General features: G+C 51.4%; 1 protein-coding gene across 1 annotated transcript; it reads right to left on the reverse strand.

Moving 5' to 3' along the window:
• Positions 1-1,191: 1,191 nt before the first annotated feature.
• On the reverse strand, positions 1,192-46,311 carry LOC119092332 (leucine-rich repeat and fibronectin type-III domain-containing protein 4). The gene is made up of 4 exons (XM_037215296.1): positions 46,234-46,311; positions 2,240-3,667; positions 1,691-1,837; positions 1,192-1,389 (listed from the first exon to the last, which is right to left on the reverse strand). Exons 2-4 carry the CDS (start codon positions 3,425-3,427, stop codon positions 1,192-1,194), a joined length of 1,533 nt encoding a protein of 510 aa, XP_037071191.1. The 5' UTR covers positions 3,428-3,667; positions 46,234-46,311.
• Positions 46,312-72,089: the final 25,778 nt, after the last annotated feature.

Genomic DNA, 72,089 nt, shown 5'->3' on the forward strand with positions numbered 1-72,089 from the left:
CAATCGATTACAGGCATGACTGATGCCTGGTGCGTGATACGCAATGCCTGTTTACGTGAAATCGTTTGCATTATGAATGATTTGTAATGACAATGCCCGTTTACTTGATTTTTTGCATGTACACGTATTTTTCCCGCACTTTAATTATTAGTTGGATACACACTGCATCGTGTTAATGGCTGTCAATTGCTATTTGTTTAATCCCCTGAGTGTAGGTGACGGTGAATGTTGTGAAAACAGTGACCCACTGTTAAAAAAAGACTGGAAAATCTGGTGGGAGCCTATCGGCAGGTAGTTTTAAATTTTTTATTTACTTACTTTATGCGTTTCGATAAAGACATGTCATTGAAATATGAAATATGCATCTTTATCTCCTTTCTCCAGGTTATTTTCCAAGGAATCAGGTAATTGCACTGCTTTTATCTATACGCATAGTGTTCCTCGCAAATGCAATTAACAACTTACCCAGTAAAACGCCGTAGACTCCTTTGCACGGATTAAAATTACCAAAATCGAGATGTTGTTTGATATTCCGCTAAGCTATGCTTCTATCTTCATTTTGCGACACTGCATATCAAAACCTGCTTTAAATTTTCCACGGCGGTATCGGTAGCCAAGTAAGATATCCGTACGAACTAACCTTCCGCACAGCATATATTCGCACCAAACAGCTTATTGCGCACACGACTGGTCCATACCCAACAGATAATTTTCTCGGTGACATATTTCACTAATGCGCCCAAGCCGCACACCCTCGTCAATGTCGCTGACCTGGGGTCCCGTCAATGCCGCTGACCCGGTGTTCACGGAGCTCACTCAACTGAGTCACTGGCTCACCGGACCTCGGTGGTGGGCACTGGACGGGCGGTGGGCGCACTGAACTGAGTCACTGGCTCACCGGGCCTCGGTGGTGGGCATTGGACGGGCGGTGGACGCACTCAGCACACATCGCTACCCTCGAACGCCACCCGCGCCGACCACACGGACACGGCTAGGGTATGGGATTGCACGGAGCTGCGCCAGCGCGCCGGACGACAACACATCACCGTATCACTCGCTAGCGCCGTAACAAAATATCGTTTCAGCCTACAAAAGCTAGCGACGTCCGGCGCGTCGCTCAGCGACCAGCCGCCGCAGGGCAGGTCAGGTCACGGGAGGACGGGGCGGCGCGAACGGGCGCCGCTCCCGGCGCTATACTTCCGTGCCGTCTGCAGCCGACTCCTCGTAGCCCTCGTCAGGACTTTCGTGCAGGCTCGAGTGGGCCGCTGTCACGTGGTCACTGAATTTGTTGACGGGCCCGCAGGCGGGCGGCGGCGGCGGCGGCGGCGGGGGAGGAAGCCCGTCCGGCAGCCCGCTAGTGTTGGGGTCACCCCGCCGCCGCCGCGTCACCTGGCTGTAGAGCGGCGCCTCGTCGTCGGTGAAGCCCTCGGGCGGCGCCAGCGGCGGTGGGCTGTCGAGCGGGTCGGCCGGCGGGCTGGGCAGCCCGCCGGATAGCCCACCGGCCGCGGCTACAGCAGCCTGCAGTGCCGGACCCTCGCCCTCGCCCTCGCCGCACCGCCGCTCCGGCTCCGCCGACCGCCGGGCCGACGACGAGGTGCGCAGCGGCGGCGGCGGCCGCGGCCGGCAGGGTAGCGGGTCCATCTGGAGAAGCTCGGGCGGCGGCGGCGGCAGCCCGTGCCGCGGCCCGTACTGCGCGCTGGAGTCGGGCCGGTGTCGGCGGCGCGGCAGGCTGCGGTATGCGCCAGATGCCGTCGCCGGCCCCGCCTAGCTGCTGATGGTAGGAGCGGCTGCGACCCATGGTGCCGCCACGCGGCAGCCCGAACTCGGCCGGGTAGCCCTGGTGCACGTCCACGTGTACGAGTGGCACCGGCTCGTCCGGTCGCCAGACGGGGCCGAACCGCGCCGCCGACCGGACCGGCTCGTAGGCCGGCTCCGTCTCCAGCGGAGCTCGCCTCCCGGTCGGCTCCGTGTCACTCACCACGTCCGGGTTGCTGTCGGCCGAGCGGCGCGACGGGCTCGTGCAGCAGCGCTGGCCGATGTAGGTCACGTGCTCGTGGCAGTCAACGAATGCGCTGCCGCCGCCCGCCGCACGCATTGACGCCGTACCCATCTGGATTGTTTTGGGCATGGAGCACGTGCTGCTAGGCGTGTCGACGCCCGCGTTGACCACGCCCGCCTTGCCGGGCGCGGCGGCGTCGCGGCGGCGCCGGCGCGCGCAGCGCAGCACCACGATACACACCAGGATCACGAGCAACACGACGAGGAATATCAGTGACGCACCGACGGCGGCCACGTAGCTGGCTCGCGCTGGCGGCGCCGACTCGCTGCTGCTGCTGCCCGGTGGCAGCAGCACTCGCAGCGTGTAGTTGGAGTCGGAGACGCCGGCCTCGTTGGAGGCACTGCAGCGGAACACGCCCTGGTCGGCGTCGGTGGCGTTGACGACCAGCAGCTGGCTGCGGCGCAGGCGGCCGCCGTCCTCGCTGTACTCGCTGATGCTGTACGGCCGGTAGAAAAGAGCACCGCTGTCTCCCAGGGGCTGGCCGTTGAAGGACCAGGTGACGTTGGCCGGCGGCTCGGCCCGCACGCGGCAGTTCAGCGTCACGTTATGGTCCTCGGGCACCTTGAGCTCCATAGACGGCGGTGACACGTCCGGCAGGCAGGCCAGCTGGCGCTCGGCGGCGTCGCGAATGACGCGGCCGGCGAGGCGAGGCGGCGCGGCGCACTGCGGTGCCACTGCTGGCGGCACTCGGTACAGCACCAGCCAGCGGCGCAGGCTGCGGAGATGGCAGTCGCATTGCCACGGGTTGTCATGCAGGTCGACGCCGTGCAGGTCTAGCGAGAGACCCTCAGCGTCGAGCTGCGTCAGCCGGTTGCCGTCGAGCCGCAGCCACTCGAGACGCCCCAGCGCGGCGAACACGCCCGGCTCGATGGTGTCCAGCTCACAGCGCGACAGCTCCAGCGTGGTCAGCTCCTTGAGGCTGGCGAAGCTTGCGCGCGACAGCCGCCGGATCGGGTTGCCGCTCAGCGAGAGTCGCATCAGCGACGGCGTGTCGCTGAACGTGCGACCCGGCACGGCGGTCAGGAAGTTGTCGCTGAGGTCCAGCTCCACCAGGTTGGTGAGGCCGAGCAGCGCGTGGTCGTCCACTTCTTCGATCTTGCAGCGCGCCATGTAGACGCGCTGAAGGTTCGTCAAGCCCATGCGCTGGAACTTCTGCACGGGCACGATCTGGATGTTGTTGCCGGACACGTCCAGCACCTGCGTCGACGCGTCCATGTGGCCGGGGATGGTGAGCAGACCCTCGTCAGCGCACTCCACCGTCTGCTTGCCGCCCTTCCATCGGCACTCGCAGACGGCCGGGCAGTCGGCGGCGACGCTGGTCGCCAGGCTCATGGCCAGCAGACGCAGCGCCCAACGGTGCGCGGCCATGGGGTCTAGAGCCGGCCGTCACCACCACCGTCAAGCCGTCGGCAGCACATGATCACGACAGACCACAGCGACGATGGCCGCGTAGGACGCTGATCGATGCAGAGCGCAGTGGATTTGCCTCGCTACAGCACGTGCTGTTCTGTCACTGGGGGCCTCCTCGCCACTGCAGCCGGTCACGGTCGGTCCTGAATCGTTTATTGCGGCCTCCCGAATGGTGGCGATTCGGCTCGGTCAAACCATCTGTAAAGACAGAACTGGGGTCAGACCAGACGGTGCTGGCAGGGGCTGGAACTACGACGGTGTTACAACATTTCCGAAAACGTCTCGAACATGTTGCCTGTACAGGTTGCTACATGCGCGGTTAGAGATAACAATGATATTGGGTGACTCCTCCATTCGTTGTAGGTGATATAACAAACCGCGAACCGATGCTCCTTGTTTGAACGATACCCATCGGTCATCGAAGCCACAGTCAGCTGTTTTTTGTTGCTGTTTTTTTTTTGTTTGGAGGGGGGAATTCCAATGAACCGCTTGTTCTCAGACCAAATGGACGCGTACCATAAGGCCGCACCAGTTTCCATTGCAGAGTCTTTCGCCTTGGGTATGCGTCATAAAAGTGATGCAAGCGTAAGTCCGGATGCTACGGAAAATATGATTTCTATCCAGCTGATACTTGGGCCATGATGAGCTGAGGCAAAGTCGGTTTCAAAAATACTTTACGTGTATCTGCTAAAGCTTACCAAGTAACTGGTAACATTGCGGCTCCATGACCACTTTACCAAGCGAATTCATGTAAGCGTTTGTCCGCGATGGTATCAACATCATACTATTTTGCGATGGCTTCTCGCATAAGACATATATGCTGATGAAATACCCGTTGTTATGAGGCAACATGTGCAACGATGTGCTCCGAACCGTGCAAGAAGATGACGTGTGGGTCGATGCAACTGTCACTTCGACAAGCGAACAGCACACACACCATCCAGTTCGCACGGACAAGCGTGCATTGGATGTTCAGCTCGCCGTCGTGGCAGTGCGCTTGTTGTCCCCCTCCCTTTCCGGAAATGATTGCGCTGGCCCGTTCTTTGTAGAGCATGAGCCACGTATTTTTCCCATTTCGCGTAACTGAGAATACGAGGAAGACTGGGGCATATCATATTTGGGCGTGTTGGATTTTCTGAAACCTTTTTTTTCAAATGTATTTCAATACCAGCAGGCGATCGCAGAATGGCAGGTTGGTTCCAGCCAGCTTCGTGGAGCTAGCCAGACGACACTGCACGAATGAGGCCAGCAGCCCCAGTCCCGACAAGTTTTCGGCGCTCACCTAAGGTGAAAGCCTCACAGGAGCCGTCGGCTGGCGCCCGGTGTGCCGGCGCGGGCCAGGGGCGAGAGCTTCCACCCCACCGCCCCGACACGAGCCGTCGGCTAGCGCCCGGTGTGCCGGCGCGGGCCAGGGGCGAGAGCTTCCACCCCACCGCCCCGACACGAGCCGTCGGCTAGCGCCCGTTGTGCCTGCGCGGTCTCATTCGAGGAACGCGCGTCCAGGGCCCGGTCGAGTCGATAGGTTTGGCCGACGGCGCCGTTTGCAGGCCGGCGACACGCGATGCAGCGCCGGCGCCGGCTGGACCGACGTGGGCGACGGTCCGGCCGGCGCCGGGGTCAGCGGGGTCACCAGCGACTCCGCCTCGGGAGGCGCCGCACGGGCCGCGCTGATGGTAGGCCCGAGCACGGAGCGGACAGGTCCCGTCAGGCAGCGTAATCTGCCGCTCGATGCCTGCTTTCTCAGAAGCATGTCGGAAGCTTACGGTGTTTATGGTATTAACATGTCCTGCGGAGATTTAGATCGCTTGTTTTGTTTCACCAGCAAGCTTAAAAGGGAATGCCCCACCTTCGGGCATATTTCAAAAACATGCTCTGGTAAAACCTGAGGGTAGCTACGTCTGATAAAACGACTGCGTAGTGCCAGTGAATCACCATCATCAAGTCCAAATTACGCCATTAGCGCTTTGCAAAAGCACTTCACTATTTCCCTAGCAGCTACAGTTGCTGCAACCGCCGTCGTCATGACGATCGCCTTCGTTGTGAATGACGTCACTACAAATGGACGTTTGTGATACGCACAACGGGCGGCAAGGGCCCGTTACCGAGAAACAGCATTGCAGGAGTGGTGCTCTGGCAGTGTTATCCCACCTCATTCCTGTGGCGTTATGGCGAGGAACAAAGTCAGGAAAACTGCTCGAAGGGCGCCGCTTATCAGCGTCTTGGGCGCGGCCCGTGGGTTGGTCAAATCCCGGCACGCCATTGAGGAAGACTGCAGACGATTGCGGTTCCCAGTTCATGACCTTGGGGCGGTAGCGTCACGCCGATGGCGAGGACGGCTCAAAGACGTCAGGCTTCAAACCCCACACCGTCCTGTCGGCGGAAATAGAGGGTAATCTAATGGATAACCTGGCGTCGCGAGCAAATTCAGCCACGCACTGTCATGTCACGAAACAAAAAAACTGGACTACCAGTTCGAGGTCCGCAACAGCATTCGGGTTTCAGAATATGGGATCAGAAAATATGTGATAGGCAAGGATTGGCTTCGCTCTTTCATGAGCTGTAAATCCCATCTCGGCATAAAGAAGCCACAAGCGGCCAGCTTGGCCTGCCCCACCAGCTTCAACTCGGTTACCGTCGGTAACTTCTTCGACCAGCTGGCCGGGCATAAGTTTGAGCTGATGACTGTTTGGAACGTGGACGAAACGGGTGTCACGACATGCCAGACTCCACAAAGAGTAAGTGTGGAACAAGAGTCGAGACAAGTGAGCACGGTGACATCAGCTGAAAGGAGATCTTTGTTCACTGCCCTTGTGGCAGTAAATGCAGTGGGAAACTCCTTCCACCTCGTTTTATATTTACACGGGAGCACTTCCGCCAGGATTTCTTCAATGGTGGACTAAAAGGCGCCGCTGTCCCAGCCAATCCGTCCGGATGAATGACAGAGAATAAGCCCATTTTCTACATGCAGCAGTTTCATGGCGTTGAAAATGGCGTCTTCCATGGCGTCCACCCCAGAGAAGCTGTGCCAGCTGACACTTGACAACCACCTATCACATGTGTCATTCGAGATAATGGACATTTGCAAGGTGCATGGAATCGGCATGCTGACGATTCTACCCCCTAGGTCCCATCGACCCCAACCTCTAGATTGTACAGTGTATGATCCGATGAAAGCCTGAGTGAACAGGCTTGTGATGCATGGATGCGGAGTCACCCAGACCGCACGATGTCTATATACGATATTCCAGGTGTTGTGAAGGACGCTCTACTGAGCGCGCCTAGTGTTGGCAACATATGTAAGGGTGCAATGGGATTTACCCTCACAATCGTAACGTTTTTGACAATGAACTTTCCCTACCCAGCTCAGTTGCTGATAGCCCATTCCCACAAACCGTCGTCTCTAAAGGCCTTAGTCAGCTGGCCCAGAGCGGAGCGCCGGCAGACTCCGGTCAGCTGGCCCCGAGCGGAGCAGGAACAGGCTCCAGGTCAGCTGACCCCGAAGGGATCGCCGGCAAGCTCCGGTCAGCTGGCCCCGAGCGGAGCAGGAACAGGCTCCGGTCAGCTGACCCCGGAAGGATCGCCGGCAGGCTCCGGTCAGCTGGCCCCGAGCGGAGCAGGAACGGGCTCCGGTCAGCTGATCCCGGAAGGATCGCCGGCAGGCTCCGGTCAGCTGACCCCGAGCGGAGCAGAAGCAGGCTCCGGTCAGCTGACCCCGGAAGGATCGCCGGCAGGCTCCCGTCAGCTGGCCCCGAGCGGAGCAGAAGCAGGCTCCGGTCAGCTGATCCCGGAAGGATCGCCGGCAGGCTCCGGTCAGCTGGTCCCGAGCGGAACAGAAGCAGGCTCCGGTCAGCTGACCCCGAGCGGAACAGAAGCAGGCTCCGGTCAGCTGACCCCGAGCGGAGCAGAAGCAGGCTCCGGTCAGCTGACCCCGAGCGGAGCAGAAGCAGGCTCCGGTCAGCTGGCCCCGAACGGAGCAGAAGCAGGCTCCGGTCAGCTGGCCCCGAGCGGAGCAGAGGCAGGCTCCGGTCAGCTGGCCCCGAGCGGAGCAGGAACAGGCTCCGGTCAGCTGGCCCCGAGAGGAGTCCGATTTTTCCTCCCCCTTGACTACAAAATGTGTGAGGCTAGGTCAATGTCTGGCCGTACTAACTAGGCAAAAACTAGGCTTGGAAATAATACTTCCGGGCACTCTCAAAATGTGCCAAAGCACTGCGTACTGTACGCTTCTGCAAACCAGCCAAACTACCCATACGCGCGGTGGTGTCTCAGAAATGGCCGACCCACTGAAAGGCCCGCTCAATCAGCATACCACATGAGCTACGAATTTGAACACGCATCCGTAGTCAGGAATAAATTAGATGGATTGTTATAAGCACTTGAGTTTCCCATCCAATATCACTTAAATCATCTCCTTGGTTATTCAAAACCCTCAACAATTTATGTCAGGCAGGTTCCATTATGTTCTGAAAATAAGCTGGAGAAATAGCGAGAGATCTGAGTCTATGTTAAGTAGATATCCGACTTAAATGCCCACAAAACTCGGCGGGGAAAGTTGAACGTGTGATCATATATGACCAAGGGCGTTGATAACCAATGTAATAAGAAGCTTTGCTACCGAATGCCATAGACGATATATATATATATATATATATATATATATATATATATATATATATATATATCTCTCTCTCTCTCTCTCTCTCTCTCTCTTTCTTTTTCTCTCTCTCTTTCTAAAGAGTTTGCCGTCTTAGGCGATCAATGCCAGGGTCGGTCCGTGCCGCCTCGATACAACGGATATGACTCGACTCGACTCGACTCGACTGTACTGGACTCGGCGACCCGACTCTGTATCGACTCTTCTCGGCGTCGCTGCAGACTTCTGCGAGCTGGGACTTGCGTGTGGGGGGGGGGGGGGGGGGCAGCTCGTCGCAGCACTGACGACTCCGCTTTTTTGGCGAAGCTCACCACCGATGTATGCCGTCTAGGCAAATGGACACACAGATGGCCGCATTCGACCCGCTGGTGACCGGGTGGTTCGAGGCGGGAGCGATGTAAGTGCAAAAACGCACGGCAAGCTCGACGCACGCCACTGCGACGTCAAGTCGATGTCCTCATTACGGTACCATTGTGTTTAAGTGTCATATTTTGCATCAGCATAACGCAACTGAGCCAACAGCCGCCACTAAGGTAAAATAGGCTGAAAATATGTGGATTCGTTGGGACTGTTTTGGCTTACTCACGAGCTTTGGGTTATTGTATTGAAGAATTGAATTTCTGGAGGCAGAAATGGTCAGCATTATATTTTGCGCATGATTTTAATTGATTGTGAACTAGTGTGAAAAATGCCGCCGCATTTTTCATTCTTCGTAGACTTTATACATCCTTTTCCTAGGCGTGCGCCAAATGTCGGCGCAAGATAAAGAATGCTTGATGGGAAAGAGCAGCCAAAATTTGCTTTGTGTAAACTGCATTCAACTACATATGTAGGGGGAGTGCTACAACCACACCGAGATATCTTTGAGCCTAAAACGCACACAAATAATGTCACGCTGTTCTATTTCTTTTCTTTTCTCTTAATGTGTGTTCTAACTTGCTCCCGGGTAGCCAGTTAAATGCCCCTCGCCCGGGAGGACGATTCAATTAGACTGCCTTCCTGATGGCTCAAAGAATACGAAAGCCAGAAATGTCAAATTGTCAGGGAGGGTTCGTAAGCATGCAAACTCAATTCTGTCAAAATGTAAAATCCATAGGTCAAAACATTCGGGTCAAAAAAGATCAACCGGGGTCATCGCGCCTAGATCAGTGACAAAGAAGGCGCATGTGAAAGTGGCGACGTAAAGTGCATGCTTGATGCTACGCTGAGCTGCAAACAAATCTGCCTGCCTCTCTTTCCTAACATTCCTGCGCGTGACTCAGCCCATAGCGAATAGGAAAAAATGTCATTTTATATTGAAACATTTAAGAACCTTGTGTTGCCTGCTTGGAGTGTGCAATGTTGTTGCAATCACAAGTTTGGAGCTCTAACGCAGCATACAATATTGTAGATGAACCTACACAAGGATTGAAGGTAGTGTCCCGAAGTTAAAGTTATTAAAGCAGGCCATCAGATATTGCATAAGTTGTCAAGCATATTTGTGAGGAATATTATTCACGTAGATTAGACAAATGTAATAGCCTTTTTCCTTGGGGAAAATCAAGGGAATGGACATACAGACGAGTCAATATTTCGGCCACATGCCTTTATGAAAACAAAGAGCATAATTGAATCAAAAATTGAATGCCGATGATCCTATTTTATTTTTTAGTTTTTAACACTGATCCACAGTTTTTACAGGACACCAACATTCAGGGGATTAAACAAGGAGCAACTGCCAGCCATTACTAGGATGCAGCGCATATCTAACTAAGAATTTTCATCACCATATATTACTCTTTTTCCTGTCTGGGTGGTCCTGTGCTCTGTAAAAGACCGTGAGCTCTAAAAGGGACATAGGGTCCATGCCTTCCTGGATTTCAGCTTGCGCGTATGTGCGTGTGGTAAACGCCAGACATGAATGATTCGACATTTACGTTTTCTTGACCTTTTTCACCCCCTGGTTTTTCTCCGAGGAATAAAGTTATTACGGCTGTCTCATCTAAAGAATCAGATGTGATGAAATAAGCTCACGTATAACTACTGGTATGCCTTCAATAGAAAAGACTGTCCTAGACAACACAATTTATATTTTTAGTAAATATGCTCCTCAGTCGCGCATTGCTTGATTGAGTCATGAAACGTGTGCATGATAGCACTCGCCCGTAGTTCCTCAAACCCGGAGAGATGGCAGCTCGGGCTGGAAGTCTTCGCTGAGCTTAATCTCGCTATTCGCTCGTGTTTTTGGCCCTTTCTCATGGTTTTCTTGCATATTTACTCGTGAGTGCTACATCGTTATTCTTAGGTTATTCTTTAACAAGTCTTATTTCCGTAATGAGTGGGAAGAATGTATAACTTTGTATTATGCAGCACAAAACAAAATCCGCGTTAGAATCTTACATCGCTTGCTCAACATTGACTGACAGCCTACTGACGGCCACTTTGTCTGGAAATTGTGGTAAATGACAGATGTGTACGACTCGACAGTTATATTTTTATTCACCTTGAACGCCGCATGGCGATTGGAATGTCAGGATTTGTATGACGTTATTATGGCGTCATAGATGCCTGGGTAACCTTGCAATAGTTTGTGCGAAATAGTCTGTACATCTTCGCGGGTGTGTAGCGCAGAATTTAGAGGGTTCTATGCCTTCAGAAGGCAGGGCTATGAACTACACCGAATGACCTTCAAGTTGGCCACATAAGTTCAAACCCGCATACAGATGTGGAACAAACCCTCTAAGCGCGGGTACATGCCGTGCTCGCCTCATTTCCTGTGCTAACCAGTCGGAGTCTACGAATTATCGGTCGTGCCTGCGACCGAAACCGGACCTGGCGCCAGTAAAAATTGTTGCATGGCTGGAAGTCCTCGTGTCTGACAGTAATTTGTCCTCAAAAATCCTTTCATAAATCAAGGCCGGAACTGGCCGTGAAAAATGTGAAATCCAAATTCATAGTAAGCATGTCAACGAATTTAAACGCATTACCTGCACTGGTTTGCTGATGAGGCTTGAAAGCTAGAGGAGGGTGAATCGACACCCACATAAAATATGTATGCATGATGCATGTACGTAACACTTGACTCAAACTCATGAGAACACGAGACGGAAGTGCGCTGCTGAGCAGCTACATCCATCCGCAAAGAACTTGAGCGCGAGCAGCCGGCGTCAGGCGGCGTGACAGCCAGTCGGAAGCGTCTGACGGACACGGCCGGCGGCACTCTCGGCGCGGAGGCGACATTTGCACAGGCTCGGCTGGCAGCCGTCAGCGCAGCCGAGCGGCGCTCCACACGGCCCACCGACGGCCGGATATCGGGGCCCGTTCGGCGAACGCCGCCGCCGCCGCCATGTTGGCGCGGGCTTGCGGGCGCTGCTTCTGCCGCCTGGCGGCAGATCGGCCACCGCGCCTTGAATGGGGTCGCTTTGGAGGAGAGAGGCAGGCGGCAGCAACGTCACCGTGCCATCGCTGCCTATGCTGGCCTTGAGACGACACTGCCGACTCTGCGCAGCCGTGGCCGTCAGCATCATAGGAAACCAGTACAGTGTCTGGTTCTATCTCTGGCCGCGCTGGGGACAGCCGCCCTTGGATTGCCACCATTGCGATGGGCTCCATGCGTCGGACATAATAAAGCTATGTTCGCACATATTTTGGCTGCCTTAACTTTTCTGGCACTCGTCGGAAATGCGGCAAACATCGTAAGCGTTGGGTAGTTTAGACAAGTAAACATTATGCAGAGCTTGCCTTCTATGCATTTGGTTGAAGGGGTTCTTGTTATCCTCGTTTTTCAGTTCTTTAGGACTCTGTCACTGATAATGTACGTTTAATTTACGTTATTGCAAGTAAATATGAGCTGCGTTCTACACTTCTAACTTCTTCTCAAAGTAGGCACAATCAAGTCACCTACTAGAACAATATCTACGTCACGCAGCGAAGTACGACCCACGAATCTGTGAAACTGCGAAGTTTTGTGAAAATGACTCATTTAAGGAAGTGCTTCACATTTATGTAAGGGTTTGAACTGAAATAGCTATCTTGAAGACCGTTCGGTGATGTCCACCACTCTGCCCTTCTTAAGACTTAAGCACCTCTAGTTTTTGAGCCTCCCCGCGCGCAAAAATGGGGAAGGTATATCGGGGACAACACTCACCTTGTCAATCATGGCGTCATGATGACGTCATTCAAATCCTGCCATTCTATAAGTTCTCAATCATGATCATGTGGCAATCAAGGCAAAAAAAGATTGTCGAGGCGTTCATAGATGGCGTCCGTGAGCACGATTTCCAAATATAACGACCATCAATTGGCTTTCAATCAATGTTGTGCAAAGCGCAATGACGTAATCAACCATGGCACATAAACGAGCATATTTACTAAACAGAGAATTGTGCTGTCTAGAGCAGCCTTTCCTGCTTAAAAAGTGTACCAATAGCTTAAATAAGTGGGCTTGTTTCATCATCTTTGATGATTGCTTCAGCATTTTCAAATATGAAACATTTCCTTCAATTTTCGCACTTTTGCTCCGCGTAATTTCGTGGGCTCGTAGATTCGTAAATTCACTCCTTTGGAACTACGCCCTGGTTTCGGAAATCGACGTATCGCCGACGTCATGCAGGTTCAGACATCGTTAAACGTATATGTCGTCACAAAAACAGTGTCAGGGTTCGCCACTATTAAAGGCTGCCAAGGGAAGCCCCGGCTTGCAGCCGCAGCCTGCAGCTGCGGGCTGCAACGCAGCACTCGCATGAGGCCCATTTGACTCAGCTCATATTGTTTTGGTGGTGGCCGTTTTCGGATGGTTACTGTTATCAGTTTTGCCGGCTGGTATCGATCGTCAGCTTTTCGCAAGCGTGCCATTAAATATTAACGTCGAAATGGAGGTTGTCACATTTCAAGGGCTCTTCCAAAAATGGATGGCTAGTAAATTCGCTTCGTTTTGGGGCATTACTATTTCACGTATTTCACTCAACGATATAACATGGCAGAATGACGCGAATTGCTGTGCCTTGCAAAGCTTGATAAATCGCTGAATAATGACGAAAGACTCAACTAATACCACAACTACACCAGAGCGAATGGCACATCTTTGTGTTCACGTTGTTCTATGTAGTCATTTGCTCTGCAGGGCAGCCATGCGGGGCGGGCCAACCGCGGGCTATTTGACAACGGATGAGGGTATGCAACATTGATGTCGGAGTTTCAGGCTTCGCTGCGGCTCAACGACGTTTTGTAGCATAAGTACCTTCCGTCTGGGGTGGCACCGATTCTTTTTTACAGCAAGTGATGTGCGGTGTTTAAATCACTGCCTCGCGCGGTACGGGTGCAAAGTGCTTCGCATTCCCACTGAAGTTAGACAGTGTTTGCACTGCAGCGCACTCTTCTGCGCTTATTAGTCTGAAATAATTACCCTACAAAATATGGAACGATTGGCCAAACTGTTACCATGGATTTCTGAACACCACCTTTTCCAGCTGGAAGCTGGCGCGGAGCGCGCGGGCGGAGCTCCGCTGCTCATCGGCAATGTAACTGCAACCCCAATTAGCAGCTCACGTGCTATTAAGTCGCGGCTGGCACATGACAAGAATATATGCATAAATCCCATTTTCATGCCATTTTTTAGTTCCCAGCGGAATAATGCACAACACTCTTTAAATGTCACCTTGGTCTGACCATACGTAGACCAAAAGCCATCTTCACACTCCCCATCACACTCCCGGCAGGCATCACGCATATGTGACGCCGAGAGTTCGCAACGGCGAAAAAAGATAAAGCGTTTGCTGGTTTAATCAGCAACTTTCGCACGAACTTGGGAGGCATCTATCATTTTGGTGTAGCATGCTTGGCATATGGATGGCCCTTAAACAGGTCTGATTAGAGACCAGCACCTGCCACAAAACAGAGTGCGGCCCGACCCGGTATGTGGTGATTGGGATAAAGGGAGAGAGGGCGAGGGAGGGAGAGAAACTGCCGCCCGAGATAAATACGACACGGCCGTTTCCATAAAAGTCCAAGGCGTTCCAGTTACGAAAAAAGACGCGTCGCACCGGTAGGGAAGAAAGATTGGGAGCGGAGGAAATCAATGGCGTAAACGGAGTGGAAATAGTAAACCTGGGGAAGAGAGAGGAGATGGGTGGGATAAAATGGAGAGAGAGAGAGAGAGGGAGAGAGAGAGGGAGAGAAAGAGAGGGAGAGAGAGAGAGAGAGAGAGAGAGAGAGAGAGAGAGAGAGAGAGAGAGGGAGAGAGAGAGAGAGAGAGAGAGAGAGAGAGAGAGAGAGAGAGAGAGAGAGAGAGAGAGAGAGAGAGAGAGAGAGAGAGAGAGAGAGAGAGAGAGAGAGAGAGAGAGAGAGAGAGAGAGAGAGAGAGAGAGAGAGAGAGAGAGAGAGAGAGAGAGAGAGAGAGAGAGATCAGCGAGTGGACAGCGCGCGGCACACCCTCCATCGGTACGCTTGGGTCCCTTAGGATCCGCTCGGCGCGCATCCGGCCCCCGGTCAGCTTCCGGACGGGCTGACTGGCCGGCCGACGCTACCTCGTCGCCGGCTGCTGATGACGCCGCACCACGCCGATACACCGACGGGCTGCGAGTGAGGGGGGGGGGGGGGGCAACGCCAGCGAGCCTCCGGGGACCCTCGGGCTACGCACAGAACCACACCCGGCCGGCTGCGGTACCTAGAGAGGACGCCACCTGAGGTCACAGGGACAATCCAGAATATGTGGTCAGCTTATGAGGACTGAGTTATCGAAAGAACAGAGTTACGCGAAATACAAGCAGACTGCACAATGATCTCAAGCGTTAGCTAGCACATGGTCCATACCGTTACATTTGCAGGGTGGAGGCACGGGATTCGCGAGGGGCGGAACAGGTCCCCTGGTTCTTTTGAACAAGTAGCTCCCAAAATGTAAGAAAATGACATTGTGGTTCTAAACTGTTGTAGTCATTGAAAATCGTTAAATATATTGTTGCCGTTCCAAATGTTTGGTTAATGGCGAAGGTCCTGGGTGGACACAAATAAATGAATAAACCACGCATAAGGGCGACCACACAAATGCGTTTATGCGAAGTGTTGACTATATGTCATATTTTTCACTTCCGCATGACAGAAACTTCCCCAGAAATTGCAGGAAGCCAAGCAAGTGTGGACAATAAATCATGTCTATCTCCGCAGCGACACCTTTCTGTTCACGTGAAGCGGATGAGGACATGGCGAAGTCGCTTGTCCATAAGTACCAAGATGCCGCCCGCCAACCTACAACGGTTGAACATCTGGGTAATTACTCAGCTGTCGTAACAGTTCTCACTCACAGCACACATTTGGAGCCCTGCCCCACGTGCGGGCGCGCAGCCGTTCGATGCCGTCACTAGCTGAAAGTCTTCGCAGTGGCGGCAACAAAAAAAAAGTATAAAAAACACTGTCCGCCTGATCGAAGTTCTACATTGGTGATGCGACTGGGCACGTGGCCGCGTTATGCCGCGACATCCCACCCCCGTATGGACTTTGTCCCCCTTGGTCGACGGCGGGGGTTCATGTTTTACGATCGCGAAACTTGACACCGATCGCGTAAAGCTGCGTAAGGTTAATGCCACTCACCGGTGGAGCGAATAATTTCGATGAGCTTAAGCACATAAACCGTACAAAATAAGAAATAGGTCTAGCTTCTTTATACAAGATTGTACCCCCCCCCCCCCCATGGCAGTGGGAAAGCAGCATTGTATAAGCTTTGTCATGCTGAGCCATGCAATGATAGCAACCCACCAGTAGATGGGACATGAAGAAGGCATAGACGGGTCACACGAGTCAAGCCCGGCCTGCACGAGCCAGCCCTGATGTCATCTCACCAGTCAAGCATGATGCGGCAACGAAGCAGACGACGCTCGATCATGCTCGTCAAATTGCATCAAATTTGGGTTACTGACACCAACAATAAAAGTGCTCTTTGAGCGAAAAAGCCATTATATAACGAATATTGCGTAATAATTACAGCAAAACAACATCTACAACCTAAACAGAAACATCACGTTAAAGAAAACAATCAGAGGATTTCACCTTCTATCAATGTCAACCAATGATCACACCCACGCAGTGAAAGAACGGTATTTTAATCTGTATGTCTTCCGTCAACTTAGTACCAAAAAAAAAAACATCTAACAGCTCCTTCTACCGTGTTTTCAGCCAGCTCTGCGAGCAAGAAACTGAATAGGCCGAAATAATAGAAAAGGGTGTCAGTAATATGCCTGCACTTGGAGCGTGAAGACTGAGAAGTCCAGAGAAAGGTTGCCATAATGTTTGAGTAGTGTAAAAGCGATGGCTGGTTTTCACAAAAATTGTGGATTCATCAAATAAAGCAAACTTTACATTTTGGATGATAATTTGAGCAGACCAACATTGCACCCAGCGTTGAAGCACCTCATGATGACAACAGCCAGAAGTTGTCATTTTCTGTCAGTATAAACCATTTATGTCATGAGTGAAGGAATTCAGTGTTTTTGCACTTATTTTATCTCACTGACAGCAATAAAATGTTCAGTGCCTTCTTCTTCTCAGTGTTTTTGTTAAACTCTGGTATTAAACGCTGCACAGATTCAGCTGGAATCACGTAGAGTATAAGACCCTGTGATGTGAGTGTATAAATTCAAGCATTATCATGTTTTGCTGCTGCCGTTATAGCAAACCCTAAATGGCTCATCGCCCCACAACTTGTGCTGGATGAAAATCCATATACTTGAGCCGTTGGGCTGGAGACTGAGAAGTGCGAGGGAGAGTAATCATCATGTTAACGATGTCCTGCTCGATGTGTAGCCGTCGGCTTTCACAAAAATGGTGAGTGCGTCATTTTCCAAAGCTAATAATTGTACTATTTTAACCAAAAGTCCGTCTTAAGCCAGTAGTACGTAATCTTTACACCACGATAACTGCAACCGGTGATGAACTATCATGGCACAGACAGCAATAGAGTTGTCATTTGGTAGGATTATGAACCATTTAGCGCATGGAAACAGTATAAGAACGTACTGTTTTTAGGCATAATTCATATCGCATTGGTACAAAGGAAACTTTCAGCACAAGCAACTACCATGCGTTGCTATTCAACCTGGCAAATAAAAACTGCACAGGTTCAGCTATGACTGCAGCAGCATGTGGGTCGGAATTCCAAACATTATTAGATTGTGCTGTTACCATCGCACCAAACGTAAAACTTGCTTGCTAAATTCAGTATGCCATATTTTAGAATTCATTTTGTTCTGGCAACACCGTAGGCCGGTAAAGTTCATGAGGCTACACATTATGCTTATGTACTTGAGCCAGGCCGTGTAAAAATTTGCGGATGCTTCATCATGTATACTAAAAAATCATGCTCATTTGACCAAGAGATCGTTTTTTTATTTGTGAACTACCCGTTCTGGTTTTTGTGCTTGTACATCCAATGCTCCACGCGTATTCATGACACCATCGAGACAACAACGGGCGTGCCAGGCAAAGTTGGCAAAGGCATGCTATGAAAACAATCACACTTTTGCCTATGTTTCAATCTTACTAAAAGCAATTGTCTATTTCTCAATTGTTCCACCTTGTGCGATGGGTTCAAGGCATTACAAAATCCCTTTTTTCTTTGTGAATGATATCTCCAATCTTTACGGAACAGACACCTTGTTCATTTTATCCGTGAAATTCCCTCATATTGCGCTTGCTATTTCCTTATATTCCACATAGTTCCCATGTTTGCCAAAAACCTAACTACTTGTGGCATGGGGAGGTATGGAAAACATTTCTTCAATCAAGCTGCTGGGATTTCACACTCTTTCCCGTTCATATGTTTCGTAGGACGCAAGGCTTTACATCTGCACATGCAAAATTGGCAGTTTTAGGCCAACTTTCCGTCTTCAAACTTCAACCTTGCCCCAATTCCACTCGTAAATTTCGAGCGTAGCACAAGGTTCTTGCTGCCATTCATTGTCAGGTAAAGCTGGTCTGCTGATACTGTGACTATTCTGTGGCGAAGCGGAGCAACATATGTTTGTTTAAATCATGTGGTGCTTCCATCCACCATAGTTGCAAAGGTAGGCTAAACAGAGAATTTCGAATTTTTGCACCATTTAAGGCACAACCTTAGAAGACATGGCATAACGTCCAGGTTCGGAAAAATCAAACAACTGGAAAGTATTCATTTCATAGTGGTGAGCACGGAGTCCAATGATATTTCTACCATCGGAACCGCTGCTTCAAATTGAAATGTTGAGCTATTCGGAAGTATCTTGGGAAACCTAATATAACCGACCACATCGAACGCGTTCAACCTAGCTGAGTGAAAAGTGCAAAAGTGGGAGAGTCACTTTAATGAGTAAATTGAGCATTGAGGAAAGAAATTAGTGAATCATGCAAGCTAATTTTGTCTGTATGAGGTTAATCGGAAAAGTCGAGCGAGGGCATGAGGTCTCAGTGATTTTTCCCGTGCATACTTATTTATTTGCCGCATTCACTCTAAATCACCTTTGGTGAAATGACGTGGCTGCGTTGTAGTTCATCATTTCACTATCTTATGATATACCAGATCAATATGAAACCGTCTGGAACCGGTGCTCGGAGACCAAATTCGCTATCAGTGGTGCTGGAAATTCGCTTTCGGTACCGTCACCGAATGCTGACTGTGGCCAATGTCGCCTTGACACGGAGGTCTTGACTCCTGATCCTGAAAATGCATGATCTCAATGTTTTGCAAAAGAATGCAGAGCAGCAAACATAATCTTCGTAGTTTTGAATATTGTAAACACAGAAAAATATCTCAGAACCTTGAGTGTGACGAATTAAATGCTACAACACGCCGCTGTAGTGGTATTTTCGGTGACAGCCATAACAAATCATGGTGGTCCCAGTAAAGCGTATTGTATTGCGGTAACGCCCATGCCAGATATATGACATGGTAATGCACAAGACATACATTACGTTAGTATTATCAAGTAGCTATAGTTAGGACACCGCAAAACACCTCGGTGTGCTAACATCATCGCCAAGCCACTAAGATCGGCGGTCCATCCATCTTCGCAAGCGACAGAGATCAGGTGCAGAATAAAATATGAGTTATGGGTACTTGAATGTAGATGCCAAAGACAACAAATGCAGCCAAACCTGAGCAAATGGGCTGCATGCCGTCCATTTCTGGAAGAGCGCCGCCTCGCTGCGGCCGCGGACGGAGCAATCGATGGGTTACTTCCGGCTGAATATAAATCACTCGCAAACAGCTAAATAGCCTGAGGAAGGTGAAGCAGGCGTCCGGATTTATTCCATCGCGATACCTTTGTTGCTGCCGCTGGCTGGATGCCGGATACCCGTGTTTCGCAATGCGAAGTCGACCCTACGCCAGTGTCTGAATACGTTTTGTTTAAACAGCTATCATGAAAACATTTTTAAAATAAGGAAGTGCAAAAGCGGTCATCTGGGAGACTAAAAGTAGGTATGGGTATGGCGGGTATGGTGGGACCATAACCCACTCGAGCTATGGTATTTAGGTCAGCATCAGGTCAGGAATTGGTCAGTTCGATGGGCAGCAGACATGGGTCACAGTTGTTGGCGCGGCGCTTAGTGATGGGCTAAACTATGGAGTCACTATACTCGTACCATTCTCAAAAGGGGCATTTGCAGTGGACCGTATAGGGGCCCGAGTACATCGTGCCAGGACGATTGATCACGCCGCACAGTCTGCACTTGCATTCCCCTACACCGCAAAGTATGTTGACGGGTCCGGGTCACGAGCAAAAAAGTCAAGAGTGGCATTCAACTGACCTCTAAATTGAATGCTTCGGAGAACATTCATACGTACAGAGAATTGGGACAGGTTACGCCTCCAGGCTGATCAGTGCCGACAGAAGGCATGTCTGGCTTGGGAGGTGCTTCCAGGCTGGTCAGTGTCGACCGGGGGCATGTCTGGCATGAGAGGTCCCTCGAGGCTGGTCAGTGCCGACCTGGGACATGTCTGGCATGAGAGGTGCGTCCAGGCTGGTCAGTGCCGACCGCGGGCATGTCTGGCCTGGAGAGGTGCCTCTAGGCTGGTCAGTGCCGACCGGGGGCATGTCTGGCATGAGAGGTGCTTCCAGGCTGGTCAGCGCTGACCGGGGGCATGTCTGGCCTGAGAGGTGCCTCTAGGCTTGTCAGTGCCGACCGGGGGCATGTCTGGCATGAGAGGTGCTTCCAGGCTGGTCAGCGCTGACCGGGGGCATGTCTGGCCTGGGAGGTGCCTCTAGGCTGGTCAGTGCCGACCGGGGGCATGTCTGGCATGAGAGGTGCCTCTAGGCTGGTCAGTGCCGACCGGGGGCATGTCTGGCGTGAGAGGTGCTTCCAGGCTGGTCAGCGCTGAACGGGGGCATGTCTGGCATGAGAGATGCCTCCAGGCTGGTCAGTGCCGACCGGGGGCATGTCTGGCCTGGAGAGGTGCCTCTAGGCTGGCCAGTGCCGACCGGGGGCATGTCTGGCATGAGAGGTGCTTCCAGGCTGGTCAGCGCTGACCGGGGGCATGTCTGGCATGAGAGATGCCTCTAGGCTGGTCAGTGCCGACCGGGGGCGTGTCTGGCATGAGAGATGCCTCTAGGCTGGTCAGTGCCGACCGGGGGCGTGTCTGGCATGGGAAATGCCTCTAGACTGGTCATTGCCGACCGCGGGCATGTCTGGCATGAGAGATGCCTCTAGGCTGGTCAGTGCTGACCGGGGGCATGTCTGGCATGAGAGGTGCTTCCAGGCTGGTCAGTGCTGACCGAGGCATGTCTGGCATGAGAGGTCCCTCTAGACTGGTCAGTGCTGACCGGGGGCATGTCTGGCATGGGAGATGCCTCTAGACTGGTCATTGCCGACCGCGGGCATGTCTGGCGTGAGTGGCGCCCGGAATCGGCAGCCCATCAGGGATCGTTTCCGAGCCATGAGGCCCGTCGGTGGGGCCAGTCGGTCGGCGAACGGCTGCCAGAGGCGAATGTGGCGGGGGGAGGCAGGTTAGAAATAAAAAGCGACGGAAAAGATATGGGAAGAAATCAAAGAGTGGAAAGGCAGGCGTGTGTTTCTTGGCTAGTGCGGATCTTGGTAAGCGCGCAGTTAGGTCTGGATTAAAGACTCAACTTTTCAACCCGCCAACTCACCAAGATCTGACGTCCAAGAACTCACGGGCTTTTGGCTGGGTTATGGGCCAGACCTGGCGGACCTGTGTGTGTTAAAAGTTTTAAGAAACAAAATAATAGATGTTTTGTTATTCTTTAAGTTTGGAATCATCCAAAAACCAGCGTGTGCTGCTAAACGTAAGACTGTTGTGAAAAATGGTATTTTCACTTTTACAGCAAGAGCAGCCGTGACAGAAAACCCATGGCAGACATGACGCTCCATTAAACCAGGTTGCAAAAATTGAACAGTTTCAAGGAAACGCCTCACGGAAAAAACTCATGAAAAACAATCTGCATTTTCGAAACCTGGCTTGATTTCATTGAGCAGCTGTAAGGAGGGTCGTTCTTATAAACAAAGCTGCACACTGCGCTTGGCTGTTGCTGCAATGGTGGGGTGCACTCAGGCTTTCTTGTTTCGCACACAAACCGTATCTCAAAAATCACAATCAATGTCAATGGTAATTTAAATGCATAGGAAACTTTGAGCATTTCATTGCCATAACCTCAATTACTTGTCAAAACCGCCCATACTTGTCAAAACCGTAAGTTACTTGCATATCAAGCGCGCAATAGCTGTCGAAACTGACAAAAAGTGGTGGCATGACGTTTGTCTATTCATGTCTGAAGAAAATACCATTTACAACCTTGACTGCTTGAATGTTCAACACATGTCTCATTAAGCCTTTTGTTGTTTCTGATGTGCCCATCTCTTCCAGTACCTGTGGCTGCAGTTCTGTGTGAAGAAGTCAATAGATGACGTCAATGAGACGTTTCATGAGGATCAACGGCTGCAACCAGCAGCCCATTCGAAATGTGGAAAGAGTTCCGGGTCATTATTTTTACTCGTTTCTGATTGTCAAATAAATTGTGCTGCAGCATGTAATAAGGCTTTCTTAAATGTCAATGGTGTCACTGGAGGGGCAAATATTTGTTGACAAAATATTATTGTTATACATGCTTTAATACAGCATCACACAAACTGCGCGTCGATGGTCATGGGATGGAAAGGAAAATGTGGATCATTTCCGGACTACCATGTGGTATTTATTTGGTGTTGCTGCATGATATATTGATTTAAGGAAAACGAATTACATATAGGGACACGCTCTGATTCCAAAACGTGAGCTTTGACATAGTTGGGATTGTAACGCGTTCAAATGATGTTTGTGCCTATGTACAAGATATTAAAATAAGGATTTTTTTTCCGGTTCGAAACAGCCAACATTTTATACTCTGTCAGCGAAGTCATTAATTGATGCATGCATTTTTTAGAATGCATGGCCTATGGTCTGCTGAGATGAGGTAGAAGTGTGAAATCTTTGGTACACTTTGATGGCAGACAAATTTAAATTCATCATTTCCCTTCCGATTTGGAAATGAAATCCGCCATCACGGTGTTTAGAATCTACTTTTGTGTAGCAAAAATTGTACTGTCCAGGTACTTTGATTGCCGCTTTCTTAGGAATATCAATGGCGTTCGCCAAACAATGCTGCATATGAGACGACACCGACATGCCATTTTACGCGCAGTTCAAAGCGTAAGTATAAATGAAGGAGAAATTATGAGATGCATGTTGCAATAACTTTGTTCTTATGGGCTGATGGCGGTTCAGCGTTGTAGCATAACAAACTTTCTCGGGCTGGATCGCTAGCTGGGCGAAACGGCTGGGCCGCGCACTGATGTTTTGGAGAAAGTTGCGTCTCTAATACGGATAGGCGGAGAGAGGCAGGCGGAGAGAGGGAGAGGGAGAGCTAGAGGCGGGGTGGCCGGGCGCGGGAGGGAGGCGCTGGGCCGGAGGTTGGCTCCAGGCCCAGAGTCAGGCTCCAGTATGCCATCAAAACACGGTCGATCCTATCGGTCGGGCTACCGGCGCCGCTCCACGCACTGCTCCAATACTTGATTTGCGCGCGCGCGTGGCGCCAAGGGACGACCGTAAAGCGGGCGCCCGGGACGCGGCGCGCCGGCGGCGGCGGCGGCGGCGGCGGCGGCAGACGCGGCGCGGCGCCGCGGCTGCAGACGTCTGCCAAATAGTACGATCTGCCGACTGCGGTGGCGGCGGTGATAGCGTGTCTGCCCGCGTTAGGCGGCCGTCTCGCCCGCCCGCCGCCACACGGCCGGCAGATGACGGGCGCCACGCCGCCATGCCTCGGGATATGGGCAAGATCTGGCAGGACCGGCCAGTGTGGCAGCATGGCTCGGCCGGTCGCGGCGAAGATCGTGATGCAGTGTAGTCACGTGCATAAATTCAGTGCTGCACGTAATAAATCATGCTTTTGAAAGTACGAAGTAATTTCAGAAAAAAACATATCAGCTGTAAAAAACACAAACACGGCTGTAAACATCGATGCATTTATCTGTCGTAAAATCCACGGTATGATGGGGAACCATTTACTGCATTTTTTAAGGCGAGACAAATATCCGAAGAAGCATGGTTCACTGCACTCGTTTATCATATAACACAGTGGGATTCAAATCTGGATTATGTTGATGCTTGGCTTTGCTAAGCTGCATTATTCTGTGAATGCTATTCTGCCAAACATGGCCTGCCTTTGTAGTTTCCATATGCGCCATCAGGGCTCAATGTCTGGGAATAATGCGCGTCTCTACCATTGATGACATCCTACCGACCAGGTATTCTTGGCAACATCAAGCTTCTCAAGCTTGCATTCACCGGTTGCTATTACATGTTTTTAGACTGTGACGCCATTGAGGCACCTAAAGCAGCAGACGATTCACGCGCTCAGCATGTCAGATTTCAACGTGTTAGTTGAGCATGTCAGGCTGGTGTCAGTATCCACCACGCTCACCATGTCAGTTCACCAAGTCTCAGCATGTCAGGCTGGTGTCAGCATCCAACACGCTCAGCACGTCAGATTTCAGCATGTCAGTTCAGCATGTCTCGGCATGTCACGCTGGTGTCAGTATCCACTACGCTCAGAATGTAAGATGGGCTGATGCCGGCGCTCACTGCAGGCACCGTCAGCCGGACTGACAACATTATCTCGCTTAGCTAGTGATATAGGCCGTTGTTGGAGTTATCCTGTAAAGCGCAGTGGCCTTTACAGCATAACTTATGATTTACGCGGACGGAAAGACAACCAAACTTTAGAGAGAATGCTTCACATTTGTATGGGGCTTCGTACTGAAATAGCCATCTTGAGGATCATCCGGTGCAGCTCAAAGCCCGGCCCTTCTTCAGATCTAAAACCCCTAGTTTCTCAGATACACGCCCGCGGACACGTGCAGACTATTTCGTGCAGACTTTTTCAACGTCACTCAGGTATCCATGACGCCATAATGACGTCATTAAAATCCTGCCATTTCATTGGCCATGCGACATTCAAGGTCAAGAAAAAACATAATTATCGGGCTCACTCATATCGGGCGTTCGCGAGCACGATTCCCACACATAAAGACCGCCAATTGGCTCCTAACAAAGTTTTAGTGAGCTCTGCAAGCTCCTGAAAAAACTGCGTTTTGTGCCGCATAATGCAAGAGGTTGAACATTTTGCTTAGTTTTTGTTTATGAAAATAGGATTTGTAATCGAACAAGTTTAGAACAACGCTAAAGCCGAACATGTGGATAGAATGCAAGGAAACACCTTTAACTCATGGATAAATGTGCGAGAAAAGTACGAGAAAGTGTCGAAACACGAGAACCTAACGATATTTGGTTAAGCACACATCCGGCACCGCCACAACCAACGCTCGTGATATTGAGGCGCAACAGTTATTTGCCATTAAAGAAACGTTCCATGACGCAATCAAATAATTAAGGATCATATTTGCTAAATCGATAATTTGTATTGTCTAGCGCAGTCTTTTCCACTTACAAGTATATCAATATTTAAACGTGAGCTGATTTCACCTTAGATGATGCTTGCATGAATATATTCAAATGTGAAAAATTCCATTTAACTGATAAACGAAATAGGCAACTACAGAGGCAAAATAAATGGAAACATGCTGCCGTCAAGCATGTCCGCTTTGCAGCGTCAGCTACAGGTCAAGTCCATTGACAGGTGTTCGCCGCCATTTTTATTTCAAATTTTTACATAATTAAAAGACAGTACTTGATCTAAACAGCATGGTAGTCACGCACGGGCGGCTCTGGAGGAGAGGGGGACTATTACGATAGTAAGATAGATAATTATATCGGATTTTACGTTGGTCGTCGCTCCCGTGGCGCGATTTCGATTTGCCGTTCCCGATGACATTGTCTTCGTAATGTTGAACCATGTTCTGTGCTAGACTAGTGCCGGAAAAAACCTACGCCAAGAATGACAGCCTGCCAACGATATCAGTCATGTCCTACTCTTCGTGGCCTGGCAGGTCACTGACAGTTCCATTCCTGGCAGACGGATGTCGCATCGGTCAGCCGAACGGTGGTCCACCCGGTGGCGCTCCTGACCCTCATCTTGGGGTAGTCGGGTGGATGGCGTGGGAGCGGGGCCCTTCCGGCGCGCGGCGCCATCCCAGGTCGGACCACCCGGCGCACAGGTGGGCGGCGCGCTCGCCGTGCGAGAGAGATCACGACAGCCCGTGGGCGGCCGGCCGCCGGGCCCGGCCCGTCCGAGCGGCGCTGTTCACGGGTGCTGATGTAATTAATGGCCCCCGATCGGTGGCGCTCATCCGTCATCGGCATCGATCGGCCGTCGATCCCGGCTCGCTGCGATGGACGGCCGATCCGACGGACGGCGATGGCAACGACCGGTCAGCGGCGCCGGGTCGCCCTCAACCGCCCGCACCGGTCACGCGACAACCCCGCGGGTCCGGACGCTCAGCAGGCCATGAGGCAGGAGATGCAGGCTGGAAGTCCTGAGGCTCTGACGACGGTCCGAACAAGTCGCGAGGTCCCGCTGATGGCCAGAGGTCGTAATGCATACTGACGACAGCCATCAAAGTGAGTCCTGAGACGGGTCCTGACGATGATGGTGGCTCTAATGTGGACGCATGATGGCTCGGCGACAAACTAGCGCTGCTCTGATACAGCGTGGAGGGAGTGTTGAGCTGAGACGAGCAGAGGCAGAGATCGGAGGTCGAAATCGGGGATGAATTATAGGCAGATGTGACGTAAGAGGATTGCTGATGATTACATGGGCTTCAGGGCTCGGCGACGATTTGCTCATAGACGTAAGCGGATTGTTGTAGCGCCAGGCAAAAGCGGAATTATGTGGTCGAGAAAGCGCAGCCCGAAAGAGGCACCAATAAAACATGGTGACGTTCTCAACGCTTCGGGGCGTACCCGATTTCCTTTGAGGAGTATTTGCAGGTCTCCCGAATCGCCAGTGTTGACCTCCGCCTGCGCCCCGTCATCCGCTGACCTGGCGACAGTCGTGACGGCCCCATCGCCACGCCATTTGTGGCCGGCCGATCCCCTCAGGAGCCGTGCTTTGCATAAAGCCGGCTCTGATTTGCCGTCGGGCGGCCGTGCTATGGGCAGTCATAATTCACCGGCTGCCGGGCTGGCGGCGGATTAATACCAGGCGCCAAATCCGACAGGCCAATTTGGAGCGGTCACGGCATGAGGGGTGGCCAAATTGGCTCCATCACTGCATGCACTCGACTCAGTTAGGGCTATCGCCGACTCGCTTAAAGTTGGGCTGTTACCATATTAATAGAATCCTAACGGGAGTTTGGAAAGATAAATCTGACATTAGAGTCGATTCGGCAATAACTCGCGTAGTGAGCGTCGTTTAAAAATTGCTGGTGGGATATCCGGTCGTTGGACGGAGCTGATAAGATAGTAGAGTTTCTCCTCATGCGGGATGAAATATTGCTCAATCATTAGGGACTTGTCTAGGCACAAAATGGTATGGCAAGAGGAAGGGTGATATCTAAAAGACTGAATCATAGCATGCGACATTCAGTTCAGACAACCTTTATCGATTCCGGAAAAATCCCCTCGGTGCTGAAACGACAGTCCTGCGCTGGGTCACAAGTGGAGAAAGAGCCGATTTACGGGTCGGGTTTTGCTGAGACGGCCATTCTGACGACATTGGTTAAGTTTGTTGGTGACGCACGCGGGGCAGTTAGCTTAAACGTGCTGAGGACGTGCAGCCGGAGACCAAGCCGCGGTCGGGGGACGCGGCTGCGGCCTCTGGTCACAGGCCGGCTAGTGAACTATTGTGCTCTGTATAGCCGTATGCACAGGGGGGGGGGGGAGGGGAACTTTAACGTTACCCGAATGGTGACACGTGAAGGAAACCAGCTTTAAAACGAAGATCGACTCCCTCGTCCTCACGTTCCTACACCCCGTGCGGCGTCCGCTGCAGCGCCACTCGCGGCATGGCTCGTCCCGGCACTTGTCTCAGATGCCGTGAGCTTGTGATGTGTGACACGCTTCAGCAGAACTTGGCCACAACACGGCCAGCTGACGATCTCTCAGCGGATCTCGAGCTTGCATCATATGATACCCTGGCATACCATCGGAACTCGCCGGACAATCCGGCGTACCAGGTGTCTCTTGGATGGTCCCACGCGGCTGCCACAGCAGATCTAGCAGCAGATAAATTATTTGCTTCATGGGATGGCTTTTCCCCGAACAATGGCCGGCAAGTACACACGGCGTCACACAAGAATAATGCCATGACACACGGGGGCGAGCACACTTTGGCCGCGCTCATTAAATCATATGTGTGTGTGGTTATTGCAGGGCCAATTTGGGGACCACGTTTCAGTTATTGTGCACATACCTCACCCAGATATGAAGTCACACGATTTCATGCACGGGGCTCCAAGGCTCGCCGCCCACCTCGGGGACCCCAGGGCCTGCTGGAGCTCTACGAGGCCAGCCCCTCGCTCCTTTCGGGTCGATATGGGTCACCGCAAATCCGTTCTCTCTGCTGGTACTCGGAGCCTCGCCTTAACATCACCAGCCGGCGCAAAATACAAGCTGTCAGATTCGCCATGCCTGTGGCGGGGCCACGGACGACACCCAGCGGTCCAGAGAGTCATGGATCCCACCAAAGTACCCCAGCAGGTCCCGTGAACCCATGGCCCCCAACAGAGCGCACCAGACGGTGGAGCGAATATACGGACTCGACCAGACCCCGACAAACGACCCAGTGAGCCCATGGACACGGCCCACGCCCCGCAGTCAGCCGCCAGGGGCGGCAGATCTGCATCAGTAGTCTAGACCCGTCAGCGTGTTTCAATTAGCCAAACGAGCTCGTCGGGTGTCCGGCGGCACGCGAGCCACACCCCTGCCCTCCCCTTCCCCTTCCCCGCACCGCCTTCTGTGTCGGACACCGCTGGCACCGCCAGAACCAGCATCTGTTAAAGGGGTATAATATTTTAGAATGTTGAAGCAAGCACCAGACATCATGAAATAAGCGCAGTCATAACTAGTGGCATGCTTTTAAGTGGAACAGACTGCTGTAGACAACATAAGTTCTACACTTAGTAAATATGCTCCCCAATACCTCACTCTTTAATTGCGTCATGAAACGTTTGCATGATACAGTGCTTCCAAACTGGCCGTGCGAAATTGCCTTACGTATATTAGAACATTGATTTAGCTAAACATGACAGCCTAAATATATACCACGGGCGTGGCGCAACCAGTCTGGAACTACTGCCTGCCAGACTACAGGCTTGTGGGGCAGTTGGTAATTTGCCGTCTCATCTCAGATAAATAGTTATATTTACGTACACTGCAGTGACACAACCAAAGTTTTGGCAACGGGCGAAGGTAGGGCGCTAAAAACGCGCCCCCTGATAATGACAGACCCAAAAAGGTCAAGAATTTTTGTCTTTGAATTTTTGCCAAATTTAAGCCTTCAAAGCCTTCTAGAATGCCACGATACGAGTTGCTGGGGCACCCTCCGCAGCTCCCCCATCCTCAGCCTGTTGGCTGACACAAATATCCCTTCCCCACTCACACACAGACGCAAACTACAATTCATAAAATTCAACGTGCGTGCTGTTTGCAAGCCCGCACACCCTACATATCAAACTCTCACGCCACCCCAAAACACACACACACACACCAGCACACAGCGCAAACACAGCACAATTAGCCCGCGGGTCCAGCACGCACGCCAGCAGCTTCACCCAGCACACATTGACACGCTCCCCACACCGCCACTTCGTCCATGCTGGGTTCTGCCTCGTCCCCAACACTGGGCTCCTCTTCGAAAACCAAAAGCTTGCCGTATCCTCCCATGCGGAGGTAAACACACTCATTATGGAGTTTAAATAAAAAAGCAGTCTTTATACGCATACATATGCATGCATACACTATATATATATATATATATATATATATATATATATATATATATATATATATATATGACAGACGCTTTCATCTTTTCCGCATTATTACGATATTGCCTTTCTCTCGATACCAGGTCACTCAGATATCCGGGAAAACGATCTAGCAAATGCCGCTGGAAAACAATCGCTGTTATCACTTTCTGCAATCACTTATGCAATCATCTTTCTTGTCCAATTCTAGATCTACTTACCGTGCTCTACTCCAGTTATAAGCTATTTCTTCAACGTGAATGTAACCAGCGCGTACGACCCGTGCAAATCAAACCCTGAATCGAACACTGCAACAGCACACAACAAAACACGCGTCTGAATGGAATGCTGCTCACGCGGTTCTGGATGTCACACCAAATTTACACACCTATATGTTTTCGAAAAGACACCGGCTCATGTGTGCCAATCATGACACACCACACACACCGTCTAACGCTTTCTGTCAGCTTGTCCGTCTCACACACCGACGGGCGCGATAACCACTCATACGCCGCACAAATATACAAGACTCTCACTGATACAATAATTCCAGGCGGCTCTCATTCGGACATTCTCGACCCCGTCTTCGAATTTCTGTGTAACGCAAACCTAGATAATTCTATATAAATGTTGCGCGGTTTTCCCAGCACAACAGCAAAACGACGTCGCCGTAGTTCTCAAAGTCAGCAAAAACGTGGTGGTTTCCCTCATTTGCTTAAGACTCCGGGTTTTTCTAGTTTGGGCTTTCCCGGATTAGCATAACATCTCACGACAAAGTCGCGCCGAGCCGCTGAGCCGGCCCGCTCATCGCAGCCAGGGTCGCTGAGACACGGGACTCTCTCTTGTGGCAAGAGCGTCGGTCTGATCCACCGGCTGAGCCAAAGGGGAGGCCGGTCGCGGCAATAAAGTGGTTCTGGCTTCCTGCACTGTACCGTTCTGTATTGTGTGTGAATGCAACTATGCAGGCTAAGTGTGCGAATGTGTGATGTCGGCGTGTTTCCATTTCCTTGCCTTGGCCTCCGTTCAACATTAGCCGTTTATCGTAATGTGGCTTACTCCGTCCCGTGCTATGTACTGATTGGCATCAGCAGGCTTAACGTAGCTTTCTGCTTAGCCTTTAGCCAGAAGTAAGTCCTCCAATCCCCGTCTATGAATTGAGGACTTCGGACAAACAATTGCAAATATTAGCATAATGACAAGAACGCAAAATGACGCTGACAAAGATGCTCGAGAACAGGTTCGAAGTAAAACAATGCAGTCGTCTATCTCCTTGAGACCGTGAAAGTTTTTGGCTTCCGTATGTGTTTGTTGCGATAGCGCCCGCTCTTCCCGTGCACCTGAATGGGCAGTGTCGTCTTGCTTGGTTGGCACCAGGGTTCGCTGCTGCGCTTTACACCTTTCGCGCTGGGTAAACAACAGTGGCGGGCTGAAGATCTCCGGACCGCGAGCACAGCTCCGCGGAGGTAATCAGGGACTCGGGACTGAAGTACAGCAGAGTTCCAGTCGACGCCCCTCGGACCGACCCTAGTCGCACTGGCGCACGCAATGACCCGAAAGTCAATTGCTGACACGCATCATAAGAGTGACAGTTGGTTTACAGCTGTGGACACGAGGCGATCATCACCTATCGACAAGAGTGACAGCTGACCTACAGATGTTGACACGAGACAATGGTCACCTATCGACGAGAGTGACAGTTGACCTACAGCTGTTGACACGAGACGATCGTCACCTATCGACAAGAGTGACAGTTGACCTACAGCCGTTGACACGAGACAATCGTCACCTATCGACGAGAGTGACAGTTGACCTACAGCTGTTGACACGAGACGATCGTCACCTATCGACGAGAGTGACAGTTGACCTACAGCTGTTGACACGAGACAATCGTCACCTATCGACAAGAGTGACAGTTGGCCTACAGCTGTTGGCACGAGACGATCGTCACCTATCGACAAGAGTGACAGTTGACCTACAGCTGCTGACACGAGACGATCGTCATCTATCGACGAGAGTGACAGCTGACCTACAGCTGTTGACACGAGAAAATCGTCACCTGCCAGTTATGTGTTGTCACACAGCAATTACCAGCAATCCGCCTTCCCTCGTACTTCATACACCATCTGTTACTTCCCACCTGTTATCACACATCACTCATTTGTCGAGAGCCATCCGCCATCTTCTCTCGTTTGCTTTACATCAATAGCCATTTATCTGCCATCAGTCATCATTTAACGGTATGCAGTCACGTGGCTGACGTTAAACCCGCGTCCGTGAAACTGCCAAACACCATAACCAATTAATTACCTGATATCAACGCCACTGCAGGCATCTACGAAGACGAACGGACCATCCAACGTGTTGCGTATAGCGGGCTTCAAAGAACAAGCTCCTGGTTATTGTATGCTCTATTTTCTCTTTGAGGTCATGACTGACTTGTGCCATGCGGTGTTTCTATCCCTTACCCCAACTCTTGACTGCAACACAACTAGACCTTCAATCCTTCTGTTACAAAACTAGGTCCGGTTAATCAAGCCAGAAATTGTGTCGTACAACTCCATGTGCGGGCCGAGGGAAGCCAAAGAACAACTTGCCACCAGCCGGAGATGCATTAATCAGCACGTCAAGGAACGACTCCGGTGGTGAGAGCACGAGAGGGTTTACAGCGTCGTAACTTCCGATCTCAACCGGAGTCGACACTTCGCGGCCCGGGCAGAGTCCTCGGACGACTACGGCGCCGGCGGGCCCAGCTGGAGGGCGAGCCGGCGGGCGTCGGGTCCATATGCAGAGAGAGAGAGCGGGTGGGCGTCGGGCCCAGCTGAACCGCTGGGCATCGGGCCCAGCTGGAGAGTGAACCGCTGGGCATCGGGCCCAGCTGGAGAGTGAACCGCCAAGTGTCGGGCCCAGCTGGAGAGTGAGCCGGTGGGCGTCGAGCCCAGCTGGAGGGCGAGCCGGCGGGCGTCGGGTCCAGATGGAGGGAGAGAGCGGGCGGGCGTCAGCCACAAGCTCTGCACCAGCGACTCTACCACCCGCCCGAGTGGGGAATCAATGGAGAGAGGAGAACTGTAACGCAACACATGAGGAGCTCTGTAATGCAAAAGCGTTCGACTATAAACAAAACCATACAAAACCCATCAGACCCTCGATAACGCTGTATCGGCTTCCGCAATATTATGTAAACAATGTATTTAGAGAGTCTTTCCTCTCTACGCGAGGTAAGAGGTTGCGCGAGGAGAGAGCGGTACACGAGATTTACGTTACGTGAGACCTATAACTTTGCGTCGAACCCTAATCATTTATAGACAGTCTATCCAGTATTCCACTAACCCCAGCCGGCCCAAGTTATGTAAGTTCACATAATGGTACGCATGCCATCTCCGTAGATCACCATCGGACGTGCTGGCCGTAAAGTTTTACACGCCCAGCAGGCCGGCGCTGCCTGCCCTCGAGCCATAAGGCTGCGCCGTCCCGGAGCTCGCGCGCCGGTGGGGCCGAGTTTACGAGCGCCACCGGTCATCAGCTGCCGGGCCCACACGCCCCGGCCGTCCCCGCCGGAGCCGCCGGGAACTCCGCGGCTGATGTCCGCCCACCTGGGCCGCTGTGGACCTCACACGACTGCCGTCCACCGGTCCCGTCCACTGGACGTGTCGCGGGGTGCCCTGTGTGTCCACCGTGCAGCACCTTGCTCGGCGATGTCTCCTCTGCGGACACTGGTTGTCCGATGGGGGTACCGTAGGTCGGATGATGAGGGTGTCACGGGTTGGATAATGAGGATTTCAAGGGTCGGATGACAAGGGTGTTACGGGTCAGATGATGCGAGTGTCGCGGGCCGAATGATGAGAATGTCACGCGTCAGATGATGAGGGTGTCACGGGTCGGATGATGAGGTTGCCGCGGGTTGGATGATGTGTCGGGACTCGAGCATGGACTGCTGCTCTGCTGCGGGCCGGGACTCCCCTTTGCTCGCACCTTTCGGTCCGCCCGGTCTTTTGCTGAGATGAGGGCACTACTGGCCACCAGCCGTCACTCCTGCCAAGCGCTGGTCAGCGGCCGTCAATCCTGCCACGCGCTGGTCAGCGGCCGTCACTCCTGCCACGTGCCGGTCACCGGTCGTCACTCCTGCCACGTGCCGGTCACCGGCCGTCACTGCTGCCACGTGCCGGTCACCGGCCGTCATTCCAGCCACGTGCCGGTCACCGGCCGTCACTCCAGCACGTGCCGGTCACCGGCCGTCACCGATGTGGTGCGACATGGGCAGCAGCGTCACGGTCCGTCGGGGAACCAGCTGACGGACCGGCCTCGTGTTCCGATCAGGCGGGCGCCGCCCACCGGCGCCCTCCCTCTCTTCTCCCACCGACCTGTCCTCAGGCGGCCGGTCCGCCCCGACGCCCGCGAACACGTAGCAATATTGTTATCTGGCAGGATTCTCGGGTCGGCCGAGGCGTATTGATTGGCTCGGTGGCGGCCGTGTCCGACAGAGATTGCCGGCTGCGCCCTCGGCCGCTGCCCATGGCCGCGTGCCGGCCCGCACGGTCGATGTGGAGGGGCTCCTCCAGCACCGGATCCCGGCGTCCGGTCACGCGCCGGCCGGCTCGGCGCAGCCGTCGGTGGCCGTCTGACTGGCGCGGTGGCGCGCCCGTGCGGCCATCACTTTCAGCTCCAGCGCCCCGGTCAAGAGGTATTTCATTACGCTAATATGCAGGGGTGGCGCCAGGGGCGCGGCGCGCGAGGTGGAGCGTGGCATGCCAGCCCCGCCGGCGATGCGGTGGCGAGGGGCGCGGCGGCCGGCTTGCACGAACGTGTCATCGGGGGGTCGCGGCGCCTGGCTGACGCAAATGTGGCGTCGAGGGTGGGTCGCGTCCGGGAGGAGGGGAGGGGAGGCTCTTGTCAGTCTGTGAGTTGGCACCGTGTCTTCGGAAGGCGGTCATTGTCGCCGGATGCCAGTGGGGCTACTCGATGCCACGCATCGGGGTGAAGGCCATTGTTGAGCGACTAGAGTCGTCCCTTTCGAACCCGCAGTCTCGCGGGCGTGAAACACCGGTTTTGAAAACCCGTAAAGCTCCTCATGAATTTTGTGACAACGCTACATGCTCTGATACAGTTTGAAAGCCCCACATGCTGCTTGTTACCTTAGAAATAGGTTTAGTTAGGTTGAGTATTTTAGTGAGGCGTATTTTCCGAATTTTGCAGTTCAGGTCTAGTATTCTAGTGATGATCGGACGCCTTCACTCGATAACTGCACGGAGTTTTGATCACAGAGCGGCTGAACGGGACCACCTTACAGCATAACCGAACAAGTCCATCCTCACCATAAAACTGGCTAGCCGCTTTAAAAGGTCCACCAAACAGGCGCATGTTCCCCTGGCAGCTGCATGTCACTCTGACTGGGAAAAACGCGGGGCAATTCGGCTTACAAGGTAAACATACGGCGCGGCACTGATTACTGCGCACCAGGCTTTAACTGGCTCGCAAATAGCCTGGAAAATTGACAGGTCTTTGTTTGCTAAGCTGGTCAAAGCCGTTGGTTTATCCAGAAGGCGGGACATTTTGTGTGGTAAAGCTTGTACGGCTGTTTGCCAGTCATTTGGGAGACAGCTGGCCACTCTGTGTACTCTGTGTAGCATGAACGAACTGAGGGCTGACGTCCCACCGTTGTGCAATGAACCAAGGAAGTCCAGCCCAGGACTTCTGAGGATAGACTTGACCTAAAACTTGGCTGAAGGGCTGTGGATGTGCATGGGATGCTGCATATAAAATCAGTGCAATGCTGCATCGCATCAAGGGAAGTTAATCATTTATTCAAATCTGACTGAACATCGAGGCGATATCACAGCAGACGATTTTCATTATTTTTGCCATTACTTAGCTCATCTCAATGGTGTGAATGGCTACTGAAGTATGCACTTTAAAGGAAGTGATCGCAATGAACGTGGGCTTGCTTAAAAAACCGTGGGCAGGATCATACCGCATGACAGTGTTAACTACACACATATGGACGATATAGTATTAGGAGAGATATAATATAGTAGGAGAGGTGACCAAGCAGCTCAGGCCTTGTCAGCCATGAAATGTTTCAACGAATGGTCGAAATGGTAGACGATAGGAATGGTATACAGGAAAGAGTGGATGGCACCATACACCGAATGGGAGCCCTTGTATAGAACATATGGTTCCGACGTTGGTGCATGGTCAAATAAATTCGATTTTTTGAAAGTTTTGTTGAAGTTCTCCAGTCACCTGTCAGAAAGTGGATGGGCAAATGTAGCTGCTGAGAGAAACGCCATTTCTCAGAGAAATGTCCCCTATAGTTTGGAGCAAAATACTACCAACGTAACATTGCACAAGCTGCCTTGCCTTGACAGGTTTAGAAGTTCATCCCAGTACTGTCGGCGTCATCTCGACGCTCAAAAGACTGCTTCATGTTAGCGAAGCCAGGTCACGCGCCGCTCATGGCCGGTTAATATGAGCACCAGCAAACCGCTGTCGTCCCTGGCTGTCATGCAGTTACCCGAGCGCGCTTCATGGGGATGGATAATAAACCATGCCCCTTACAGAGGCTACTACAGCATGGCCTGTACAGACGGTGATCACAATGGACGTAGTTTATTTCAAAAAGCCTGGGACAAGAAGCCCGTAAAAAGCCTGCCAGCCCACGGTGGTGTTAACAGCACATATTGGCCGGTAGGAGAGGTGATCGAGCAGCTTAGTGTTCCCTTGTATTCGGCACTGTTCAATAACAATGGCACAGCCTGTGACGTCATAAATCAACATCGAACGATACGTACCCCAGATACCCAAAAATGTTTGCTATCAACGTTCCACTCAAAGCGCAAGCGAACGCTCCACGGTGACAGGCATTAGAACACGACTAGAATGTACGATCTGTTCCTACACCAGTGTTGTTCGCCGGCTATTGTGTCCACTCTCGACCACAGACCAGACGGGACAGGGCCTGCAGGAGCGGCGGACGCGACTCTGACACACCAGCCCTGCCCTCGACCACAGACCAGACGGGACAGCGCCTGTAGAGGCGGCGGGGCGATTCTCTGACACACGAGCCCTGCCCCCAACCACAGACCAGACGAAGCAGGGCCTGCAGGAGCGGCGGGTGCGACTCTGACACACCAGCCCTGCCCTCAACCACAGACCAGACGGGACAGCGCCTGCAGAGGCGGCGGGGCGCTTCTCTGACACACCAGCCCTGCCCTCAACCACAGACCTGACGGGACAGCGCCTGCAGAGGCGGCGGGGCGCTTCTCTGACACACCAGCCCTGCCCTCAACCACAGACCAGACGGGACAGCGCCTGCAGAGGCGGCCGGGTGCCCGGTCCCCCCTGACGCATCAGTCCCGTAATGCGGCGGTAAATAATGCACGAGCTCACCGCGGCAGGGCGCGCTGACGGCTGGCCGTTACGGGCGCGACCACGCCCCCAGCGGCTGACGTGGGCACCAGGGCCACGAAACACGGGATCGGGCATCCTGATCAGCGTCAGTTATCTACCACGTTGGATGCGAGTGGTGGGCCAGAAGCGACATTGAGAATACAGAAATTCGGTGGAATCGGAAACATTTTGCTTATTGTGACCCAAGGAACGATAAGAAAGTTAAATACCAAACATGCATTTGAGTGTTACGATGCCGAGCGAGGTGCATGACGACATGAGATATCGGCCTTCTAAGCAGGAAGAACGCGGCGTAAATTAACATTAATATGACCGGCGGTCATTTCCTTACTGAATGTATCACACAAATGCAAATGGCTTTGCCTTAAGCTAAGATGAGGCTGCTCTTCACTTGTGAGTTCTCCCGTACTAATGATGACAGCATTTGGGCCTGACACTGGCCGCCGCGCCGCGCCGGATCTCCATGTACCGCATCACTCGCGGCTCGGGAAGCCGGACGTCACAGTCGATGATCTCGTCTGATCAATAGCCAATCCGCAAGATGACAACAGGACGTATTGGGTATATCTGGAATGTGAGGAATGTGCTCAGGAAGCTGACGTATCGAGGCATGATGGACGCGGCATGTCGACCTGGATTTAGCGTGCCATCGCGTCTGACACTATCCTAGCGGTGCAGTTGTCTATGGAGCCACGCGTTTGCTCTCAGCATAGCCTGAGTTGGTCGACGACCCCGCTATCGCACCGCTAGTGACAGCGATCCGACCAGGCAAAGGTCAGAGCAACGTCCAAAGACCTCAGTGACGGCGGCAATTTCCGCATACTTGCCTGCAGGCGCTTCCGTGGAGCAAGGGCGAAGGAGAGATTTGGAGTCGGAGGGAACTTAGAGCTTAGATTGTACAGTCTATTATCAGCCAGGTTGAGTTTGGACTATTACGTGGTGCATTTTTGTTCAGACTGACGTTAAACACCCCATTCAGTTGTTTTTAAGAACGCGTGATTGAAAAAATGTCTGTGGTGTGAAGTCTATTCAACGCATACCAATGTAATACTTTCAAGGGTATTGTACAGCAGGTTGACTTTGCCGCCAGCTCCCTGTGAGCCACTTTTCATGCGCCGTCTTATGGTGAGAGCGCGGCAGTGGTCGCAATGCAGCGTACGTGAGGCTGACAATTGGTCGGCGTCGGCGTCGGCATCCGGGCAAACGCCAGCTTTCGCAAGGCAACCGCAGCCAGTACTCAGGATGAACAAAAACAGACCGCAAAATGTGCTCATTTTTGTCTTCTTTAGTTAGACCTGTGTTTGCAGAACTCATTAAAAACTGGACGTTCTAAGCGAGATATCTCAGCTCCACACACAATTCACGTGATCAAGCCGGCTACGCCAGCCTGGCATGCCACGCTGAAGCCGCGTCGCCCGCCACCACCAATCTGCAAGGTCGGCGCGGCCTCATCGGACGGCAGCAGCGGCTCCGGCGCCTTTCGCCTATCTCTTTTCACTGGGCGATAATGATGCGTTGCCGACGCAGTGCGGTGTCATGCAGTGTCACGACACGCGGTGTCAGGGAGGCAGACGACTTTTCTCAAAGGTGATTAGCTTTCAGCACCTACCGGCCAATCGCATGAGTCATTTTATCGGCGGAGTTGCGTTCGGTTTCGAACAGACACTATTTTTGTTTAAGCTGGCACGATTAGGCAATACTTAGCTTTATTCCCCTTAGATCGGAGAAAGAAATGGAGAATTAAATATTAGCAATCTGGCTACAGGCCTTGCAATTTCGGCATGTAGCCGAAATATCATTCTATTTATCTTTCCGTTCATCTCATAATTCTACCAGGAATAAGACCATAAGTACTGTCTTACCTCTATGTATAATGCTCCTCGCAAATACACTTAGAAACTTCCGTAAACTGGCACAATGTGGAATCATAGCGTCATATACGATGTCTCGGCACAGTCCGGCGCATTGCGCCTCAGTCTGTAACGAGTGTCACATAATACCACTAATGCATGTGAGTGTGGCGTTACCGTAAGGAAGATCATAAGATTCCAAGCCCTGTCACATTGCATCTTACATGACCCAACATTTTCTTTGACCCTGATATTTTTACAACGCTTTGACCAAACTTCTGACCACACCCAAATGATATGACCATCTTACAAACAAAGCGTCAATAAATGCAAGTATGATAGGTTCTAGATGTAACCGCTTAACAGACTCATTTCACACTGATACGGCCATACCCTAAGCATCAAGCAAAATGGATAATCGCATATGAGTGGCGTGACGCTGTTGCGATTGTCCAGACACACATAGCGGCCAGCACAACGCTATCTACACGCTATCCACTTGAATATTTGAAAAAACAGAAAATTACAACGATAACAAGTCTAACCACTTCCAGCTGCACACGCAATCAAAAATATTTGGGCATTCGTATTATCGTGACTTTTATATAACACTGCCCATATCATGAAACTTGTAACAGCTGAACTGTCCATCTGGCGCAGTCCGCCTCTGCACCGTGAAAACAGGTCACGTCTTTCTTCGGCGTTTCCTGGCACTGTTCAACATGTCCGAGGCAAAAACCAGTAGGTCCTTTGCTGACTTTTCCGGCTACGTCAACCGAAGGAGAACGGGGCAGTCAATACAACTGTCAGGAGCCGCTAAACCTTCAGCTGCATCGGGAAGCTTATGGATCTCCTAGCTGGGAGAGATTGCGGAAGTATTGTTAGCGATGCTATGCCTCAATGGGGGGTGGGGGGGGGGGGTTAAGGAGTTTTATTTGAGGAACATCTCGCACTTCACTGAAGAGGTGATCATGATAAAGTCAGTCGCAGGATTCAGAGAGGGAGGCACGGCTCATCTTCAGTGGTATGGTACATGACGGCTGACTGTTGACATCCCGATGAGGGGAAGGAGTCTAAGATGCAAGTAATGCTCTGGTGGCCTAGCTTTATTCGGAGTCATTTTTATTAATTTCGGAATATTTCGCATTTGACCGTCCGGTGAACACAACACAGGGCCATTCTTCAGAATATCCTGCGGAACGATGCAAAATCGCTAGAGCATCTCCCGTGGATTTTTATAAGCATGGCGGCCAAATGGAGGAAGGTGGGCACGAGAACAGTCGAAAATATGAAAGGGAATATGCATAGTTTGGGTATATTTTTGCACATACGTCGGCATTGTGAGGGATTTTGGTATGTAGGGTATTTAGATATAGTGGGCCTAGCGTTGAACCAAGACAACAAACGCAGAGTACTCCATACTAGCGCACGATGCAAGTGAGGCGGGTTTTTGCGCATGGTACGCTTGCGAACGGTCTCGGGGAATTTCGTGACTTCTTGAGGAATACTTCGTTTTGTTTCCATCACATTTCGTTTCCAACACATTTCTTTCCCAGGATGTTGCTTGAGACCTTAAAAATTTTGTGTAGCGAGCACAGGAATGTGTGAAACAGCCTTCTAAAGATAAGTGACATCCGCTTCCACGGCAACAAACCGTTCGCTTTGCGCGCCGACGTCGGTCCTGCGATCATAAAAATGTAATTAATCCCGAGGGTCCTAAAAATGTCATTAAATGCGCCAAAGAGATCTAATAGGCAATACTTTCGAGATGATGTGCCGACTACGTGCTTCGGTCCGCAGGAACTGAAGGTGCCCTTTCCGGCATGAATGCAGGTACTCGTGAGTCGCACTTGAGAAAGGTTTACATTAATTGGTGCCCTGATATGGGCAACCGAATGACGCCGCCGTCAACGCATCTTCTAACAACGAGATACGGGTGGACGATATCGACGAGGGAGGCCGATCGAGGAGGATCGGGGGACAAAGGATCCGCTGGTGTGGCGCCCGCCCGGCCGCTTCGGACTCATCGTGTGACGACCCGGTGTCCCCTGCAATCAGCGGCCGTCGCAAAACGGTGGGCGCCGCGTTCCAGCACAGCTATTCACGGCGGTGAGCGCCGCGTTCCAGCAGGGCTATTCACCGTGGTGGCCGCCGCGTTCCAACGCAGCTATTACGGCGGTGAGCGCCAAGGTCCAGTACAGCTATCCACGGCGGTTGTTCCCTTCAGCTCACCGATATTAATTCCGTTCGATGAAGACGTGTGCAGCACGTCCACATCCGGCGTGCCAGCTCTGGACAGTATTGAATCCTTTGCGGTGAGACCATGCCAGCCTGGGCAGACCCTATACACCCCTACGCAGATACTGGACGGTGAGTACATATATGTGCAGCGTACGTGGAAATGCTCCTATTGCTTTCTTGGCCATGAATAAAATGGTGGAAAAGGAATATGAGCATATCAGGTATACAAAAGCAGGAAAAAGGAGAGGAGTGAGCGTGGGGAGAGAGGGTCCTGCGCCAGCTGAGGGGGATGCCAGCGGATGAGCTGTGGTAGTCGGCTGTACCGTAATGCGTAGCGGTATGGCGGAACAGTCTACCCGTCGCTTTGCACTTGAGTCAGCACCACCTGCGGGCAGGCATCGGTCTGAGCCCAAAAGCCTGTGTACCAGTCTGAATCTTGGTCTTAAATCGTAAATATTTCATCCATCGCTTTTGATGTACATTCGCGCTCGAGTCCCAACACCTCGGGTCCTATTCCGAGTCGCATCGCATTGAGTCAGAGTCGGAGTTGATTCGTTTTGCAGTACATGGGCCGCGTTCATCAGCAACATGACACTAGAGTTGGAGCTCTTGAACCCTGAGTTGACCTCGAACTCTTATGTCAGTCTTACCGGTGTCTGGGGCACCGCATTTGTCACGGGGGGGGGGGGCGTGGGGGTTTTTCCACCCAATTCAATTCGACTCTGGTTAATTCCACGTCCACGCATTTGCAGAGGCAGCTGGTAGTTCTTGCTGAATGTATAAGTGAAGATATGATGTAAATCAGCTGAAACACAAAGGCAGGGTCGGTGCCACCAGTAAGGGAGGGTGACTGGGCTGTAACGGCGTCACGACACTTCAATATCAAGAAATAGATGAAAACTCAAACGTTTAATAACTGGCGTTCTCGCAAATAATCATTTCTCTGCAAATTGCTCATGTGTCCTGAGTTGCATTGGCGCTTGGAGACAAGGGGTGGTAGCAGGGGCTGAGATCCACAGGTTTCTCCGGACTCCCGACTCCGGACGGACACATATAGAGCCGTGGTCCGCCGCCCGACGCCGGATGGACACATATAGATCCGTGGTCCACCGCCCGACTACGGACGGACGCATACAGAGCCGTGGTCTGCCGCCAGACTCCGGACGGACGCATACAGAGCTGTGGTCCGCCACCCGACTCCGGATGGAGGCATACAGAGCCGTGGTCCGCCCCCCGACTACGGACGGACGCATACAGAGCCGTGGTCGGCCACCCGACTCCGGATGGACGCATACAGAGCCGTGGTCCGCCGCCCGACTACGGACGGACGCATACAGAGCCGTGGTCGGCCACCCGACTTCGGACGGACGCATACAGAGCCGTGGTCGGCCACCCGACTCCGGATGGACGCATGCAGAGCCGTGGTCGGCCACCCGACTCCGGATGGAGGCATACAGAGCCGTGGTCCGCCGCCCGACTACGGACGGACGCATACAGAGCCATGGTCCGCCACCCGACTCCGGACGGATGCACACAGAGGGCATCATTTACAACCCGGTCAGCCGGCGTGAAGCCTCCCATGTGAGCTGAAGATCGTTTGACCACTTGTCTCCATAGTCCGCAGTAAGGCAGACAATCCGGGCGTTCCTGAGCTATCTGGGCGGCGTCAGGCTGTTGCAAGAGGTTTACGTCTGGTAATAGGCCCTGCCCGCTGGCCGGCGCTAGGATGTGGCTGCCGTCCGTTGATAGGACTGGCTCGCTGTTTGGTTACCTCGTTGTGAGTCGTCGATCTGTTACAGTCTTTTCCTTGGACGGAGAACGGCTACAGTGGGATCAAGATCAATTGTGGATGTACGGAGCAGGGAGTGAAAACATGTAACAATTATATCATACACCGTGTTGGGCACCGGCATGGCGTATGGAGAGCTTTGAAAGACCGTTCGGCGATATCCCCCTACACTGACCGAGCATATTCAACACCTTCCGTGCCTGGAGTTCGCAGCCGGGTCAGGAGGTGATTGGATCATTACGTGCTGACAGCCTATGCACATTAAGACATTGGTTAAAGTGTTAAAGTGGAAATAAATATTGAGTTGTAGCGAATGCGCAACACAACAGTATTCTCTAATCCCCCAGACACGACTATTATTTTGTAGGCTCCTCCGTCAATAACCATCACGCGCTATCCCTGCTTTTACCGTCGAGTTTTTGCAAAATCTCTGGAACACATATGGATGCATACCTGAAATTTTGCGTCTGTTTTCTTTCATCGCACATCTTGAAACCTTTTGTTTATAGGTGTCTTGCATGGTATCAACAGTAGATATTTTCTTTACCCATTATCTGCCGTACTTTAAGGACTAAGAATGACAACTCGTCCGACAGCTACGATAGATGCTACTGTTAAAAGTATATCTTCATCCAGTATCAGTACATTTCTGAACAATCGTCCTTTCGACAGCTTCGGTGTCATTAAGTGTCGATTTGAGATGACGACAGTGTCAGCCGGGCTCGGCCGGGGAGACGTCTCCGCAGTGCCTGCCCTTCTTACCAGGGTGAAAAGCGTGTAAGACAACGTAGCCTAGGCAGCTGAGCGCGCCGTAGATCTCCAATGACGACGATGACGGCCGGGGAACGAAAATGCTTAAACTTAATGTTTCTAGCGCTTCACAAAAAACAGACAACAAAAGACGGTGGAACATAGCGAGGCAAAATTTTAAGTATTTTAGGCAAGAATTTGACGATCCATGCACTTGTTAAACATAATGCCTTATCATGCCGCTGAAGTCAATATTTAGAGCAACTGTGTATATACCCACTGCTTGTTCACTCTTTTACTGAGCATTAGCTGGCTTCAACAAACCTTTACATTTCATGATAGGAATAATATAGTTCATGATTATGCATGAACATCCCCAGGACTATTCTGATTTGAAAGGATTTGCCGTCATACTTTCCAGCAAACTGCCCGCAACAATGAAAGCCATAGGAAGCAGACAGTAACGATAATTACCTATTCCCAATGTCTTTTGATGGTTGTTTGTCATAACGGGTGACTGCAAATGGGAAGGACTCGCACCGTTAGCGACTGCCTATATTTCTAAAAATGACCTCAAACATTCAAGTCATGATTATCTGTGAGCATTTATCTTCTTTAGCTGCCTGTGCTGGACTTCCTTGGAAGTAGGGTTAAAACGAAGACGTTGGTTGGTGCTCACCGGACGGGGAGGCCTCTGAGGTTTCCGAATGTTTATTTGAGGTCATTATATGTATATGCTACAGTTTTCGAAGCCTACTTTTAACCTTTTTTGTGCAAATGTTTGTTTAGAAATAAAAACTCAGCATTTTGTACAAATTGTAACATTTTACGTGCCATAGGTCACCGTTCATTACCTGTTCATCTTGGGCATTTCGGTCGCGTTTTGTGCTCACGCTTTAGGTGCATGTGTCTTTTGGTTTCTTGGAAGCAGTATGTGCACAACATGCATTCAAATTTTAAATATATTCGCTTTGTGGCATCCGCACCACGCAACCTTCAGTTGCCGGTTACCAAATATTAGGTACAAACTAGAAATCTGACCTGCATCGTACATTTAGTGTATTTCTAGTTTAATGCGTCCGTTCTTCGCACTGAGCGTCGTTCTACCCGGTATATATTATCCCGCTCCGCGCCTCCGTAACAATGCGGACCCGGTGAGAACCGGGGAGTTTGTGCCGGACTGCGCAACGAACGCCGCAGTTGCGCCGTGAGGATTCTCCAAGTTGAGACACAGTTGTCGGAATAAGCTGGAGCATCACCATTTCTACCGACATTCTGATGCTCGTTTCATGGTTTTGGACAGTAAGCAGAAATGAGGACATCGTTCAGATTAGTTTCATGAAAAGTCAGAAAACTGAATACCGCTCGATTGATGCTGGGCTTTTACATTGCTTCTACCAACTTCAGTGGCCTTTTTGCTGTAGTGCTATCTGTTATAAATTAGGTCGAACCCGAGTATGCCTAACCGAGTACGCAATGATTGTAAGGAAATGGTACCGACTTGCTTATGCTACCATCCGGCTCATGCTCACATTCCACATCAAAAGTGTTGTCTATGCGGTGACGATTTGAGTTTTATGGAGCACAGACTAATTTAATCACATGGCATCTTTGACTGGAAACTTTTGCGTAGAGATATTTGTCTATAGATTTCGCTTTGCGGTGGTCCACAACCATCACGGAGCCGTTGTGAGCCGGGATTAATTATGCGCTGCCACTATGCAAACAAACGCCAAGTCTCCGATGGCGAAACCTACCTTCAGCTGAAAAAGCTCGTCGATGCTCCTGGACGTAACAGTGAGCTATTTTTCCCCTGTGCCAACAATGCAAGGTCTTCAAGATCCCTACAGTTTCAGTCGCAGGAGGTTTCAAACTTTGGTAGACACAAACTTGGCTGCATCCGTTTCGCCTGAATTGCTTGTTGACGGCGTGAGCACAAACAGCACGCGAGAGCATTGTTGCCAGTTCCTCCGACAACAAAATTCGCCAGGCGCTGGACGCGAACACGCAAGACTAATAAAGCTCACCCTTTCATGACATATTTTATGTCCGCTCTGGGCCTGTTGTAACGAAACAAAAACGTGACTGCTGGCTAAGTGTTGGTCGTATCGCACCGGGGCACGCAAATGCGTATGGCACACCGCTGCTTTTTGTTAATGTCGCTAAATTACATTAAAAACAGTTAAACATTTAGGTCATTGCAAATACATCATTAAGCGCTGACGTAGTTTTCATTCATGACTGGCAAGTGCGTCTGAGTGGAACATGGATAACAAGTCTGCAAAACGCCTTCGAGGACTAGGACCTACCAGGGCGCTCCCGAGACGTCTACAAAAAGTGCAGAAAATGGAGACGGCGTCGTTTTAATGGACCTTGCATATCGTGTGATGCTCTGAAGAACAGAAACGTTGACTAAACATTGCGCCAAATGGGCCAGCTTTGGCAATGACCTTCAAAATAACTGACCATGTGCATTTGCCAGTGGCAGATCACTCGTATTTCTTAATGACTTACTTAATGGCTAGCTAGGACCTTTGCAGCGCTAGCCACTTGGGTCGGATTGAACAAAAAGGCTGGTACCAGAATACGTAATTCGGTATGAGGGATGTGCATTAAGTCACATGCTCACGAAATGGAACGCAGAAGACGAGGAAGGGTGGAATTCCTCGTTCCCGGCAGGTGAATACTTAAAATGCCTCCTGCACTTTTTTACACTCACCATAGCAATGACGTGAGCGCGAAGAAAGCGCAGAGTCCCAGCCGTGTTGAAGAGAGAACACCTCATTCAGGCGTGACTCCCCATCTGTAAAGGAAAGAACAGGCTATGAGACAAGACAGGACGTCTTTCGCGACGTTACGGTCGGCGGCAGCAGATAGAGCTGGAGTGGTGAAGGACGATCACACTCGTTTGCCGACAGCACGTGGTCGATGCAGAGTAGAATATGTGGACAGAACAGAGTGTCACGTGTCACATAGCATCGTGTGCCCTTTGACATCAATATATGCAATATATTGCACTGTGAAACTGAGTCAGCCAGTTTCAGCAAGTTTCTGAATGAGTGGTCTAACAGCAGTATATCTACTTTTCGACCACGTCGACGTTCATGGAGCCGACACACTCGTCACATACATGTTCGATTCAGTGCCGGCCCACGTCAGTCAGCCGGCCGGTCGAGACGGCACAGACCCACACCGATTCACCGAGCCAACGCAGACCCATTGGTGGTGGCGCGCGGCAGGTCTGCGTCATTGGCCGGTGGTGGTGCGGTGGGGGGGGGGGGGGGGGGGCATGTCTCCTCAGAAACGCCCGTCAGCGCAGACTTGGGCGTCAGATCCGTTAATCCGCACAGGACCCACATCTGCCCCCAAGCATATCGGCGCTGAAAGTTCCGAATCAAGACGGAACTGGACATTGAGACAGATGAATCCCGTTTCCGAACGGAGGAAGAGACTGGCCAGCTCCCTCTGCAACAGGAGGCACGTTTACTCTGTTTTCCAGGGGGTGGGAGGCGGATCATCCTTCAGCTTCATCTCTGACCGGAGTCAAGAGGCGACTCTGTCTCCAAAGGGACCAGAGATCAACTGCTCGACTCCGTCTTCCAGTGGGGGACAGAGACCGCTTGATTCCGTCTCCGACAGAAGGCCGGGGTGGCTGGAGTACACTAGTCGCCGCCGTATTCCAGGGTGAGGAGCGGGTCGACTCTTTCTACGATGGAGAGAGAGAGGTAGCTCGAACCTAGAGTCCCGGTGTGCTCCAAGTCCATGCACGCCCGCCCGTATCCCTCGCCGACGCCGGCTATGCATCCCCGATGACGGGTATGACATCAAATTATCTCGCTATATTGTTTTGACCAATGGTCGCTGTCGCCACCGTCGTCGCCGTGCACACCGGGACATCCTACCGTTGTCATCGTGCACGTCCGGATCTGCACCGTCGTCACCGTGCACGTCCGGATCTCCAACGTCGTCACCGTGCACGCCGGGATCGCCAGCGCGCGGAGCGCCGGCCGCTAAGCAGGAGCGACAGGAGGCGGCCGCCGTTGGGCCCCTAGTGCGTTCCATCCGGAGGCGGCGCGTGCTCTCCCGGCGCGGCCTAATGGCCTTTCCATCAGATAACGGCCCTCCGCCCTCCGACTGAGTGCGGTTTCCCTTTAACATGCCCGACCGATTACGGCAAAGAGGCCACACGATCGGTGTGGACCGCAAGGCGTCCACGTGTCTTCTGTAACACCGTCAGCAATGTTTTGTGATTTTAAATCGACGGCAGACCAATGTTTTGCCAGTCAGGAGCTAAAGTATGGAAAACCGTCACAAAATGAATGCTGTGGCCAAAAATGCCAATGAGTACGCCCACAAATAGACACCTGATGCAATGGTTATGAGAGCAGCGCGCGCGCACGCACGCACGCACGCACGCACGCGCGCGCGCACACACACACACACATACACAACGATGCATTATAGACTGTGACACCAGCCAGCATTACTAGTTTCCCCGGCTATCGGAGCGCTTAGCGGTTTGGTTATCAGGCGGGGTATTGTGTCAGAAGGCCGTTCAACAAATGAACGATGACTCCCTTTGTGCAATGCGGGACACGCGCGCCTTAACTGCCCAGCAAGCGTTTCTTGGAATGCAATAGCTCGCATACGTGCTCCCACGGCCGCAGAAGCACCGCGATCCTAATAGTTACGGCTGGTCGCAATCCCACACATTGAAAAACGTGCACCAGTATCTGTGAGGCTTTCATTCAACCAGCGTGGCGTAAGGAAGATCAACATTGTGGTGCACTGCCTGTAAGGATGTATTAATAACAAAAGGAAACAGGGCATCATGCCACATTAGTCGTAACCAAGTTGGTCCAGGAAACTGCTTACATGTCAGGAATTTCAGCCGGTCCACAATCCATAAATGCTATAAAAACTAATGAGCTAATACATGAATTTACTAAACCAGATGACCACTCTATGATCTTTGACCGTAATTGCAGGCATCCGACACAATGTTCCCCTTCCGACGACAACGGCTCAGAGTCCATTCGAGCCACGATGCAAAGGCGGCCTTGAAGAGCGGTCGATCTATTCTCGTTCACTCGGACCGTTGCCTCTCTATGATTAATAACCGGTCAATCTACTATTCGAACAGATGCAACGGAGCGTTCCGAGGACACATTTGTTACGTTGTGCGGCGTTGTGCGGAGGCCTGTCTATATTTAAGAAATATTAGTCGCATCGGCAGCCTTTAGCCGGGAAGTTTTCATTCCATTATCCGCTGGGATGGACGCAGAGCTGCCGAGTTGTAGCTGAAAAGTTTGCCTGATTAACGGCGCACGCGAGAAAGTATGCCTGACCTGGATGTCAGCCCACAGCGACCCCCGGCAGCACATTTCAGCACAGCATCACACATGAATCCCGACTAGAAAACGTAATGCGTCCAGAAATCCACCAGAGTGTGCAAGCCACGGCAGGTCGCTACAATAGTAGTGCGGGGCTCAGGACAGGCGCCTGCGTCTCTGTGGTGTCTTGCACGCTCAGTATTCGGTGCCCGCATTTTATCAAGGAGCCCGAAGCATCATACCAAGCGCATATCAAGCGCAGCGCACCTCCAAGTGCTGTATCACCTGTCACTTATTATTGTACTATTACATTTCGTTATGCACTGATATACGCATGTCATATGATATATACTTGAATATTACTCGCAAAGTAACATACTGCTATTACATTTTATACTGCTAATATAATGCGGTACAAGCATGAAAATTTTTGTTCCGCAAGTTTATCATTTGCTGGTTCTCAAACACGGAATGATGGTTGAGACTAAACTAAAAAATTGTCAGATAAAGGCATACTTAACATTACCAGCCAACAGGCGCGTAGTTTCCCTATTCAGTGTTGGAGGGGGAGGTAGGTACCTAACCAGAGTTGTAGTTTCCTATTTTTAGTCCATTTTTTAGGGTTCAGCCCCAAAACTAATTTTGAGAAACTGAACCACCGCTCCAAACTCGGAAATGAAAGTGCGTCAAATCTGGGCGAAAGCTATTTTAAATGCATTTCGGAGGCAGACTCACCCATTCTTTCTTCCTACGTACTTTGCAAAACTGCATCACTGAAGGCCTACATTTACCGATAACATGATTCTACAAGCACCTGGAAATAATATCACCTTTGGCTTTATGAAGTCATCGTACAATCAGCCGGAAGCGTTGGCAGCCTTCACTATTTCCGCACAATCATAACCAGCGCGGAACTCGTATTTTCTAACATCGTCTCAATTATTTAGAGCAAAACCCATGCCCATGTGGTACCAACAGTTGCGAACGACATTTTTGAACGCCTCCCGCACCTTCATTTAGTTTTACATGCAATGTGATGGTAATTAAAAGCGTTTTATCTCACGCCTGTCCACCGGTCAACACGCTACACATGAGGCGTAACGGGCAGGGCGAGAGACCTACACCAGTGATGCCGGCCTCTGACCTCAAAGCTGCTGTTCCTCTCAGTAGCATGAAGCCCCGGATGAAACCTTAACATGCGTCACTACAACGTTCTCCATTTAACTTTGAAGCTACAGCTCAGGTATCCACAAAGAGCAGTCCTAGATCGGCAGGGCTTTTTAACCACATTGCTCGAGGCACCGTCCTTGATACGTCCTTAAACTGACGATTAGCTGCGCTCTTTTAGTCAGTCAGCTTTTCACATGAGCACAGCCAACGGCAGCCCGCAGCCTCACACCAAACCCAATCCATTATCGTGTGGCGAGCATTCAAGACCATCTGTCTCAAATGGCACGGCGCTTTAAAACGCCGCGGAGCGAAACTGATTGCAGTTGTCAAGAGGTGTTGTGGCCAGACACAATTCTTACGACTAGTAATAAACCAAGCTGTTTGGTACTTCTAATGTTAAGTAATAGAAGTGAATTTTGGCTGAACAGTCTGTGAAAAGCACTGATCTGAGGTGCATAGGAAGAGCGCTGTGTCACCACTGGTCTGTGACGTGAGCACTGATATAGTATAGTTTGTGGTTTATTTCTGACACCTGCTGAAAACTATCCAGATTAAAATTACTTTTTTTAGCAACATATTGTGGCTCAACTTGCCTTATACAGCGAAACGTCAACGTTCCGACATGTGCTCGACACATGCTCACTCAGTAAGGGTGAGCAAGTACAGACCAATACCAAGCTTTGAGTTTCGTATAGCTGGGATGGCCTGTTGTAATATGGTCTCGGTCTGTTCTAATTTGTTTTTATTTTCAAAATTTTGTCGCCAATTGGTTTGAAAAAGTGTCTGTTTTTTGTCAACGATCACATCCGATAAATCAAAAGCTTTTTGCGTTCACGAGCTATCGTGGGTGCCGCAGTCGAGGATGCTGACCCAACTGACCACATGACCACATACGACCACATGACCACATGGCCACACCGACCACACTGACCACACTGGCCACGTGACCACACATGACCGCGGGTGATGTGAACGAATAGCCTTTTGTAACGCTGCGCTGCCTCTTCATGCTGACGCACGGGTCACATTAAGCAATTATGTGACCTTGCTATATACTAAGCAATCACAATTATGATGGCATTGCTACATGGCCTCTTTCGATAATCCAGTCGACAGCAGATGTCCACGGCTGCCGTCCCATCTGGCCTGCTCCTCGGCTGGGCCTGGGTTGACCAGTCTTATATCATCACTGCCAGCTTCCCAGTCAGCAGAAGCATTCTCCAGGGGCGTGCTAGCCCGGGCGGCGCGTCGGGCCCAACAAACCGACGAGTTGGAGAAACGGCGAGTTTGCGCGGCGGAGATAAATGTGGCGAGCGCGGCGGCGGCATACGCGCCCGGCCATGCTTGCAGCAGTCGAGATACGGAAGACGGATCCTCCTCCAGACGTGCGCGGTCGTTGCAGTGAGTGACGGTGGCGCTGCCGAGTTGGAAAGGTAAACAAGCACACGCCGCGAGAGACGCAACAGCTGAACCGACGGGCGGGCTCGGGCGGTGGGCGTCAGACTCGGCCGGCAAAAACACGGACCTCCCGGCCCAAGCGCGACAAAGGCCCGGCAGTTTGGCGCGTGGGGCCCGTGGTGCTCGGACCGCGGCGCCCACGCAATGCGTCCGGATAAGAGGTCCAGCTGTCCGGTCTGGGATTCTGGCTTGGGTTCGCAGCAAACCTGATACTGTTACTTGAACAAAAGGGGAAATGTCTTTGCCGCGATGTCATGCACGCTCGAGCTGTTTAGAAAATACATTTGTTGCCAATCCGTACGCTATTTTCGAATACAGTTTCATCGGTGAAACCACGTGCTGCACTCGATCGGAAATGCCCAACATTCATATTCTGCAAACCAGTAGCGTGGCAAAATCGAACGCTGTTTTTCGAAGGTTAACAAATCCTAATCCCTTGAAAGGATTATGGGTCGTAGAGGCGTCCAAAAACAGCTAACAAATAGCTGAATTAAATGTTCTGTTGACGTGAAAGCTACAACCACACAATAATGCGCGGTGAGCTGATATCCTTCTGAGATGTGATCTCAGACCTGGTTCAGATTACATCCTGACGCTGTGATCTGATCAGACTTGTTTAAGCTGATAGTCTCCCGCTGTCATCCAATCAGCCCTGTTTTAGACACAATCAGATTATGATGGCATTGCTACAAAATTTACTTTCCTCCAACATTCCAAATGCTTCCGTTAGAATGATCCACTGTTCCAGGAATAATGTACTTAAAACCAACAGACGCGTCAGCTCTGGGGTACGTTCAGTTGCAGCTATCGGAGAGTGATGTTTGTCATTTTCTAACTAATGAAATTTCCTCATTATTCGCATGCTTATTGTAAATGGTGGCTGTCACGCTCCTGTGGCACCATGCCTAATCTACACTAAGCTAAGCTTGCTATTCCAGCACTGTGTCGCCCAGCTACCATAAATCTTGCCTACTATGGGCGCTTAACCATAGTGACCTAATGTCACTACCAGCATGGGTCTCTCTCTCTCTCTCTCTCTCTCTCTCTCTCTCTCTCTCTCTCTCTCTCTCTCTCTCTCTCTCTCTCTCTCTCTCTCTCTCTCTCTCTCTCTCTCTCTCTCTCTCTCTCTCTCTCTCTCTCTCTCTCTCTCTCTCTCTCTCTCTCTCTCTTTCTCTTTCTTTCTCTCTCTCTTTTGCTCACTCGCTCTCTTTCGTTCTTAGCGTCCTCCTTTCTTTACTCCCTCTGTTTACTTCTCTTCTCGTGTCCTTATTCTTTTTCCCTCACTTTCGGTGGTTTTCAGCTCTCCGTTGCTGAAGCTCGCTGTTCTCTCACGAGTGTTGGAGCCGGGCAGCGGGCCGCCGCTGTCCGAAGTGGACGTTTTACGGTGACAGCTCGGGCCAATCTTCGGCGCCAGGTCGGTTCACAGGGCGGTAATAAGCCGGCGGCTGGCGCAGCGCGGTGACGGATGGCAGCCAGGCAGGGGCCGGGGCCGTCAGGCCTGGGCGCCGGCCGTGGGAGCGGCCGCCGTCAGCGCTCTCCCTCAGCGTGAGAGCCGCCTCTGAGCGTGACAAGGCCGGCCACGAGTCCTGGACCGGGACCGGCATCACACGGGTCGTCACACCGAGGTCCGGTCGGCAGTCACCGGGGGCACTCCCGGCACACTAGCCCACACACTGCCACTCCCGACACACCCGCCCGCCAGACACCACTCCCGGCACACCCGTCCACACACTGCCACTCCCGACACACCCGCCTACACACGCCCCCCCCCCCCCTCCGGCTCACCCGCCCGCCGGACACCACTCCCGGCACACCCGCCCACACACCACCACTCCCGCTACACTCGTCCACACACCGCCGCCCGCCCCCCGGCGCACCCGTCCACCAGACGCCATCCCCACCGCCCATCCACCCACCACCTCCATTGAAACACCCGACCACCCACCGTCACCCGCGCCGCCCCTCCACTTACCACTACTATCGGAACACCCGCCGCCCGTCCACCTACCACTGCTATTGGAACACCCGCCCACCCATCGCCACGCCCGCCGCCCCGTCCACGCCAGACACCGGCTGTACGTCAACACAGCGCGAGGGCACGCCACCAACACACATCTGTGCGCGCGGGTGACTGACGGGCCGTCAACAGCCTCCGCACGGAATGGCGCGAGGCCTTCCCCGACTCGTGGAAGTGCCCAGTACTCCTAAACGTATGGCACTTTGTGCTACTGCTGACGGCTGCCCGGCCTGGCTGGGTTACTGCTGGCCCGGCCCGGCTGGGATTACTGCTGGCCCAGCCTGGCTAGGTTACTGCTGGCCAGTCTGTCCTGATACTACTGATTAGGATGACTAGCTTACTGATGGCCTAGACTCTAGGAGTTCCTATTCGGGATATATTTGGAAGACATTCTAGTTCACTTATTCTGGGTGGATTTCCTTGCAGCTTTAGTGGAGTTGTTATCGACCAGCCGGGCTAAGTCGTTGCTTATTGGCCCCGATTTTCTGCTATTAACTCATCTGGCTGAGTGACCGCTAATCGACCGGGTCATCACGGTTAACCAGTCTGGCTGTGGCATTCCGGTCAGTCTGGCTGCACTGCTCTTGATCAGGCAGGCTGAATTCCAGCTGATCAGAATAGATTCCTGCTGGCTGGCAGTAGACTACTACAGTTTGGCTGGGGCTGTTATGTGGCAAACCCCTAACAGCCCCAGCCCACGTGGCAAACCAAACCACGGCCAGACTCTGGGCACGCCCAGGGCACACTCAAAGCAGGCCGAGGGCGGACTCCAGACATTGTGAGACGGTGGCGTGCCCGTGCTGAGTGAGGCGGTAGTGTGCACGTGCTAAGTGAGACGCCCATCTATGTACACAGGCTCGTCAGGCTTATCGGGCAAAGCGAAAAGTGGACAAGGGCGCCCAGCATCGAGCTATGCCGGCTTTTATTTTGGTTTCAGATCCGTCCAATCACTCAAGCTCGGAACATGGAAAGCGATTATTTTTGGCTGCGTAAGGTACTAGTGCCCAAACCAATGGCATTCATCTACACATTTCTCCGCCATGCCTATCGACACAGGTCGTGGTAGTACTATATATATATAGATATATATAGATATATATATATATATATATATATATAGAACTTAAGACAGCATTTTGTTCATAAGTGTCCATTCCGCGCCGGCCTTTCCTGCTTTAAATGTTATGGACACGAAAATATCCGCTCTGTTTCAGAAATGCTTATAAATAACTCATTTATGTTGTCTGTAAAATTGCAGGCCCAGCAATTCTTTACTATCTACCCTATTCCGTACCAATGCCCGAAATTTCCTCAAATCGTTACTTCACCTGGCCCGTTATTCGGCTCGTACAGTCTGAGAACCCGCGGGTAAGCCCAACCTGCGAAGGTCTGTAATATAGATTTTGATCATCCACAGCAGCCCATTTGAAACGTTGTTGCCTTGTAAACAGCCAACCGTGTTTTGTCCATTGCTACCGGAGCCTGGCACATCTGTCCAACCCTACAAACTGAGCGGCCCAAGCTGTGCAGCTCCACACACAACTTCTCAAGGTCTCCCGGCGCCCGCGGCCCCGATAACCGATCTCCTAGGAGCCCTGCGTTTTATTCCGGCCGCAGTTCGCGCCATAGCGGTCAACAAAAGCGCGCGAGGCGCGGCTATTGGCCGTGGCGGCCCCACTGACGGCGGCGGACCCGGCTGCTTCGATAACGCTATTGGCAATCAGGAGGGTGATTCTGTCTAATGACCGCATCATTGGCATGGCCATCGGTCGCCGGACGTGTGAAGCGTTCTCCGGCGGCTGACGGACGTCGCCTGATGTTGCGATGGCGGCCGGGCCTCTCCGCGGGGGGTCAAGTGTGCCCGGCAGCCGGCCGCAAAAACCCAGCCACCCGCCTCGACAGCACGACGGCTCGAAATGAAGGCTCACTGTAGCCGAACGGCGGCTGAAAGCGGCCGGTTACGGTCGCTGAGTGAAGGCGGCAGCCCGAGCCGGCCAGACCAGGAAGATTGTGGTTCCACGACATTAGTGATATGACATAAATTCCTACCAAAGGGAGGGCTACGATAATACGTCTTCTGTCAATTCTTATTCACGACATTTGTGCTACGCGACAAAACCTATTCTGCAAAAACTTGTACTTGTTACTTCTGCAAACAGTTAACGAGTCATTGTCTATACACGACTTCACTTGATCTGCAAAGATTTATACGCGACGTAAGTGCTACAGCAAAAAACGCGCGGTCAAGTATTTGCTGTAAAAGTAATAACCGGTATATGTTAACTGGTACATGAATTTATCGTTCTTGTTGATCGCATCTTCCTGTCGGTTTTTGCCGTGGCGCCGATGTCGTGACTCCGAAAGACTGAACCCAAGTCGCATAACACTGCGCGTCTCAAAAAAGGGAAAAGCATATGAGAAATCACACACGTCACGCTTGGCTCATATTCATGAATGATGTCGCTTATCAAGAGCATCAAAGAGTATGCTCGACATTTGCATACGGTTTTGAATCGGAAAAGCCATCTTAAAGCTCATTCGGTGCAGTTCACAGCCCTGCCCTTCTTAAGACCTAAGCCCACCTAGTTTCCGAGCTACACGCCCGTCAATATGGGCAGATTATTTCGAGGAGGCTGTTTCAAGGCTACTCAGGCATCCATGACGCCATAATACAAGAGCATGCTTGCTAAACAGAGCAATTGACCCGTGTGGAGCAGTCTTTTCCACTCACAAGTATATCAATAGTTTTAAGTGAGCTGATTGCATCATATCTAATGCTTGCTTTGATATCTTCAAACTTGGAACATTCCCTTTAAGAGTAGCAGACATATTCTTACGACGAACGGCATCAAAAATTAACATTCGTCCTTTGTATTACCTGTAAAGTGCTACATTACCGTAACCATTGATGATACTGCTTCCGGAAGAAGTAGGCGAAACCAGAGAGTAATTTTCCAACGGGGGATAGGATGGAGGGACCCCGGATCTGCATGGGATCTACCTGATAACATTCACATCCGCGGGCTTGCCGTCATTTGTTTTCTCGTCGGTGACGCCGTCACTGACACTGGCGGCGGCGGTTGTGACGAGCTGTATAGTTTGGCAGGCTCAGCTGCGATGACGTGCAAAAGTATCAACTACTGGCACCAAAGTCCGGCAGTCGGCCAGCCTGCTGAAGTAGTGGACCCTCTGGCATGACACTGTGTGACATCATGGCTCAGCAATGGCGCGAATGTTTTATTGTCCGAGTATTTTCTGGCATGCATACCCCATTAATTTTGGTTCGTCGCTTGCTGCTAGTGCAATAGAAATTACTTGCTCAATTGCTCAATTCTACGATATTTCCTCATTTGGAGCGTTCAAGAGGTAAAACGTACCTGATCATTTAAGGGGTGGAAACCCCTTTATTTGTTCAGAAGGCGTACTGAACCGGCGTCCTGCTGTTCTTTTCAACCGGGATCTACATTTGTGCATTACCTGCCTGACAATTTTTGCTTCTAATGTCATTTGGTGTTATTTGTAAGAACTGTATGCCAGCTAATGAGAACAGTACTCACACTTGTGTCAGTTGCAGATAAGTTGCACACAATTCAACAGGTACTGACAGGTGAGACAGTGTCCGATATAGGTCAGTTATTTCAGCTAGAGCTGAATTGTTCCGCATTCTGTTTCATGTTGCACAAGAGATCAGACCACAATAACTGGGTCACGATTACTACGACCATGGGTCTTGTTTGCGGCTGCTCTGTATTACATCATATTCCCAGCAAACCAGCCTAACCATGTTGGAACTCATCCACTTGTGAACGAGGCTTGGCTATTTTTTCAAGCGAGAGATGTGTAGAATCCATTCCATATATTCATGTGCACTTTATTCGCAGTTATTAACAACAGATTAAAGTGTGATAACGAATTAGCAACGACGTAGCCCATGTGTCTGCGGGGTTGGATTGGACCAGCTGGGATGGAGGAATCTCGAAGCAGCGAATTAGCGGGTGGATTGATTCTGGACCAGCCGGGCCGGCCGGGACCCGACCGGACCGGCCAGGACCCGAGCGGACTGGCCAAGACCCGACAGGACACCGCAAGCTCAACGAGCGAAGAACTCTAATCAACGCTGCCTGCTGAGCCGTAATTGATGCCGATCTGACACGAAGGCGTCCAAGAGACGCTTTAATCTCTGAGTTTGAAAGCTATCGAGTAGACGCATCCGGCGATTGGAATCGTCGTCGAACCGTGAGCCGAGCGTGCTCTGCTGTGTGACGGCCGAGGGCGGGGCTGCCGACGGGCTCTGAATGGCAGGCGTGGGCAGCCATGTTTTCCAACCAGACCGCCGCCAGAAAGTTGGGCGAGTTGTTCTGAAACTGTTCCTCTCCGAGAACCAAAGGACTCTGGTGCCGGAAGACTGGCCTCACAACTTGGCCCGTCTGAAGCTCGTCTCGGGCCCTGCCAGCCGCTGGGCCGCGATTGAACGAGGCTAAAAAGCAGGTTACCGCCAGCATTCAAAGGCTGCAAGATTTTACCACCAGCTTTGATGAGTGTTGATGTGTGGTGTTTGTTCAGTATGATCCATTTTACCACACCAACTTTCCCAAATGAACCCAATCAAAAGGCGGAGTCTTTTGATACGTCGATGCTCATGGGAAACAGCAAGGTCCACAACTTCATGATACGGTGGAGACTATTGAATACCGAGAACGTCAATTCACGCCCGGACCAAGGAATTCGATTTGAAATTAAATTCCCTGGACAGCAGGTAAAACGCATACTGGGGATCAATTTGCTGCGGGTGACGCATTTAAGAAAAATGAGCTGCGCTGTACACTAGGACATGCCTGCAAGCACAAACATTTTTGGGAAATATCTTCATCCTTTTTAACCTGAGTTGTTTCGGAGCATCGCTGCTCCCTAGTAGGTAATGTCGGAAACGCAAGATGACCATAGAGCACCCGAAAGGAACATGTATGGAAACAATATCAGCCTTCCAGTCAGTGGTTTACGCGAGTGAAATGTGGCCATTGAAAGGGAGTGTCCCACCTTTGGGGCTTACTTCAGAAAAAAGCATGCTCTCGTGAAACCCAAAGACTCCTTACATCTTTGACCAGTTACGCCCTTGATAGTGCCGCTGAAGCACCTTCCAGGCATGACGATAATAGAGCAATATTTTAATTATTTTCCAGCCCGAATCGCTCTGCCAACGCCTTATAAAAGCACTAGGCTTTTTCCCTGCGTCGCGACCACCGCCTGTGACGACTAACGTACGCACCCCCACTGATGCGAATAAATCAACGCTTGTAATTGGCCCAGCAGGCAATGGCCTGTTGCCGGGAGGGATGCACACGTGTCTTTTCTGCCACTGACAACATTTGGAACCATCTGAACTGACGCTTGAGGATAAGTATATTGTAATGTTGTCTAGTATGTTGTAGTACGGTCTGGTCTGTTGTAATATGGCCTGGCCTGTTGTAATTTGCTTTCAGTTTCGAAATGTTGTCGTCAGTTAGCTTGCAAGTGTCCGTGTTTGTCACCGATCATATATGATAGATCAGAGACTCTTTAACCCCTGGCTTCATGTTTGCTTATCTCATCTATTGAGCGTAACGACATTGCTGCCACATCAGAAACAATGTCATGTATCTATCCCTTCTTATAACAAATATATAGACTCAGGTACGAATTTGCCCACGAAAGTTTGGCATGGTGTGATACCACCCCTGCTTACTGAGTAACAATTGTTACTTAATGTTCCGGTATCTGTTATCAACTACGCGGGCAGGAATTAACGGATTCGGTGGGCTCCATGAACGCTTGGTACGCGCAGAGAGATATTTAGATAGAGAGAGATATATAGATATAGAGAGAGAGGATAGGAGAGAGAGAGAGATAGAGAGAGAGAGGATGAGACAGACACACACACACACACACACACACACACACACATATATATATATATATATATATATATATATATATATATATATATATATATATATATATATATATATATATATATAAATTCCAAAACGTCAGGCCTCTGGCCCGCTCGTTGCAGCGCCCTGTTCATACATTGCGTGTTCAATGCTAAATAACCTTAATATACGTAAATTCGAGTAAACCTGTGACTTTGGTTTTCAGCAACTGCTGCGTATAATACCAGGGCGACTCCGTCATAAACCTATGAAAAGCCCGCAAGAATCAAATAATGAACGCAAAACAAGGACATGAAAGACCGGAAACCCCATTCCTTCCAACGAATCCTGGGCAGTCGTCCGCAAGCAGAGGGCCACCAACACCTGGCGAGCGTAGACAACCAGCCAGACAGAGCCGTACAGTCGTAGTTTGGCGGGACGCTGGGCGACCGGTGCGCACCTGACCCGGCCGGGGCCGCGTTCATGGCCGCTCTGCCGTTCCGGACGCGCTGATGACCCGTAAAGGGCCGGATTTTCCGCGGCCAGTGTAATATTGTTCGTTTACGGCCGTCCGGCGGCGTCGGCTCGGGTCCAATGAGCACTTCATGGCCGGCTGATGCGGTCAGCATTGTTAGCCGGGCGCCCGGGATGATCGGTACGGATCCCTGGCGCGGAGCGTGGCGGGGATCCATACCGATCGGTACGGATCCCCCGCCCGAGCGGGCCGCCTCGCAGGTCGCGCGTCATCTCAGGAGTGCGCACGGCATCAATCCACCCTTTCAGTTTGGTGTGGCAGCCTGGAGTTCAGACACATATCCTTACAGTGATGAAGCTGTCACATGTCAGAGTTTGATGCGGTCTCTTGTCTCAAGCTACCTTGAGTGCAGCGTATGGTGTATAGTCGAAAGAGCCGGGGCCGTGGTATATTTTCACAGTTTGGTGGCTGCCGCATCTATTCTCAGGCCGGTGTGAAGCACGGTTCGATCTGGTATGAGGCTACCAGATCTGGTATGATGGTACCAGATCGAACCGTGCTACACACCGTGCTCAGCTTGTACCAGCTGACAACACGCTGGTACCAGCTGAGCGCCTGTACCAGCGTACTGTCAGCTATGTAACACACGACTTAAAAACGCGTCGTATCAGGGGCACGGTGTACCTTGCTGCGTTCGGTAAAATATCGTTCAAAAAAGCACGGTTTTGACGGCCGACACGCTACAACGATAAAGAAGTCATGAAAAATAAGATAATAATAATAATAATGAATAAAATAAATAATAATAATAAACGGTCAACCAGCGCCATCGGTTAAATTGGCAATAAGCTCACTGATTGCCACATTAACAAGGGAATGCTTTGCAATTGTATTTCGACGATGACCTTAAAGGAAGCCAGACAGCCAAAAGATAGAATTTGGCATGTGTTAGAACAGTCGTATCCGATTCAGGTTACAAAGTTAGTTGTTTGCAAAATTTGCACCCAAAGCTGAAACACAGTCGTCCAAAGTTTGCCGCTGTATCAAGTGCCGGTCTTAAGAATCCCACCCACAACTTTTCAGTAACAGTAACACATTGCATTAGTTTTTCAACCATGGTAAAAGTGCACCAATGTTTTGTTTCAGCCGTGAAAAACTTAGCTGTGTCAGAAAATGTCATATGACTTGTTACGCCCGATGCCTGAGACTTCAATGTTTGCGTGTAAAAAGTTTGGCCGGGGATTTAGGAACCGAACGTATCCAAGCAGCAACCGATTTACCGTCATGTTACATATTGATCAAGTTCTCTAGTCAAGGATTTTCGTGAGGTTTGTTTGGCAGGGTAGCTTTGTATTTTTCTTTGGTTTTGTTGTGGAGTTTGGGTGTGACCAGTAATTCAACGTCGTAGAACAATACGCTAAGTTAGCATTATCCATGGATAAGAAGAGCAGTGCATCGGTTTCAGACCAGGCCGTAAGCTGTCTTGCCGACTCCGCGCCCAGCAGCAGTCGGCCTCAGCAGAGTGGGGCCAGCCGGCTCGGCCGCCGCCACCTTCCGCTGCAGCGCGGCACAATTCGGCCTGGGCCCGGTCTTGGCGAATCGGCCGTATCCATAACTCGCGCCGCCCGGCCGGGGAGGTGTTCTACGGGCCCCCGGCGGACGTTCCTCCACATTGATCCGCATGCAAACGGCGCTGCCTGATGAATGGAGACAGGGGGGCCGTCCCGACCCCAAGGGGTTGTGCATTCGGGGAGGCGGCCGGCAACCGTCGTACGCCGCGATGACCCGGAATGTTAAGCAGACGACCTTGACAAATAACCGGCGCGTGGTCTGGTTGGCTGACGTCATGACGCCGACGGCAGCGACGTCACCAGCTCTTTGCACGGCCTTCCAGTCCCAGTCAGACCAACGTGTGTCTCAGCGTTTGCCACGGCCGATTTAGACGGCTGGAGGCCATTAGCATCATTGGCTAGCCGCGCTGGTGTAAGACCGGACGGTGGAGTTCCGCTGCGATTTCACCATTTTCCACCAAAAGATGACAGTGGGCCTCCCCCCTCGTCGGGGACATGTAAGCTTGTTCGGGGAAGGCTTGACGTTTTGGGATGCACAGATGGTTAGGAGTGGGTGTCCAACGCTGACGAGAACCTGATGCGTTAGACTAAGAGGGACGGAGGACGCAGTTGCTCTTCCAGTTTTAGAGACATCATATCAGCCTCATAGTGAAAGGTCGTATGAAGACATAATACAGAAGCAACTCTCCAAAATCTAGAACCGTTCCGCTGCCAATGCCGAGAGGTCGGGTAATGGCGTTTCAAGGCGACCAGCCCTACCCGCGACGGACGGTGTAGCCCAACTGCAGCTCTATCAGGTTTGACGTGTATCTTCCATGGAGAGCAGGCATGCTCCAGCCAGCCAGCCGGCCGCGGCACTTCACCCACCCCCAGGCGGGCCGAACAGACCGGAATCCGTCACCAGCGGCTGCCGAGCGCTGCGGACGAGACCTGGGGCGTATTGCCGTGGAGCGCAGAGCCCATTCTGTCAATGGGCCTCCGGGCACACCCACGCAATCGCCGAATCACATTAACATGGGATGGACCCGACTCTCGAGGGCAACCAACAGGCAGAGCGGCATTCTTGATGGTGGTCTGTGCTCGACCATATGTCAGTTCCTGGTGTCTTCGGGAATAGTGATGTGCTATTCATTGTGCTTGCTGGTTTGATATTACTAAACGAGGAACTGATGTATGACCTCACTGCGTGCATGGTGGTGCTCGGTGTGCTACAATACGTAGCATGACTCGTCATTTGATTCGGAGGGTTGAGCCCCTAGTCATATTTGGTTTAACAGCATTACTTTGTGACAGTTGTCTTGACGGTTTCTTGACGCATGTCGGCTGTTTTGGTGGTTTCTTGGCTTATGTTCGCTGCCTTGGTGATGACATCTTGACATAGGGTCTGCGTCGTATCAACAATGATGAAAATACCACACACCTGATGGAAACAAAATATACTCGAAAATTTTATAAACGCTTTTGGCCAACATAGTTCACGACTGCGTCACCTCGCTAAACGAACATTTTCTAAAATAAAGTAGCTAACTAATATAACGCGTACGTGGGGATGCGTGTGAACCGAAACTTCGAAATTCAGGCGAGGTGATATCTTTTACTTACATCAGCTACTCCAGCTTTGACGGGTCAAAATTTTTTGAGCGTTCTGCAGTTTAGCGATATTCCTCGTCATTTGGGTCCACCAACCGGAATTCGAGCACGGATCGGGCACTGCCGGTCCCGTATGCTAGGCAGTTACACCACGAGGGGCCAAAGTACCGACCACACCTGTAACACCTTGTTACGCTGCGCTTCCGCTGGTTTGCGCATGTTTATTATGATTTGGTATGCGAAGGTGCCAATTAAATGTGCTACTTCAAAACGAAACTTCAATATTCATCTAGTGCCATGAGGAATAAATGATTGCCGTCGGCACGGATTGTCTACAAATGAATTGATGATTGTCTGCTTTGCCATACATATCTAGATAAACTGCCGCCAAACGCCATGCGGCTTTTGATTGACCCATTCCTCAGGTTCATGTCTCGTAAAAAGTCGGCGAGGCCAGGCCCCAGGCTGGTGTTTACAGGGGCATTCCATATTTGTATGAAGTTTTGCATTGGAATAGCCATCTTGAGAATCATTGGGTGCAGTTCATAGCCCTGCTCTACTTAAGACATAAACCCCTCTGGCTTCTGAGCTACACGCCCGCAAAGCTGTGCAGACTGTTTCGTGGAGACCATGTCAAGGTCACCAGACAACCATGACGGAATGAAAATGTCATTCAAATCCTGCAATTCCATTAGCCATGCGACAATCAAGGCCAAAAATGTGATTGTCGAGACATTCATATCTGGCGTTCGTGAACACGATTTCCAGATATCACGGCCGTCAAATGGCTCTCAATCAATGTTGTGCGAGGAAGAACGGCGCAACATGACGTACTCAGAGGCATATTTACTAAAGAAAGACACTGTGCTGTCAAGAGCAGTCTTTCCCACTTACAATTATATCAACAACTATAAGTGAGCCTATTCCATCAATCTGATACTTGTTTCCATATTTTCAAATTTCCTTTAATGGGAAGCCCGACCGGAAAGAAGTTAAGTCGCCAGCATAGCTGGCCGCGGCTGCGCCGGTCTCGCCCAGTCGCCTCATCGCGTCGCGCCGCTTTTGCGAGTGGCGTCTGGCCGGGGGGAGGGGGAGGGGGCGGCATCAGCGGTCGACGTCGGGCCCCACCCAGCCGACCGGGGTTTGCTGCATCCGGCTCGCGCACGGTCGCCGGTCCGTCTCTGTCGCTACGCCTCAGGCGTCACATTCATCAGCGCGGACCCGGCACTGGGCGCGCCGACCGAGCACCGGCGTCCGGGGACGGAGGGATCACCCGCGCCAGGGACGTACGCGCTAGGCGGACCCGGCACTGGGCGCGCCGACCGAGCACCGGCGTCCGGGGACGGAGGGATCATCCGCGCCAGGGACGTACACACTGGGCGGACCCGGCACTGGGCGCACCGACCGAGCATCGGCGTCCGGGGACGGAGGGATCACCCGCGCCAGGGACGTACACACTGGGCGGACCCGGCACTGGGCGCGCCGACCGAGCACCGGCGTCCGGGGACGGAGGGATCATCCGCGCCAGGGACGTACACACTGGGCGGACCCGGCACTGGGCGCGCCGACCGAGCACCGGCGTCCGGGGACGGAGGGATCATCCGCGCCAGGGACGTACACACTGGGCGGACCCGGCACTGGGCGCACCGACCGAGCATCGGCGTCCGGGGACGGAGGGATCACCCGCGCCAGGGACGTGCACACTGGGCGGACCCGGCACTGGGCGCGCCGACCGAGCATCGGCGTCCGGGGACGGAGGGATCACCCGCGCCAGGGACGTACACACTGGGCGGACCCGGCACTAGGCGCGCCGACCGAGCATCGGCGTCCGGGGACGGAGGGATCATCCGCGCCAGGGACGTACACACTGGGCGGACCCGGCACTGGGCGCGCCGACCGAGCACCGGCGTCCGGGGACGGAGGGATCATCCGCGCCAGGGACGTACACACTGGGCGGACCCGGCACTGGGCGCGCCGACCGAGCACCGGCGTCCGGGGACGGAGGGATCATCCGCGCCAGGGACGTACGCAGGGTCCACGCCAGGAGCGTGGCCACGACCCTGGCCTGAGACGAAGGCAAGACGCGCGCCGGAGACGGAGGCAAGGCCCGCGCCGGGGTACGAAGGCGGGACCGCGCCGGGGTACGAAGGCGGGACCGCGCCGGGGTACGAAGGCAGGACCGCGCCGGGGTACGAAGGCAGGACTTGTCGGGGACGGAGGAAAGTGTCGTGCCGGGGACCGAGGAAGAACCCGTGCCGGAAACGCAGGCAGGACCCGCGCCGGAGACGGAGGCAGCACCCGCGCCGGGGAGGGAGGCAGGATCCGCGCCTGGGTACGAAGGCAGGACTCGTCAGGGACAGAGAAAGGACACGCGCCGGAGAGGGAGGCAGGACACCCGCCAGTGAGAGGAGGAAGGACTGGCGCTGGGGGCGGGGGCAGGATTCGCGCCGGGGATAGGCAGGACTACCGCCAAGTACGGAGACATGACTACGCCGGAATCTCTCAGCTTCGACAAAGCTCATCACTTTCGTCCGACTTTTGACAATCATGTTAATGTCATTGCACAGCATTGCACGGTAAAAGGAAAAAGCGTTGTTGAAAATTTTTGTATTTTCATTATAAATTTAGTCTGAATATTCGCATTACATGGGATCCTGGGATTAAAGTTGGTGCTGCGACTTTTGACCTCCCTGGAAGCAATGCTTTTAGCGGGTATTGCTGACTACCTTGCGGGTATTGGTAGGTATTCTACTTCTGAAACTATCCCACCTGCCTTTTAAACCAAAAATGTATAACTAATTTGCTAGCATTTCTGCACAAAATAATAAAACCAGTAAAGTATTTCTTAATTCTGAAGTAACTCCACATCGGTGGCGTCATGGGTTCGTATTCAGCGTCCTATTGAGTTCGTTGAGTCCAGCTCTAGCCCTTAACAACTGGCTAAGTTTAGTCGTTCATCCCTCCTCAGTCTACCACAAGCATATGCATATGTTGCAAAACTTCACTCCTGGACCTTGCACACTATTTTTCAAAAAAATCATAGATCACGGGGAACATAGGTCGCATGCAAACACTTAATGGCTTGTGAGCACAAATGATGGATGCAACTACACAGGACATGCTCAAACAGCAAACACCTCCCCACGTCTGGATTGAATTGTAAGCATGATCAATGTGACCGTGAGACCCATAACAGCAAACCGATGGAGGTTTGCGCAGCTCAGACCTTATCTACAACTTATTTAATTATTATAATATTGCCAGCAATATTTTCCGTTACATGCACACGCTGCTTTGATATTTAGCAGAAAGGAAAACCGCAGAAAAAACACCGATTACGGCACCAGTTGAGCGATTCCAGCAGCTTCAAAATAAACGCATCAAAGGGAGAAATTGGCGTAAAAGGACGGCCGTTAGCTTTCCAAGGAGCCAGGATCAGCAAGACCGTCTTGAAGAGCGTGGCGTATGGACGAACTCGTAAATGCTTATCACCTTTTCAATGGATCATCACCTGCCAAAGGCGCGTATTCATTCCGGTAGATATAAAAACACCACTGGTGGCGAACATCTGCCGCGGAGCTACCAGATGAGACAAGTTTTATCGCTGCGCTGCTTGGTTCGCGAAATACCAAACGTAAACATCATACGCCGCTGCGGGTGCCTGACGGAGGCGGGGGCCGCTAAGGCCGTACAACAACAGCGCAACAGCGCGGTGGCGGCGTAGCCGTAAGAGTTCTTGAAGTCAACTGGAAGATCAGAAGGCAACGGTGCTGAGCGATGTGAGCGAGCGAAGTGCTCATAGTTAGACTTAAAGTGCTTTCAAGTGAGCAGCTCTGGTCAGATTACCACCACCGGATCCTTTCAAACGAAGTACTTGAAGTTTGGCATAAAAGGCGCTTTTGCCTATCACAGTCAATAATGGTGAGGAACAGTGAAAAAAGGAAACAGCGTTTAAAGGGGAGTAAACTCCCTTATACTAAAGGGAGAAACTCCCTTAAGGGGTTGCTCCCCCTTAAATGGGATCTAAAGGAACAGTGCTTAAAAGGGAGTGTTCTACATTTGTATGGGCGTTTGAACCGCGATAGGCATTTTGAAGATCATTTGGTGCCGCTCACGGCTCTGCCCTTCTAGAGATCAGCATCTAACATACACGCCCGCAAAGATGTGCCGACTATTTTGTGCAGAATTTTACAAGGTCCTTCGACCATGCAAAACGCACAGCAACGTCATTCAAATCTTACCACCCCATAGACCATGTGGCGTTTGACCAAGACCAAGGCCAAGGCCAAGAAAAATAACATTATCGAGCAGTTCAGGCTTGGCATTCGTGAGCACGGTTTCAAAATAAAGAGAACGTTGATAGGTGCTCAATCAGTGTTGAGCAAGCTGTGGAAGCTCCAACCACGAATCATTTTTTGCGCTCCTTAGTATAAAAAGTTAGACATGATTGCCAGCTATACGAAACAAAAATGGCAATGGAGTGGCTTAAGAATAGCACCATAACCGCATATGAGTTATTAAGTATGCATAAATAAGCACAAGTAAACATCTAACAAGGAAAGGAAAGCATCAAGTACAAGTGAATATCTAACAAGTGTAAGATAACATTTATCAAGCTCTGACAAACATTTAACAAATACAAGTAAACATTTAAGAAGTACAGTTAAACATCTTACACTAAAAGACGAAAACGCAAGAACACCAGGCGAAAGGGCCAAGACACGAGCACATCACGACATTTTGCTAACGGAACCTCCAGTGCAGCCACTGCCTTCCTGTCGGCAAGCTGAAGGTGCTGCGAGTGAATGCTGAGGTGGCGATTTTGCACGGCCAGTTTGGCAGCATATCAGCATCACGCAAACGTTCCATGACGCAATCAAACGATAACTTTTTGGGGGGCATATTTACTGCATATAAATATATAAATATATCATATATATATATATATATATATATATATATATATATATATATATATATATATATATATACCGTGCGTTATCTAGAGCAGTTTTATTAAACTTAAAGGCCTACAACTTGTTATCAATGAGCTTATTTCATCATACTCTGATGCTTGTTTTAATATTTTCAAATGTGGAACATTTCATTGAACTCAATATATGTAGTTTGACTTACATATTCGCAGCAGACGGTTCTCGTAATACATTCAATTACCTTTGCGGTTTATCTTAGTTACCGCAAGAATGAATGAATAAAGGCTGGATGAACTACTGCTGGCCGTTAAGACGCGGAGCGTGAGCATGTGGCCGCTGCATTCAAAGTAATCGGCTTGATGACTAGCCAACGTCCTGTGCAATTTCGATGCTACAAAAATGGAATTGCATCCCTCTAGGCAATATAAATTATGACCTGGATCGGGCAACCAATGTTAAATATAGCAGTGGAAAAAAGAATTGGACAGAGACTCAAGGTAGCGAATACTTCGATGACAGCGGCTTGAATTCCGTCGTGGTCCTGGCAAATTCACAGTTTTGACCAGTGCGTGTTTTGTCTGGTACCGGTTTTCAAATGCTGACACTTCCGGCATGGTCGGCGATGTCTGTCGCAACCGTGCGCCGCACAAAGTTACCCTGGCCAAACAAATTGGATGCGGTGAGTTGTGCAACGCCTTAAAAGTGCGGTCACGCCTCCAACTGCACTGACTACCAGCAAACGGTATAAAAACGTGAAAGCTATCTGCATAAAGCAAATCCATATTGAGAAATCGTGTGCACGTGGCACCTGGCACGTGTGGCCGCAAATTTGGCACCAGACGATTTGAGCTTGCATTTGAGTTATAGCACTATGATGCATTCTTTTTTCTCAAACTCACTTGGTTTTCTAAGAGAAATCACACGTGCAAGGCCTTCAAAGGGAGTGTTTCACATTGGCATGAGGTTTTTTCTCTGAGAGAGACCTTTTTGAAGGTCATTTAGTGCAGTTCACTACCCGACCTATTTCGAGGCTTAAACCTCCCTGGTTTCTGAGCTTGACGCCTGCGAACGTGTGAAACTTTTTCGCGCAGATTATATCAAAGTCACCCAGGCATGCATGACGCCATAGGGGCGTAACGCTAAACCGTCACATTATTGGTCATGTAGAGTTTGATACAAAGAACAAACATGACCATCAAGTTATCCATGTCTGGCCTGCGGCGGCCCAATTTCTGGCATCATTAGATGCCAGTTGGCCCTCAGCCATTGTAATGCGTTTAGTGCAAGTTTCGAACACAACTCACGCTTCGTGCTAGATCACACAGGAAATTGGGTTGCGGCAAGTGTTACCACATAAATAACACTGAAAATGGGATAGCGTAAGAAACGTGCTCTAATCGAGTATGTGAATGCAAGTAAACAACATCAAATCACGAATGAATAAGCTAGAACTCCCCAAGAAAGGGCCAAAACACGAGCACATGACAATATTCGGCTCAGTAAGCACGCTTCAGGAACACACTGCCACCTATGGGCAAGCTGAAGTACTAGGAGTGAGTCGGCCCGTCCGTTACAATGGCAATTCTGACACGGCTCGTGTGGCGGTGACATGACGTCATTAAGACGTTTGAGGACGTCATCAACGATGATGAATTGAGCAGCCTTTTGACTCAATAGTTCAACTGTGTTGTGTAGAACAATTTTTAGCCCTTGAAAGTAAAGCAATAGCCTTAACCCGATTTATTTCATTATATCTGATGTTTGATTTAATATCCGTCAAAATGGAGCATTCCCTACAAAGGCGAGATACAAACATAGGTATGGTGTCCAACTATGTCCCTAACTGTGGCATCACTACAAATGTGAGCCTAGATCGGCCACGACCTTCCATCGTCCATGCACGACCATGAGGGATTCGACGTACCCCTGAATTCCATCCGGCGGGGGAGGGGAAGGGCGAGGAGTCGGCGCCGCTGACGGGTCAGCCGCCCACAGCCGGCTGACCGCCACGCTTGAGGTACCGACCGGCCGACCGGAGCTCCAGGCCGTCGCAGCCGCCGACCAGCGCCGCATGTCAATGAGGCGTCCCGACGAACGACTGACACGTTTGACGCGCGCCGGAGCCACGCTGAGCAATTTCTCCCATATCGGATGACCGCGCTTGGAGCGGTAACCGGCAACTGCCGTAGCCGGTGGAAGGTGACCTTAAGGGTACCGATTGCCTTGGCTCGGAGCGGTAACCGGTGAGGTGAGGTGAGGTGAGGAGACCTTCTCTCCCTGCAATGCCGGGCCGCTTACGGATGGAAGGATTACAGAAGAAGACAATGTTGAGCATCACCTATACGGACACTTAAATATGACACGGTTCCGTTCATTGATGCCCTCGTTTAAAGATGTACGTGCACGTCGAACAGCAGCCGGTTCGGAAGCCTTTTTCAGGTGACCACCCGGGCCTACTTATGTGATTACCCGGCGCCCTAACGAACCTTAGTTAACGACACAAATATATCTGCACCAAAGCATCAGTGAGCACCATGCATTCGTGCAAGACGGTCACGAAGCACTTCCTCAGCCTTCTTGCTAGCCATCTCCTGAGAACAAAGATGGCAACCGACCACTTTATGGCCATGCATTTTACAGTAGATCACAACTTTTGAACAGCTTCCTTGAACACTTCTGTAGTGGTATTTGATGTTAAATTGCTGAAGTCGAACGGAAACTGAAGGCACGGTAGATTAACAACTTTGCATAACATGCAGTGGACTGTCTGTAGTCAAGCGCCACTGCGTGAGCGGTATTTGTTGCTTTCCGTGGATCATTTCTGGCATCAGTGAAGTGGTATCAATATCCCCTTTATTTTGCAACTGACGCCGGAATCGCTAGACAAAGATTGGGGAACTTGATGCCAAGGGCCTATATAAGTCACCATAGCGCTGCATGTCAGATCAAACAACAAAGTAGACAAAAAATAAAAATAAAGTGGCGGTGGAGCTCACCCACGGACCTGCCCAGCCATGAAGCCGTTCGCTTGCTGGTGGAAGTTCGCGGTTTGAGCCTGGCTACCCACCCAAAGTTTTATGGCTCCGTGTGGCAATCAGCATGAGGGGTTGTGAACTGCGAAGAGGTAGGCAAGGCAGATAAGAGGGATGCAAGGATGCCCACAGCGTTGGATTATTCGCTTAACACGCGCTCGGAACGACAGTTTGACCCCTGGAGGTTTTTGCTGAATGGTTTCTTAAGGGCTTGGCGTAGCCGTTCTATGACCTTTGCCAGGTCAAAGTCAGGCCATTGCTGCCAGCGAAAGCCGTTTCTAAGGAATCGTTGAATGTGATGCGACAACTGAGCATTAGACAACGCCATACATTTCGGAGATAGTAACGTAGGCAAAAACATAATTCAATTAAGAATTACAGTAAATGCTATTGGCCCAGTCATGTATTGGCTATGTCAGATGTGAAGGTCAGGCCGAGATCAAAACTGACCAGGTTTTTTCCTTGGAGCTTGCTATGCGAGTTAGTTTCTGGTGTTAATCTCAAATCTGTTGATAACAGGAGCCTAACAGACATGTTTCATTAACTTCTTTTCGGTCAGAGCAGGTCACTGACGTAAAATGACCCAGGTCAACAGTTTGCTTCTAAGGAGCATGTCGAGCATAATCCCTGACGGTTAGTAAAGTCCCAAAATATAAATAATCTCGTAGATTTTGGGTCACCTTGACCTAAAGGTAAAGAGGGGTCACTAATCTTGAGTTAAAACTAGTGATTTTTATACAAAACAGGTGTCTAGGTTTAAGACGGTTGCGTGACGAGGTCTGGGGCACGTTAAAACCAGTCTGGAGTATAACCTATTTTGACCTTATTTGACACAAAACTCGTGACCTAGGAACCTCAAATATTGACGCAAGCGAGCAGGCTTGCAGGCAAACCCACGCTGTGAATTTGGTGTGTCTGACCCTTTAATAGTTGAGTTCCCAGGGGTTCAAATTGCCCCTCCCCCAACACCACGCTCGAGGGAAGGATATTCTAACGGCTACTCAGGCGCGCGATAACCCTCTACATAATAATTTAGACAAAAGACACACGAACCATCTGCCACAACATAAATTTTGTGCATTTGTA

The sequence above is a fragment of the Pollicipes pollicipes genome, unplaced genomic scaffold (genome assembly GCF_011947565.3).
Source record: "Pollicipes pollicipes isolate AB1234 unplaced genomic scaffold, Ppol_2.1 Scaffold_3447;HRSCAF=4054_pilon_pilon_pilon, whole genome shotgun sequence".
In the NCBI taxonomy this organism is placed as follows: Eukaryota; Metazoa; Arthropoda; class Thecostraca; order Pollicipedomorpha; family Pollicipedidae; genus Pollicipes; species Pollicipes pollicipes.

Bases quoted from the DNA above. Each gene is read 5' to 3' on its own strand.
- LOC119092332 (XM_037215296.1), bottom strand. From the start codon at position 3,427: ATGGCCGCGCACCGTTGGGCGCTGCGTCTGCTGGCCATGAGCCTGGCG. The intron at 1,838-2,239 runs GTGTGTATCGTG...GACGTGCACCAG, and splicing joins TCGTGTTGCTCGTGATCCTG to GGCTACCCGGCCGAGTTCGG. The intron at 1,390-1,690 runs GTACGGGCCGCG...CTCTACAGCCAG, and splicing joins CGGCCCGACTCCAGCGCGCA to GTGACGCGGCGGCGGCGGGG.